Source organism: Cyprinodon tularosa, unplaced genomic scaffold, assembly GCF_016077235.1.
Source record: "Cyprinodon tularosa strain WSP-4 unplaced genomic scaffold, ASM1607723v1 ctg366, whole genome shotgun sequence".
In the NCBI taxonomy this organism is placed as follows: Eukaryota; Metazoa; Chordata; class Actinopteri; order Cyprinodontiformes; family Cyprinodontidae; genus Cyprinodon; species Cyprinodon tularosa.
In genome coordinates this window covers 401,082-472,624 of record NW_024039081.1, presented here as the reverse complement: position 1 = coordinate 472,624, position 71,543 = coordinate 401,082, and the positions used below count along the sequence as shown (strand labels likewise).

General features: G+C 39.1%; 4 protein-coding genes across 4 annotated transcripts in view; 1 reads left to right on the top strand and 3 right to left on the bottom strand.

Moving 5' to 3' along the window:
- The window catches only part of pithd1 (PITH (C-terminal proteasome-interacting domain of thioredoxin-like) domain containing 1), a 7,917-nt gene extending 2,610 nt beyond the window's left edge, over positions 1-5,307 (bottom strand). Inside the window, exons 1-4 of the mRNA XM_038296046.1 lie at positions 4,974-5,307; positions 1,289-1,332; positions 549-626; positions 366-470 (exon numbers count right to left, since the gene is read on the bottom strand). Coding sequence (XP_038151974.1) covers positions 366-470; positions 549-626; positions 1,289-1,332; positions 4,974-5,165 — 419 coding nt within the window. The 5' untranslated portion in view covers positions 5,166-5,307. The remainder of the gene's footprint in view (positions 1-365; positions 471-548; positions 627-1,288; positions 1,333-4,973) is intronic.
- A 5,344-nt stretch (positions 5,308-10,651) lies between these two features.
- On the bottom strand, positions 10,652-30,026 carry eloa (elongin A). Its single transcript, XM_038296049.1, has 12 exons — positions 29,871-30,026; positions 25,025-25,081; positions 24,723-24,835; positions 22,171-22,676; positions 19,311-19,636; positions 19,113-19,221; positions 16,694-16,846; positions 16,513-16,610; positions 16,236-16,416; positions 16,024-16,153; positions 12,845-12,993; positions 10,652-12,757 (listed from the first exon to the last, which is right to left on the bottom strand). Exons 1-12 carry the CDS (start codon positions 29,940-29,942, stop codon positions 12,696-12,698), a joined length of 1,956 nt encoding a protein of 651 aa, XP_038151977.1. The 5' UTR covers positions 29,943-30,026; the 3' UTR covers positions 10,652-12,695.
- A 2,968-nt stretch (positions 30,027-32,994) lies between these two features.
- Positions 32,995-57,430, top strand: klhl43 (kelch-like family member 43). Its single transcript, XM_038296048.1, has 7 exons — positions 32,995-33,181; positions 51,218-51,628; positions 51,729-51,877; positions 52,011-52,357; positions 53,271-53,570; positions 53,745-53,920; positions 55,627-57,430. The coding sequence occupies exons 2-7, from the start codon at positions 51,321-51,323 to the stop codon at positions 56,408-56,410; spliced, it is 2,064 nt and encodes a 687-aa protein (XP_038151976.1). The 5' UTR covers positions 32,995-33,181; positions 51,218-51,320; the 3' UTR covers positions 56,411-57,430.
- Positions 57,431-62,880: 5,450 nt separating this feature from the next.
- On the bottom strand, positions 62,881-67,306 carry rpl11 (ribosomal protein L11). The gene is made up of 6 exons (XM_038296022.1): positions 67,215-67,306; positions 66,510-66,660; positions 66,319-66,425; positions 63,999-64,130; positions 63,664-63,774; positions 62,881-62,960 (listed from the first exon to the last, which is right to left on the bottom strand). Exons 1-6 carry the CDS (start codon positions 67,218-67,220, stop codon positions 62,931-62,933), a joined length of 537 nt encoding a protein of 178 aa, XP_038151950.1. The 5' UTR covers positions 67,221-67,306; the 3' UTR covers positions 62,881-62,930.
- Between the last annotated feature and the right edge of the window lie 4,237 nt (positions 67,307-71,543).

Genomic DNA, 71,543 nt, shown 5'->3' with positions numbered 1-71,543 from the left:
TAAGTCGTTTTCAGATTGATTTAGGTTATTTCAGTATGATAAAAAAGATTGCATTTAAAAGAAGCTCACAAATTCTTGGTTTTAAGATTTTAAAGGGGTCATAGGGGGGTTAGACTGTAGTCGACCAACTTAACCGACCAAAAAGTTAACTTTTTTTCCTCCAGTGGCTCTAATCCTCTTCCATAGATATGTTTGTTATATAGAGGAAAATAAATGTGCTGACTTTATTTTCTTCCAGGCTCATTCACTGTTGCCGGATCCTGCATGAAGGAGATGGACATTGAAAGCACCGAAGTGTTTAATAATGTTTGCTTTTTACAGCATCCTGCCTGTTACCGTCCTACAGAAACCACATCTGTTCTCACTTGGTCGGATACTCCAGCTCAGCCAGTGGGTCTCTGTTGAGTCTGAAGGCTTGATCTGGTTCCCTGCCGGTGTCATCAAACGACATCTGAGGGATGTTTTTGTACCTGCAGAGAAACAATCAGAGAGCTGAATTGCTGCCACCTAGAGGCTGGGAAAAGGAAAACAACAGAAGCAAAACTCACAGCCTTATCTCTGCTGGATGAGAGTCGTCGTTTTCTCCGGAGATGATGATGCCTTTGAGCTTCACGCTGCCGGTGAAACTGAAAGAGATGAGAGAACGTTACGCTAAGGACGCTGAAAGACGAGAAGAGAGAAGCCCTCAGCAGCAAAATGAAATTAAAGCCAGCAGGGCTTCAGCCTGATTTTGATTGATTGATTGATTTTATGTACTCGTAACATCAGCTCAAATAGTCAAAGGAGAAGCAGAAAGTACCAAAGGGAGAAAGGGGTGCATGGTATATGTACCATGCACCCCTTTTTTTTCTCTTAATAGCAGGATCATTATACAGCGTGTTTACATGGGTCGTTATATAGATGGATATTTATATATATAGTCATTGCACTGGGTGTCAAATACAGAGAAACAGGTTATTCAAATAGTAATTGCACATTATACATCAGACAAGTTACTGGAGTTGTAATGTTGCATTGTATTCTGGTTGCAGCAGGGATGAATGACCTGCGGTAGCGCTCCTTTTTTCCAAACAGGGTGTAAAAGTCTTTCACTAAAGGTCTGAATTCTTCAAGCTGCTTTAGATTTAAATAAACATTTAGAGCAAAAACTGGAATAAAAGCAGCTGGAGACACCTGCTTTAGTGTCTGAATGTCAACTCTACATTTAGCTGATAGACTCAGAAAACAGGAAAAAACTCAGCCATCAGATGATGATGATGATGATGATGATGATGATGGTAGGACTTACGGTATGTTGAACAGCAGCTCTTCATCCACATCACTCTCCACGTACTAAAGAACGATAAATAAAAGATGCTCAGATGGCAATTTTTTACAATTTCAAGAGATCCAAGGAGTCTAAAAGAAACTTTATTCTTTTCAAGACATTTATAGAATAGAATAGAATATATAATCACTTCATTGTCCCACAATGGGGGAATTCTGGTGTTTACAGCAGCAAAAAGATTATAGAAAAAAATTATCACACAAATGTGGACCTTAGAAAAATGTATAACAATAACATAATAGTGAAGATAAAAGATAAATAAATTAAATCCTGTACTGTAAAGTGTTTTAACAATATATAAACTGTGCAACCGGAGAATAAATAACAAATATGCAGCTATGGACATTTTTACAGTAACGGATATTTGAAAATAGCTGCAACATCAGAGATGAGCAAAATGACATCATCATTTTATTTAACTGACTAAACTGTGTAAAAAATCAGCATGAATGGAACAAATTGTTGAGGTTAATGGGAACAGTGGGAGTTCTAGAGTCTTCCAGCTGCTGGGAGGAAGGATCTGTGATAACGCTCCCTGGTGCATTTAGGGTGCAGCAGTCTGTCACTGAAGGAGTTGTCCAGTTCAGCACCAGCTTCATGCATGGGGGGGGGGGACATTATCCAACAGAGATGATCATTTAGTTAGGATCCGTTTGTTTCCCACCTCCTGCACTGAGGCCAGAGGACATCAAAGAACAATTATCATCATATTTATCAAACATATTTACAGCTGAATTTGGTCAGGTTTTTTTTTAGCAGGGAGGGAGTTTTAGGAGGGAGGGAGTTTTCATTATTTCTCTGCTCGGACTGGTAATCTGTGCCCGGTGGGCCCGTCCTAATGTCAGCGTGCGAGGGTCGGCCCTCCTTAAATCACACCGACCCCAACACTTCCTCTCTGGCCGGAGCTCCTACCTGTGACAGTAAATAACTCAAGGAGCTAAAGAAATAATCCAATGTTACCTAAATGATGCATGCAGTATATATAGCCCTTCCCTGTCATGCACTTCCTTGTGACGGTTGGCATATGGTGTCATTTTTTTATTTCTTCAAACTTTAAAATCCTTGCAACAAACTAAATTATAATAAAACTAAAATGTTTTATTTAAACCAAACTACAATGTTCCTCTTATATTTGGCAAATTTATGTTAGAATATTTAGCAAAAACATGTTGCAGTGCATGATGGGGTTTTGCATCTAAAGGCTAAAGTTTCCCATCTTACATGCATTGTTGCCAGGTTGGAGTGTTTCCCAATCTGGCAGTTTAGGATGGCCGTCTATCGGTAAAAAAAATGTTTCTCTTTAGATTAATGGCCTAAGAGATCAATAGACTTTAGTTCAAATTGGGAGAGATTTCGTATATCCAGGCAGTTTATCAACATTTTTTTGGGCTGGAGAATGTGAGTCAGTGTCATCTGGCAACCCTGCTGATGTGGTGAGTGGCGCCGGGTCCAGGGGAATACGGATGCTGCGAATGTTCGGTTATATTTACATATCATCCATTTTCTGACACGCTTAGTCCCAAGTGGGGTCGCGAGTGGTGCTGTCTACAGGTGAGAGACCCTGGACAGGTCTCCAGTCCATCACAGGGCAACACAGAGACAAACAGGACAAACAATCATTCACACAAACACTCACATCTAAGGAGAATTTAGTTTTTGGACTGTGGGAGGAAGTTGGAATACCCGGAGAGAACCTATGCATGCACAGGGAGAACATGCAGACTCCAAGCAGAAAGACCCAAGGCCAGGAGTTTAACTTCTTGCTGCAAGGCAGTTTTCATATCACTCACTTTTAATATGCAGCATTTTGGCACATTTCTGGGGGGGTCCATGAGTGGGCCCACTTATGGACCCCCCCATAAGTGGGCTGAAAATCATCCCCAGTCTAATCCTGGTCGCATACAGGTGCTGGTCATAAAATTAGAATATCATGAAAAAGTAGATTGATTTCAGTAATTCCATTTAAAAAGTGAAACTTGTATATTATATTCATACATTACATACAAACTCATATATTTCAGATGTTTATTTTGTTTAATTTTGATGATTACAAATGACAACAAATGAAAATCTCAAATTCATCATATCAGAAAATTAGAATATTACTGAAGACCAATAAAAACAAAGGATTTATAGAAATGTTGGCCAACTGAAAAGTATGAACATGAAAAGTATGAGCATGTACAGCACTCAGTATTTAGTTGGGCCTCCTTTGGCCTGTATTACTGCAGCAATGCGGCGTGGCATGGAGTCGATCAGTCTGTGGCACTGCTCAGGTGTTATGATAGCCCAGGTTGCTCTAATAGTGGCTTTTAGCTCTTCTGAATTGTTGGGTCTGGTGTATTGCATCTTCTTCTTCACAATACCCCATAGATTTTCTATGGGGTTAAGGTCAGGAGAGTTTGCTGGCCAATTAAGAACAGGGATACCATGGTCCTTCAACCAGGTACTGGTAGCTTTGGCACTGTGTGCAGGTGCCAAGTCCTGTTGGAAAATGAAATCTGCATCTCCAAAAAGTTGGTCAGCTGCAGGAAGCATGAAGTGCTCTAAAACTTCCTGGTATGTGGCTGCGTTGACCCTGGACCTCAGAAAACACAATGGACCAACACCAGCAGATGACATGGCACCCCAAACCATCACTGACTGTGGAAACTTTACACTGGACTTCAAGCAACGTGGATGAAGTGCCTCTCTTCTTTTCCTCCAGACTCTGGGACCTTGATTTCCAAAGGAAATGCTAAATTTACTTTCATCAGAGAACATGACTTTGGACCACTCACCAGCAGTCCAGTCCTGTTTCTCTTTAGCCCAGGCAAGACGCTTCTGACGCTGTCTGTGGTTCAAGAGTGGCTTGACACAAGGAATGCGACAGCAGAAACCCATGTCTTTCATACGTCTGTGTGTGGTGGTTCTTGAAGCACTCACTCCAGCTGCAGTCCACTCTTTGTGAATCTCCCCCACATTTTTGAAGGGGTTTTGTTTCACAATCCTCTCCAGGGTGCGGTTATCTCTCTTGCTTGTACACTTTTTTCGACCACATCTTTTCCTTCCCTTCGCCTCTCTATTAATGTGCTTGGACACTGAGCTCTGTGAACAGCCAGCCTCTTTAGCGATGACCTTTTGTGTCTTGCCCTCCTTGTGCAAGGTGTCGATGGTCGTCTTTTGGACAACTGTCAAGTCAGCAGTCTTCCCCATGATTGTGTAGCCTATAGAACTAGACTGAAAGACCATTTAAAGGCTTTTGCAGGTGGTTTGAGTTAATTAGCTGATTAGAGTGTGGCACCAGGGGCCATCAATTTTGAACCTTTTCACAATATTCTAATTTTCTGATATGATGAATTTGAGATTTTCATTTGTTGTCATTTGTAATCATCAAAATTAAACAAAATAAACATCTGAAATATATGAGTTTGTATGTAATGTATGAATATAATATACAAGTTTCACCTTTTAAATGGAATTACTGAAATCAATCTACTTTTTCATGATATTCTAATTTTATGACCAGCACCTGTAGAATAATTGGCAGATTCCAACCAACAGGGGATCGGTGCATCTCTGGTGGTTTTAGGTCTATAGAAACCTTTAAAGCCCTTTGTTCAGATAAATATGGCTTCTTATTTATTTCCCCCATATTTCCCTGCACCTTGTCTCGCAGGTTCCGCTGGTCCCACGGCTTGAACACCAGCCTTCCATCTCCGTCTCTGCTCTCGTTCAGACACTGCAGCTTCTCCAGGTCGATGCGCTGATACAGTCCGAACTCCAGGCCCCTCTCTGCGGGCTCATGCTCCCCCTCCGCCCCGCAGCTGTGGCCGTGGCCGTGACCGTGGCCAGACATCGTGGACTCTGAGGGCTCTGAACTCAGTGACAATCTGCAGAAAAGACGAAGCTTTCCGAGCAAACTGAGCTGTTTTATGAGCGAATCTCGATCAGCAAGTTTCGCTTTGCAGCGTGAAGCGAAATAAGTTAAGCTTCAAAGTTACCGCAGCAGCTTCCGGTTTGTACCCTCCAAAATAAAACACACAGTCTTCCCTTTCTACGCAAGGACTACGTCCATGAGCTAAGATTTATGGAAAATGGTCCCCACTCAGGGGCGGAGGTAGATGGGGGGCCAGAGGTGGCCATGGCCACCCTTTATATTTTCCCCCTCTAATACCAGAAGTTTCAAGTAACAAAGTAAAAATTCAATTCAGTTTATTTCTATAGCAGCAATTTACAACACGTCATCTCAAGACACTTTACAGTTCACCAGATCATCCAGTCAGATTGATTTGAAGTTTTCTATTAAAAGGAAAACCAGTTGATTGCATCGACTCGTTGACTCTTCAGCAATCCCTCACACATCGGCGTCGCCAGACCCCATTTACTGGGGCACGTGCCCCAGTATAAATGAGCTGTGCCCCAGTATAAATCTCATGAATATTTGCAACAGTGATACATTTTTTTTTAATGCATCAATTTAGATAATTCCAACGGGAGGAGACGTATATTTCTACTCAAATGCGCAGCAAGTGTGTTGTTAACTCTAAATTGAGGATGGATTAGCGCCCCCACGTCAGCGCATGTCACTGCATGAACTGCAGGTAAACTAACGCGCTGCTCTCAACTGAATTGGATGGGACACTGTGCGGCCGCGACGCATTTTTAGTTCTGGTAACGTTTCTTACCTGTCAATTTTATTATTTTCCCAATGAAACCACATGATTTATAGGTTACTAACTGAAAATTACTGCATTGGTTTGTAGATGGATATCAGGAAATTCCTCACACGAAGCAGAGACAGGGAAGCAGTAAAACAAGATGAGAGTTGTAGTTGTGAAAGGTCATTCAGTGTGTTGAGAAAGCTCCACACTTGGCCGAGGTGCACAATGGGACAAGACAGGCTCCATCATCTTGCTATTTTATCAGTTGAAAAGGATGAACTTTCTAAGCTGAGTCACAGTCTAGTGATTGACCGCTTTGCAAAAATGAAAAATAGGAGGTACACTTTAATGCTCAAAAAAGAAAAGAAAAACTTAGTTCAGGTTGAGTTAAACTTTCCCCTGAACTAAAACTCTGAAACCTAGGAATTAATGATTACTTCAGAACGTGTATAAGGAAACTTTTTATTTTTAAAGTTGGTAATCTCTTATTTTTTATAGCTGCAATGTTGAAATTGTTCATGTTTGTTAAAACAAATATGCTCTTACACTCATTCATATTTCAACTGGTAATTTTGGTAGAAATGTATCAGAGTTGGGCAGTGTGCTTGTCTGTATTTGTGTATGGAAGGAGGGGCATATGCGGTAGGGGGGCCAGTGCCCCAGTAAAGCTTTGTGCCTAGCAACACCCCTGCCCTCACACTAAGCATGCTTGTAGCGACAGTGGAGAGGAAAAACTCCCTTTGAACAGGAAGAAACCTCCAGCAGAGCCAGGCTCAGTGTGAGCGGCCATCTGCTGAGGCCCACTGGGGTTCAAGGAGACAGAAGCAGAGATACAAATTAGGTATCTATATTTTACTCCATTACTTATTTTTCTTCCTACTTCTTACTTCTACTCATCACATTTACACACAAGGATCTGCGCTTTCTATTCCTTACATTTTTAAAACAAATGTTACTCGTTACTCTTGGCTTCAGTTTAATGTTTCTAAATCTTTATTTCCCGTCATGTCCTCCATCCAATGCAGATCATTGGCTCCACCCACATCTAGTGAAAACTAGTGTGATTGGATGAGTCATAGAACGCAAACACTCATTGGTTAGCTAAAGGGAATCATCAGAAGCAAGCAGGTGTTCTTCAAACTGCTAACGTGAATTGTCTATGCCATGCTACAATGTTGGATTCAGAAAAAGATGTTGAAATGTCTGAAAGGTCGGACACAGGCGAGAGCGTATCGGGAGATGGAGACCAACAAGACCTCCCTCATCCTTGGCCCTATCTCAGAGAATTTTTAGAAATAGTCGAAAAATTTAGCTTTCAGTTCATATAGCGGCATCTGGCTGTTTTTTTAAAGGTTACTTTATACTTTTATACTTTAAGTAGTTTTTGGAGCACATAATTTTTCACATTTACTTGAGTAAAGAGGTCAAGTTGATACTTCAACTTTTTTTAAACTGCAGTATCTATACTTCTACTTAAGTAACAAATGTGTGAACTTTTGACACCACTGTCTAATACAGACGGTGGCAGTAATACTAAAACTGTCAAGTAGAATGTTCAAATTTATTAAACATTTACACTTTTTATATATATTAACAATTATTTGATAACTAAAACGCTCTAGTTGATTATGCACATAAAAAAATTAACATTCAAGATGATATATATACAGAATTCATGCTCTTCAGAGCTAAATTTTGTGTTAATGGGGTAAAGATAAAATAGTGTCTCTGCAAGTCATCTAGGAGTCATCAGTGAAATCATAGATAAAAAAAACTACTTTAATAATAATAACCATTCAATCCATTTCATGTAGAATACATATTAATTTTATGTAGACATTTTCTTGATAAAAGTAGGTAATTAATAACAATGGAAAAGATGTTTCGCCCCAAAACCCAAACCTGAATTTTGTCCACTAGACCTTTCATTTAGACAGCATCTATGTTTAAATATCTGCTTCTATTTGTTAGCAAAGGCTGTAGAAAATAAAATTGGTCTTTATGTAGAAAATATAGATGTTTTGCTCATACTTTTCAAATACTTTGTTACTTTACTTACGTAGCAATCTTTACTTTTTACTTCTACTTCTTACATTATTTTTTTTTGCAGTTATCTTTACATTCTACTCCTAAAGTTTAAAAAATAGACTCGTTAGTTTTGTTTCATTTAAGCTTATTTTCATTATGGTCTGTTGGTATTTAATAAAAAATAAAAAAACATCCGAATAATTTGTTTAATCCAGACATTCAATTTCTTTGTGGCTGGAATCAGTGCTGCCCCAACTTGTTGTTCCCCACAGAGCAATATAAATTGTTTTTCAAGATGATGCAAAGTTTAATTTGAAACTAACTTACCGTAACTTAAACTTAATTCTAAGGAAGTTATCATCCGGAATGGTAGAAAAATGTTCCTTTAATAGGGTAGTGCAGTAAAGCTTCTGTCCTTAACATTTCCCCATGCATTACTTTTATTTGTATACTTTAGTTTTAAAAATGTTACTTTTAAACTTTTACTTTAGTTAAAAGCTTAATACTGATCCTCTAACTTCTACAAAAGTGTTTTTAAAAAGCAGGACTTATACTTCTACTGGACTAATAAACATGAAAACTTTCGACACCTCTGAGCTACTGGTATCTATACATGATAGAAATATATTATTATGTTTAATTCCTATTAGTAATATTAAAAGGTTTTCACAAAAACATAAAACAGACAGCTTAGGAAAAAAAAAAACGGAACAAATTGTTTTAAATCAAATATTTGGACATATTCATCAGAAATGTTTTCAACACCTCAGTCATAGGTGTAATCTTACCTTCTGCAAGTACATCTAATAGCAAGTAGAAATCTTAAGATTCATGCCAATTAAACTAACAGTCATGTTTTTGGACTGTGTGAGGAAGCTGGAGTACCAGGAGAGAACCCATGGAAGCACAGGGAGAACATACAAACTCCATGAAGAAAGACCCAAGGCTGGGAATTGAACCAAAAACCTTTTTTGCTGTAAGGTAGCAGTGCAACAAACTGAGCCACCATACACCCTTAACTGATCTCTTTTATTTCGAATTTTGGAATCTTTTTACATTTTATTTTGAAATGTAAATCCGCCTCACCGGAAATGTACAGCTTCTAAATTCTGAGGAAGGTGCCAAAACATGCCTGTGATCTGCTACCTGATTGGCTGCTTCGGTTACCACCAAATGCTGAGACTGTGGCAAGATGTTTACAAGCTTGTCGCAAAAAACCCATAAAACAAAGAAAGTGGGTCAAAAAGCAGAAAAAGAACAGATTCAGAAAATAATCACCACCTGTTGCAGAATTTAAAACCCAATTTAAAGACTTTTATAAAGAAAAACAAGACTTTCATATCTTTTGAAGCCCTTTTCTGTGACTTGCAACTAAAAAAATTGAATATAGTGTGCCGTTGTTAGTAGATATAAAATTAACATAATTTTGACTTTCATGGTCAATTTTCACATTTAAAGTCATAGTTGATTCTTTAGATTTAAAAGAAAAGTCCGCTCATATTTAGAATTCAAACTTCTGAAAGTTCTTTAAATCTGAAATTATTTCATCCTGTTCAATAAATGATCAGTGTTTTTGATTCAGAGTAATTTTCATGTGAATGTGCTTTACTGGAGGCATCCATGTTTGTCAAAGAACACTACTGCCACCTACTGGTTAGTGACGTCACGGTGCGGTATCGGCTGTTGATCAAGTCCCAGTGCTGTATCTGGTGTTTGTCACAACGCGCTATTATCCAAGTCATCTTGAAAACATTCTTCTTCCAAATGTTGGCTTTTCCCACTTTTACCCGATGTATTCCAACATCCAGCTGCCATGCACGTGGGCATTGTCAGTTTCACTATAGCTCTGGTGAATTTCAATGGTGAAGTCCTCTGGAAATCTTCAATAATTGTTGTTGATTGCAGATGTGTCTAGTAGTTCCCATTGATTTTGCTTAATCATGACGAAAATTATTTTTGTTCTGATTAATGCTAAATTCTTTAAATCACTGCAAATGCCTTTTTTTTAGCTATAAATTCATTCCTTGCTGACCTTTCCTTTAAATCTCATAATTGTGACTTTGAGTCACACTTATGACATTAAATCTTCCCTTTCTGTATATATGATCGCTTTGGTAAGTAGATCAAACTGTTTCCTAAATACTGGATTTAGTTAAATCCATTTAAACCCCAATAAGATCCATAAAGGAGGAAAAACTAACTTTATTAGGAAGACTGAATGGTGCCGTTTCTGAGAAGTCTCCTTCATCCAAAAAGCTGACAGGAGATGAAATGTCTACTTTTTGATTCTACATATTTCACAGCTAGCAATGCAAAAAAAAAAAAAAAACAGAAAAGAGACCCGCAGACTGAGGGTTTCAGGGCAAAAAAGTCAATTTTAATAAAAATGACCACATAACATTTATTAAAATCTAATAAAATTACAGTTTTCCATCTAGTTGAGCCTGTGTTGTAGGGAGGGTACCAGGTCCCATTTCTGAAAATAAATACATCTCATCTTGATGGAGGGCCGAAGCCGCAGGCGTCCTATGAATTTCCCTCATTGTCACCGTTTGTGAAGCAGACAGAAACACACTTTGAGCAGCAGGAGAAAAAAAAAAAAAAACAGGACCTGAAGCCCCATGCGAATACGCAGGCACGCACGCACACATCACCAGGAAACCAGGATTACCGGTACATCTGAACGGCTTGTTTTCCTAGAGGAGGAGTCTTCCAGCAGCCAGGAAGCGATCTACTGAGAGCTTCGCTGTCGTTTGGTCAGAAAGTAAAAGAATCTTTGTGTACCTTTAGAGAAAAGGTTGACATTTTGCACGAAATATGTCGACTTCTTTTTGCTTAAAGAGCCAAAGCAGGCGTCTGCACCACCTGTGTTAGCTTAGCTTAGCACAAAGACTGGAAACAGATGGAAAATGCTAGCCTGGCTTCATTCCACTAATCAACATCATTGAATTTCATCTTCATCACAGCTTCCTGCTCCTCTTCATAAGGAAACTTCACAGATCGGTCCCCGTCTGACCAGAGGGGGCGCTGTTACTCCCGTTTATAATAATATTTTAATAAAATTCTCATCTCTATTAGCGTTCATGACTTTAAGCCGCAGTAGAGTCCAGTTTGTAAGAAGATAATCGACTTATCTTCACTTGTTAAAGGCTTAAAAATAAAATAAAATAAAATTCCCACCGATCTACGGGCAGAAAAACCCAGGATGATAAAAATTAAACATATTTAGATCATTATCCTCTTTAAAGGTGTGTCCTCCCCCCATCATACGACTGTCCAGGTGAGCCAGAGAGGCTGATTTAGAAATTAGGGTTTGTGCCATCTGTGCTTCGGAAAGGTTAGAAATGGAGAAGATCAGACGAGTGAAAGCTAAAGAAATTAAAGAGAAACTAGAAGAAGAAAAAAGAAGGAAGAAGAGTGCCAAAAAAAAAAGTGTAATAATCCAATTTACTACCTTGTTGGAGGTTAAAAAAAATGTAAGAATAAATTAGGAACATCTTTCCAATAGGCTTCTGGTAAAAATATTATTTTTTAAAAGATATGGTTTAAAATTAGATGAAAAGGCAAGACAAAAAATGTAACAGATAAAAAAAAAAAAGAAATGGGTCAATTTGCTCAACATGTGAACAGATTTCCTCATATTGGAGCAATCAGACACACAGACAACACTTTTTTTCCCATAATCTAGAAGAAATCTGGTGTTAGAAGCTGGGAATCTGCTACTCTGGTTCAAACTGGTTTCCTAAGGTCAGCTGGTCCAAAAGGAGATCAGAACCACAATCCATGTTCTCCTGAATTCTTAACAAAACTCACATCATATTGGGTTTTAAAGCACAAGGTTATCAAATGGGTAGATTGCAGGTTTAAAATCTGAATCATATGGGCTTAAAAGACAAACCTGTGGGTAAAATCTGACCTCAAACATGAGCTGAAATCCTGGAACTGCTTTAGAAGAGCTCGTTGCTCATTGTGTTTTAACTACGCTGCAGGCGGCTGAAGATCCGTGGCTCTTGGAATGAGGTCATTAAGCGCCGTTTTTCTGACGCTCGCCTAAAAGCTGGACATTAAAACCAAACATTAGGAGGAGCTTAAGGTCTGACCCAGACCCCCGATGGGCCGCGTTTCTCTCTGCTTCTGGATCCTCGTCATGCCTTTAAGCACGATGTGTCCGACTTTCAACAAACAGGGGATTAAAAATCAGCTAAAATACTAAAAACCCAGAAGTTTGCTGGATTAACCCAGATCCACCTCATCCGGGCTCCTTAATCTCATCACTGATGTATTTAAAACACACAAAAATATTTTCCGTTTCAATCACAGATCCTCCTCTGAGGCCGATCACGCACTCATCCAACCCAAACTGTCTAAAAACCAGCCGGTTCCCTTCAGAAGAACCGCCTCTATACACCGTTTGTTTCTAGTTTTTGTACATCGCTCACAAAGGGAGAACCGTCTAATATCTAAATTCCCCAAAGTGTGAAGATTTTGCATCAGAAGCTGTTGGAGAGCGGTTAAAGATGTCCGCCCTCGGCTGGTCAACACTCGGACAGGACTGAGGATAAATACTTAAAACCCGCAGAAAGGAAACCATGTTCTCAGCAGTACCGTGAAGTTCATGCCATGTGCTTGTTGGGGTGTTTGAAGGGAGATGCAGCTAAAAGGACATTAAACCGGCCAAGATCGGGTCTCTGTCGGAACTACCGGCGGGAGAATCGGTTCTTGAATGCTTTGATGGTTTTCGCCATCATGGGGGCGATTTCTGCAAGGAGAACAAGTCCGGGGGATTTACTATAAAATATATTCCAATATTATTTTGTTTAAGGAATTAAAATGGCAACAGACTCACTTTTAACTTGTGGTTTTTCCCGTCCTGGATGTACAGCTCCTCCTCCTCCAGGTGTGGCTGAAGAGCGAGAAGAGCTGGCAGGAGCGCTGACCTGGGAGGAGGAGGAGCTGCTTGATTCGCTGAAGTGGTCAGAAGATGCTGGTCTTATTCTGAAAGAGAGGAAGAGGACAAAGCTTTTATTGTGACATCCGTTGAAGGAACAGAAAATCAATAAAGTGTGAAAATAAAACTTAGAGATTCAGTTTGATTCCTCAGTTTACACTGAGATTACGGAGTGAATATTGTTCCAGTTCTTCCAAACATGAAACATATTTTGCAATCTAGAAATAACTTTGAAAAGCTTCTTATTCAAAGAAAGTTTTGAGAGTAACTTTGCTGTTTTCTACGGAAGAGGATTAGGGCCACTGGAAAATAAATAAATAAATTTAACTGATTTTAAAATTTTATTTCAGTTTAACATGGGAAAAAAAGTCAGAATTCTGACTTTTTTCTCAGAATTATGACTTTGATCTCAGAATTCTGACTTTGATCTCAGAATTCGGACTTTGATCTCAGAATTCGGACTTTGTTCTGAGAATTCTTACTTTAATCTCAGAATTCTGACTTTGATCTCAGAATTCTGACTTTGATCTCAGAATTCTGACTTTTTTCTCAGAATTTTTACTTTAATCTCAGAATTCTGACTTTTTTCTCAGAATTCTGACTTTGATCTCAGAATTCTGACTTTGATCTCAGAATTCTGACTTTTTTTCTCAGAATTTTTACTTTAATCTCAGAATTCTGACTTTTTTCTCAGAATTCTTACTTTAATCTCAGAATTCTGACTTTGATCTCAGAATTCTGACTTTTTTTCTCAGAATTTTTACTTTAATCTCAGAATTCTGACTTTTTTCTAGGGATTCTTACTTTAATCTCAGAATTCTGACTTTGATCTCAGAATTCTGACTTTTTTTCTCAGAATTCTTACTTAAATCTCAGAATTCTGACTTTGATCTCAGAATTCTGACTTTTTTTCTCAGAATTTTTACTTTAATCTCAGAATTCTGACTTTTTTCTCAGAATTCTGACTTTAATCTCAGAATTCTGACTTTAATCTCAGAATTCTGACTTTTTTCTCAGAATTCTGACTTTTTTTCTCAGAATTCTTACTTTAATCTCGGAATTCTGACTTTGATCTCAGAATTCTGACTTTTTTTCTCAGAATTCTTACTTTAATCTCAGAATTCTGACTTTGATCTCAGAATTCTGACTTTTTTTCTCAGAATTTTTACTTTAATCTCAGAATTCTGACTTTTTTCTCAGGATTCTTACTTTAATCTCAGAATTCTGACTTTGATCTCAGAATTCTGACTTTGATCTCAGAATTCTGACTTTTTTTCTCAGAATTTTTACTTTAATCTCAGAATTCTGACTTTTTTCTCAGAATTCTTACTTTAATCTCAGAATTCTGACTTTGATCTCAGAATTCTGACTTTTTTTCTCAGAATTTTTACTTTAATCTCAGAATTCTGACTTTTTTCTCAGAATTCTGACTTTAATCTCAGAATTCTGACTTTTTTCTCAGAATTCTGACTTTAATCTCAGAATTCTGACTTTAATCTCAGAATTTTGGATCTTAATGTAGATGGGCAACATGAAGGAAGAGCACTAAGCTTACACTGACAAAGATGTGAGTTGTTTGAGGGCCAGTGACACATTGGTGGAAAATGAAGGAATTAGGCAACTTTTTAGGTGCCCGAGGGGTCCCCTCATTAATGGAGGAGCAGAAGGTCATTAAAACAAGAGAGCTAGTCTCTAAAACAGAGATGGCTATGGCTTGATGCTAACATGTTTGTTAGCTGTCAGAATTCTGAGAAAAAAGTCATAATTCTGAGAAAAAAGTCAAATTTCTAAGATTAAAGTCAGAATTCTGAGAAAAAAGTCAGAATTCTGAGAAAAAAGTCAGAATTCTGAGATTAAAGTCAGAATTCTGAGAAAAAAGTCAGAATTCTGAGATTAAAGTCAGAATTCTGACTTTTTTTCCCATATTAAACTGAAATAAAATGTAAAAATCAGTTAACTTTTTTCTTTTTTTTTCAGTGGCCCTAATCCTCTTCCGTAGTTTTCTCAGATTTTAATGTTTCCATTTTTTTTTTCCTGATTGAGCTTTATGTATCACATTCTTTTCAAGTTGCATTTTATAGCTCATATTCTCTTCACTTTAAGCCAAATAAAAATATTGTTGCTAATGTCAAAAAAAAAAAAACACTCCATAGGAAACCCGCTCCAGAAACGTAGGCTTTCCTCTGTGCTCATAGCTAGCTGCTAACATGTGTGTAGATTCTCAGTTTCTGTTCCTTCAACTTTGTCACTTCGAAAAAGGAACCAACCTGAGAAAGAAAACTGCTTTTGATAGGCTACTTTTCAGGAAATCCCAATTTTGGTGGAGTCCCATTCCCTCCCTGGCTACGGCCAGTAGCGTTAGCAAGGCATCTTTAGGCTCATCGTTATTCTCTTAGAGTTAAAATTGGTTAAGTGAGGTTATCATCTGACATCAGAGATGTGATTGTTCCTTATATTCCTAACAGAGCACTTCGCTCTCAATCTGCAGGTTTACTAGTGGTTCCTAGAACTTCTAAAAGTAGAATGGGAGGCAGATCTTTTAGTTATCAGGCTCCTCTCCTGTGGAACCAACTACCAGTTTTAGTCCGTGAGGCAGACACCCTGTCTACTTTTAAGGCTAGGCTTAAAACTTTCCTTTTTAATATAGCTTATAGTTAGAGTGGCTCAGGTTATCCTAAGCTATCTCTATAGTTCTGCTGCTATAGGCTTAGACTGCTGGAGGACATAGGGACCCATTTTTCATCATTCTGCTTCATTCTATCATGTGGGGTTTCTTATGTTTTGGATGAAGGTGAATGAAGATAAAAACAGTTCTGATCTGAAGCTTTGATCTCCCAGGCTAAGGAGAGCTTTAATTAAATCAATATTTGTTGATTTAGTAAAAGCTGTCATCTAATTGCCTGCTTCTAATGGCCAATCTAGGTGCTTTTTAAGGATAAAGGACCATGTTTGATTCTCAAATCCCAAAACATAGGAATGGAATATTTGAAGTCAGAACCGCCAACTGTGGATTTCTCTCATTGAAGGCAGGAACTGGATCAATAGGAGGAAAGTGATGATGTCATCAAAGCGCTCACTTGATGGGAGAAGCAGCTGCAGTGGAGGCCGTGGTGGAACCGCTGGAGGTACCGAACTTCTCCTGCCGACGGCGAACGTCCCGCGGCGGCTTGGCCACCGAGTTGACAAACGCCATCTTCACCTGCCGCCCTGAAAGGACACAGCGCTCCGAATCTCAGTTCACGTCTGCTTTCGTAAATCGCAGCGATGGATCGGGTGAGGCTCTGCCTACCTTTGGGCTTGTTGGCGTGGGCGGAGCTGATGTTCTGGGTGAGCAGCTTCAGCCGCTCTTCTCGCTCGTCGTGCAGCCGCAGGTACATCTCCCTCCACGACTCGAACTCCTGAGGAGATTCCCGTTTGAAGTCCCGCTGGCAGTGACTCTTCCAGAGCTCGTCTGAATCCTCCGTGAAGCACTGAACCAGGAGGAGAGGGAAAACATTCCTGATCCCATCCTGAGCTTTGATGGACACGGTTCAACACTGAAACACGGGTTTAAAGTTAAGACGAACCTGGTTGCTTTCCTCGATCCGGTACAGCTGCTCCGGAGTGCATCTCTTCAGGACCGGCTCCAGGATCTCGAACGGGACTCCGCCCACTTCTGCGATGGCTGGTTAGAGCAGAGACACCGTGCCATCACACAACCTGCAGCATCGGCGAGCTTCGATTTAGAGCGACCAGTCAAAGACTCACAGTCAATGTTGTTCTGCAGAACCCGGATGCACTGCTCATACAGCGTCATCATCCTGGGCAGGTAGGATGTCTTCGACCCCGAATAGACCGACATCTTGGAGTTGAAGCGTTTCCCGGTGAAGCCTGCGTCCTCCTCGTCATTAAAAACGGGAACTAGAGAACAAATTTAAAAAAACCGACCAGACATCATGGATCAGAGCGGAGCTGATGACGCTGAAATTGGGCCAACATAAAACGCCGAAGCTATGAGACGAGTTTAAACACGAAGCTTCCTGGAGTCTCAAACTACCGGATCAGAAAACAAAGCAGAACCTGAAGCAGCAAAGGGCAGGAAACCGAAAAGAAACCTGCAGCTTAGAAAGCATTTTGTTTCTGCAGGTTTTTTTTTTTTTGTGCCGACTGTTTTTTTATACTCATGTTACAAGCCCAAAAAGTGAAGCTCCAGCAAAACCTTTAACAGACTGAAGATCAGACTTTCTGGGAGGCCAAAACCTCCCTAAAGCTCAGAGGGCAAATACCGCTGGAAGTTAGATACGTGAATTAAAGCAAGTACAGCTTCCAAACTATAAATTGGAAAAACAATTGTTTGTATTTATGTGACAGAAAGTCATTGAGGAATGTTTTTCAGGTGGAACCACTATTTCAAATTTCACCATTTCTGATTTATAGGTGATTAAACACAGAAAAAAAAAATTTTGCCTGGACAAATTCTTTTTCCAAAATAAACACTAAAAAACACCATGAAACTCCATTAGAAACTCTGGATGAACCCTTAGACTTTATAGATCCACATCCTGACTATAACTCAAGCACATTTGGACTGAATAAGTTGAAGCATGTTTGTTGCACAAAGGTTTTAGTGGGCAGTGAGCTAGGTGGAAATGGGATTTTTGCGCCAAAAGTTTTAACAGAATTTATTCCAGATCTGATTGGTTCAGGAAAGTGAAATTGCAGCCAGTCGGTGCAGCTGTGGAACCAACTACCAGTTTTAGTCCGTGAGGCAGACACCCTGTCTACTTTTAAGGCTAGGCTTAAAACTTTCCTTTTTGATAAAGCTTCTAGTTAGAGTGGCTCAGGTTATCCTGAGCTATCTCTATAGTTCTGCTGCTATAGGCTTAGACTGCTGGAGGACATAGGGACCCCTTTTTCATCATTCTGCTTCATTCTATCTCTATTCTCCCACTCTGAAGAATCTGTTAGTTCAATCTCTAACGTTCTGCTCTCTCTGCTTTTTCTCATAGTAGCTTCATCTGTGACTCCATCCTGGAGAGAAATATCAGCTGTGCTGCTGCCATCAATACTTTTTTTTCTAGATGTTGGAGCTTGGCCTGTTTTTCAGTGTAGTCCTGTTTCTCTGACTGTGACTAACTGGATGTGCGAGTCAATGAGTCGATGCAATCAACTGGTTTTCCTTAGATAGAAAACTTTGAATCAATCTGACTGGATGATCTGGTGAACTGGAAAGCGACCTGAGATGACATGTGTCGTGAATTAGCGCTATAGAAATAAACTGAATTGAATTGAATAAATTCACCAGGATGCAATCCGGAAAATGAGCCCAGAACCATTTCATCTCCCGCTTCTTATACCTCATGAGTCTAAGTGTTGCAGCAGGTGGATGCTTAGCTGAGCAGGTCAGTTCCTGACATGCTATAAAAACCCCTGACCTCTTTCCCTGCTGCATCAGGATTATAGACATGCTCGAATTTATCAATCTGGCCCCGGGATGTATCTTTATCCTGTGCTTATTGTTCGGACAGAAGGTCTCTCCTAATTAGATAAAGGAGTGATGAAGGAAGGCCATGCACTCTATGTAATCTGCTTCCCAGATAAGTAATACACATGACTAATGAGGAATGGACCTAACAGAACACCATAAAAAAACAACCACAGTGGAAAAATCACTCCACTGACTCAGTTAACCTCCCACAATCCTTTGTGGCATGACAATCACGTCACATGAACTACACGGAAATAAGCAAAATTTTTTAAAATATCGGCCAGGTTTTAATCATCGGACCGATATGCTTAGAAATAACCAATATAAGCCGATAACGATAATACTGCCGATATATCGCGAATCCATTTAAAAGGAAGATTTAAGATAGGTCCAAAGTGTTGCTGCTGAAATCTGTAAACTTACAGGTCTATAAATATAAATATAGACATCAAAATGTGTTTTTTTGTTTGTTTTTTTACCTTTATCTTTTTATTTATTTTTTTATTTAACTGATTTCTTTCAGAACAGTTCAGGAAATTAAGAGTTACTGAGAGATTAAATCAAATTCGCTTTTGAATGTCGGCTAATTTATTAAAGATGTTTGGATTTTTTTGTTTTTGCCGTTAAAGAAGAGATTTATTACACTAATATTGTTATAGGAATAGAGGTTATTATAATAATGGAGGCGTGCGTTCTGACCTTTGCGCCTCTGAGGGGACAGCGGCGTGTCGATGGAGGGCAGCGGTCTGTAGTTGGGCTGGATGGCCGGGAGCGGGATTTCAGGGAGAGTCGGAAGAGACTCAACGACCTGAAGCAGGAGGAAGAAGAACTTTTACATCGACAGCAGAAGAAGAAGCTTTTATCTAACACACAGGACGCTGAGGAACATCTACTCACCCGTCTGCGTTTCTCTGGTTTGGGTTCAGACGCCGAAGACCTGGAGTCTGAATGAGTCCTTTTGGAGCTCTGAGATCCGTTGGCTTTGCTCACTTTGGACGAGGAGGCAGAGGAGGAAGCTGCTCTGCTCTGACGCGAAGACGAACCAGAGGACGACTGAGATGGTTTGCTGTGGGACGACGACGAGGGCGGCAACGACGGCTTCTTCTTCTTCTTGACGGGATTTGGAGCGTCGTACGTAAGGAAGGACTCAAAGGACATGGTGGGCTTCTCAAAGTCCTCGTCTTCCTCCTTGAAGGCGGAGTCCTTTGGGGGCCGAGGTCGACCTGGAAGAGCAGAATGTGATGATGGAGTGACCAGGAGAAAAAACGCCAAACAACTGGGAGCAAAAGCTTCAGGGAGCGGCTCTAAGGGAGGACAGAAACAAGATGGAGTCTGACTGGGTCCAAAATTCATTCTGTTCCTAACGGAGAACTTTGCTCTTAACCTGCAGGTTTACTAACGAGTCCAACAGTAGAACGGGAGGCAGATCTTAAAGCTATCAGTGGAATTACAGGTTTCAATATAAAATTGAATATTAGATCTTAGAGTTGTTTTTTTTCAGTATTTAGTCCTGTTTCTCTTCTAGGCGTAACTATCTGCAGCTTTTATAATGTCTGCTTAACTGTTTCTTTCCTGAACAGAGCGACCTATGGACCCAGATCACTCGTTTCTCAATTCACAAGAAAGCAAGGATGGACTTGTTTTCTCTCCAACTCCGTTCTTGACAAGAAAACAGGAAAGTATGGACTCGGGAAGAACAGGAGCATGCAGCATAAATCTGGGTCAGTTAGAACAGAAGCGTACTCATGTCACCACAAGCTTGGCTCCTCTGGAGCTATATATAGTCTCTAGATAATAATAAATTCTTACTTTTTTCATTAAGTGGGGGAATAATAATGAAAATAGTCAGATAAACAAATCAAATTAACAATTTGCCAAATAAAACAAATGAAAAACCTAAAACTTTAGCCCTGGCTGAGGTTAGACTCAGAGCTCCGTTGGTTGCGACCTTCCTCTCAACACTGGAACTTTTTTTTTTTTATTACGCATTTCATCAGTAAATGGGCCATATAGTGAAGCTTAAAGTAAAATGTTCTCGCCTCAAATGATCTTAAACTGTATTTTTTTACTGGACGATGGCAAATGCTCTGAGATCTGTTAGCGCTAACCTGGAAGCTGCTGCAGTGCATGCTGGGACAGCTGTCAGTCTAGAGAACGGATAAGTCTGCTCTGATGCATGCTGGGTAAAGAGGGAGGAGCGAGAACAACATCCGCAGACTTTGTCTGTTCTCAGTCTTCTTGTTCTTGTGAATTGGAACAGTACCTGGGCTGAGGCTGATGACGTTTCACGAGCACGTGAGAAAGCACAAGTACACATATTTAAAAACAGCCGCTGTCTTCTTTATCCCTCTGTCAGCCTTTGCAGATGGCCGCTCGCACTGAGCCTCCTTCTGGTTCTGCTGGAGGTTTCTCCCTGTTACAAGGGAGTTTTTCTTCTCTACTGTCACTACATGCATGCTTGGTGTTAGAGATTGCTGTTGAGGCAACATCTACTGTCTACCTGCTCATCCAGGAAGAGCGAATCCTGCAAAGTCAATGACCGGATGCAATCAGCTGGTTTTCCTTCAATAGAAAACGTTGAAACTTTAATCTGACTGATCTGATTAAGGTGACACGTTGTGGATTAGAACCGAAGAAATGAGGTGAATTGAATAAACTGTCTGAGCAGAGATGGAGGGGAGACTAGATTATGGAGGGATTAACTACTGATGCAGATGAAGTGACATCTAGTGGTTCAAATCACAAACTGCACCTATTTTCCCAAATCAATAGATTTTCTTTTTCTAATTGTTTATGTCTCTATTAATTTGTAATTACTTTAACTTTTAATTACTTAAAAAAAATATATATATATTAATCATATCAGATAATAAAAAGTTAAATTCTTAATACAACAATATTAATGCCATAACAATATTATAACATTTATATATTTATTATTCTAATCAAACTGATTTTAATAATTAGAGATATTACTAATAATATGTTTAATATGTAGCTTCTTTTTATCTGCCTAAATTTACCAACCTCCATAAAATGTTTGAAATTCTTTATGTTAATAAAAATAAACAGAGAAATTACAGAAATCAGTTAATAAAAATTTGTAAATTAAGGGATAAAATATCTTTTATCAAAGTTTATAACCAGTTATTTTTGGAAATAAGTAAGTTACAAAATAAAAGAATAATTTTCAATTCAATTATACTTTGTTAATCCCCAAAAGGAATGTGACTGAAATAGTAAAACTGTCAAAAATATTTCATAAATGAATTATTTATAATATTTACTGGGCCATAAATTTATAAACATCTTTCTTATTTTGATTCAAACAGGTTCAGTTTTAACATAAAAATCTAAAAAAAAAACACCATTAGTATTAAAACTGATTTATTTTATTTTATTTATCGATATGTAGCAGAGATTTGCTTATTTTAGGAGATGTTGAATAAAAAACGGAGATTTATTGATGGATCTCATAGTAAAACCATCCTGACCCACATGCTGGTTTCTGCTTCGTTTGGAAACGGATCCCAGCCGCCGGCGAGCGGCGACCCAGAGAAGTGCTGAGTCAGCCATCATCAGGAAACGTTTTGCTTACTTCCTGTCAGCAGAGACGCTGAATCTAACTTGATGATAATCTGGGACAGGATGTCAGGAAATCTACTCTTCTCTGCAGAAACCTGACATCTGTTTGAGACAGACTAGGTTCTGAGATCGGAACCGATGGTTAATGCGAAGTTCTGATCGTCAGACTCACCTTCATCTCCTCCTTTCTTCTTCTCCTCCTTCTTGCTTTCGTGTGATGAGGACTTCTTGCTGTGCTTCTTCTGGACCGGACTCTTGGGCCGTTCCCGGTCCGCGCTCCGTTTCTTTCCTCCTCGATCGCCGCTCGTGTGAGCGCTCCGCTGCCACAGCTCTTCCTCTCTGTTTCTGTCGCCGTGGTGATGGTTCTTGCCGGGTTCTTTGCTGGGTTTGCTGTGGCGGATCTCTTTCCGAGGAGGAGGAGGAGGAGGAGGGGGGCTAGGTTCTGGTTCTGGCTCGTATTCTTCTGAATCGTACCCCCCTTGCTGCAGCGGGCTGTACTGCTGCTGTTGGGGAGGCGAGGGGGAGTAGTTTGTGTGATAACCTCTTTCTTCCTCTTCCTCCTCCTCCTCCATGTAGGATTGGTCTTCCTCGGGTTCTTCCTCGGGTTCTTCCTCAGGCGAAGGCTCCCTGTGGGATCTGTGGTATGACTGGGAGGCTGGATGGGTGTAGCTGTTGGGTCTAAGGAGAAACGACAGAGAAAAAGAACTTTGAACGCATCGTTATCAGCTCTCCAGGTAAAAGCCCAGATCATCACCCCATGGATCTGTCCACCCTGGTCCAAAATCTCTACTTTGGTCTCATCGGTCCAGAGGACATTAACTCTTCATTCATCCAGATGCAGATTAGCTAATCTAAGCCTGGCCGCCATCTTGGTTCTAGAGAGATGAAGTTTTCTCTTTCATTCCTCCCAAACAGTTAAAGCAAAAAATAAATCCATCTCCTAGAGGAGAGGTTATGGTAGCGGACCAGGGTCCAGATCCGGATCCACCTGCTGGCTAATCTGGACCCAAACTGATTTAAAACATTTATAAATTATTGCATGTTGTCCGACAGCAGTGTCTAACTTCACTTGCGCCTCTTCTCCTGTTAATACGGTAAAGCCCTGGGGAGCGTCCGGCTCCAGGCTGCACGTGATCCAAATGAGCCAATGAGCTGTCAGTCTGGGTTGCTGCTGCTGCTGCTTTTAGACACAGCAGGCAAACCTGTGGCAAGCCGGGCGATGGGAAAGAAGGAGAAGACCATGAGAAAAAGAGAGCAGAGAAAGTGTGGACTGCTGGAAGAACTGCGGTGAACTGGTGAAAGAAAAGTGAAATGGCGTGCTCAAAGATGACCCTGCACATTTAGACGATGTTTGGCTCAACCTGCTGCTGTGAAGCAGGATTCTCCACCATGAACAGAATCAACAATAAATCTGGATCCAGGCTCAAAATGAGCTCCTTGATATGTGCTTGAGAATGGCTTAGTCTCCGGTTAAACCCAGGTTTAAAGCCTTGCAGGGCAGCCTAAAGCCCACTGCCAACATTAAGACAGAAAAAAGAAAGAAAATAACAAACCATCAGTTCAGGAGTTTGAGAAAATATGGGAATTAGGAAATTGATCGATTGTTGTTCTCTACTTCAAAAACATTTTAGATTTTAAAATGTAAAAAAAAAATTCTATTTTTTTAAAAATATATATTTTTTTTTTCTTTAAAGCTACAGTGTGTAACTTTTAGCGACATCTAGCGGTCAGACTGCAGACTGCAGCAACATGAACATCTCCCCCCCACCGCTTCTCTCCCCCAACAGTACGGCGAGCGTTACGGGACAAAATGTCTTCCACGACGTCCGCATCACCTACCTTCTCAAGTGATGAGGTTTGTTTACATAGATAATTTTACAGATAGTATTTCATTAGTCTGTGTAGGGTATAGATTTCATGTAGACTTAAGATAATAAATATACCCGTTATTTTTTCTACATCGTTGTGACATTTTGGCGATCTCGCAATCGCTAGTTTGTTGGCTCTGCGCTGCCGTAGCGCAAAGATGTCTGCCTCCATGGCTGCGAGACCCGCTCCTATGTAATTATAAATAACGAATTCTAAGGCAACGCAAATATTAAGGTTAAGAGGCTGAGCTCGAAGATGATGATAAATAACATAGTTATGTATAATATATTACATTTCTAACTGTATATTGCTGTAATTATTACACACTGTAGCTTTAAAAATTCAATGTATAACATTACGGAAGAGGATTAGGGCCACTTGAAAAAAAAAAAAGTTTACTGATTTTTACATTTTTTTCAGTTTAGTAGGGGACAAAAGTCAGAATTCTGACTTTAATCTCAGAATTCTGTAACTAATTCTGTAAAATAACAAACGCTCAGTTCAGGTGTTTGAGAAAATATGGGAATCAGGAAACTGTCTATAAACCAAACTGAAAAAAAAATAATTTAGATTTTAAAATGGAAAATTTTATATATTTTTTAAATAATTTTTCTATTTAAAAATTCAATGTATAACCTGGATGCATAAAAACCTAATTTTATGTCAGTGTTTAAGTAACAGATTATAATTAAAATGTCTCCAGACCTTTACCGGTTGATGATTTTCTTTATTCGGACCCTGCTGATTATTAATTGGTTACCCCTGTGCTGGACGGACACGTTGAAAACTTCTGGGTGTTTCAGCTGAACAGAGAAACCTCTAAGCAGAGTTTAGACTCAGACGTGCGGATGGTACCTGTCTGCAGTCTGAGGAACCAGCTTCTTCCACTTGGCCACCAAGCTTTTAGCCAGATCTCCTGCGTCTTCATGTTTCCTGAACGAGTTCACAGTTTTGCCCACTCCAGTTCTCTGCGAGACAACAAAACAAAAACAAAAACTTTTCACTGTGTTGTTTTCACCTGCTCCCTTTGTTTCCATGGTTCCCAACATGTCCGCTGATCGCTAATCTGTTCCTCTGCAGTTGAAGACTGTAAAAAACTGACTTCACTTTTCTTTTTTCTTTTCTGATAATTTCTCCAGATTCGGAGCAGAACTTACCACCAGGATGTCCACAGTCATCGGCACCTCCCCCAGTCTCCTCAGAGTCTTTAGTAACTGGAAAAACAAGCAGTTAACCGTTAGACGTGATCCATCGAATCAAACGGAAATATGGAAATTATCCCAAACCGCTGAATAAAAACACAACAAGCTAAAGCTGCTCAGAGGTTCTCCAAATCATTCAGTGGAATAAAAAAAATCCTCAGCGAACAATTGAGAAGAGATTGAAATATTTCTTATCTAGAGAACAGAAAGAGAAAAATGGTTGAATTTAAAAGGGTTGAAGGTTCATTTGGTCAGAAGAACAGTAGAGGGCTGACAGAACCAGCAGGAACAAGGCTCTAACGGTCACCAAGACAACGGTGGATTATAATCTGCACTCCTTCTAACCGGCCCCCATCCTAATGCCTCCACCACCATGCTTCAGATTTCATATGGCCTAGTTCTTCAACAGGGGTCCTGCATGGGGGGTCACAAAAGTTTTGGTTGATTGAACTTTTTTTTTTTTTATATTCCCCCTGCAATTTTTCCCACTAATTGAAATGTCTTTAAATCCACATTAACATGAATTCAACACACTGTAGTGAACAGATAAATGGAGGCAGAAGATGTCTTTCAGTCATCGATGCGACACACAGGAGCTCTTTCAAGCTGGGCAACGTTTCATTCACAACACCTGTCCCATCAACCAGGAATCAGAAATACTTTAATAATCCCAGGGAGGGATTACTTTAGTTACATTACTCCATCTGTAATAGAGTGACTATAGGACCAGTTTGATAGAACACTATTTCATACAATATATATAATTAGGGGGTCCCCGCTCCCTGATATATGGGATATATGGGAATATTTGAGAAATTCACAAATCTGGATCTGGCTCCTGACCGATGCCCAATAGTAGAAAAACTGGAAAAAGAGTCTAGGACGATGGATGGGGGAAATGTGTTTACTGGAAAAATGGAACAAAAGAATCCATGTCTTCAACATAAAGGAAATTAATTCCAAAAAAGTAAAAAAAAAACAATCCACTGGACATTTTTTCCAAGTTTGAAGACGTTTAGTTTCCCATCCAGGAAGCTTTTTTCAATTCAATATGTCAAGAGGTTAAGTACACTTTTTAGGTATCTATACTTTACTCCATTACTTATTTTTCTTCCTACTTTAGAATTCTCTTCGTTACATTTTCACACAAGTATCTCTACTTTCTATTCCTTACATTTTTAAACCAAACGTTACTCATTACTCTTGGCTTTGGTTTAATGTTTATAAATTAAATTTATCGTCATGTGCTCCATCCAATGCAGATCATTGGCTCCGCCCACATCTAGTGAAAACTAGTGTGATTGGATGAGTCATAGAACGCAAACACTCATTGGTTAGCTAAAGGAAATCATCAGAAGCAAGCAGGTGTTCTTCAAACTGCTAACGTGAATTGTCTATGCCATGCTACAATGTTGGATTCAGAAAAAGATGTTGAAACGTCTGAAAGGTCGGACACAGGCGAGAGCGTATCGGGAGATGGAGACCAACAAGACCTCCCTCATCCTCAGCCCTATCTCAGAGAATTTTTGGAAATAGTCAGAAAATTAAGCTTTCAGTTCATATAGTAGCATCTGGCTGTTTTTTTAAAGGTTACTTTATACTTTAATCCTTAAAGTAGTTTTTGGAGCACATACTTTTTCACTTTTACTTGAGTAAAGAGGTCAAGTTGATAACTTCAACTTTTATCAGAGTGTTTTTAAACCGCAGTATCTATACTTCTACTTAAGTAACAAATGTGTGAATTTTTGACGCCACTGAAAATGATAGAATTAGCGTTGAGTTTAAAGTTTTATATAGTAGCTCATACACTATATATAGTAGTATATAGTATATGGGAAGCGAAACGTCTTCAGAGTTAAAGTCGAGTGGATTGTTTTTATTAACTTTTATAAAAACTTTTTTAAAAACTTCACCAGCAAAAAAGTAAATTAACCAATGAGATGAAGATTAAAACAAAAAAAATATAAATCAGGTCATATTGGGTAAAGCTGAAAATGATTTTACTGTGATTGTGAATCTGACTTGACTTATTTAAAAGAAACTGCATCCAGAAATAGTTAGGAGTTTATGTTATTGAACATTTTTATCAGAAAATCTATTGAAAGAGATGTTTTGGTTAATTCTAAAGACATGATGCCAGATCTGAGTTTATAAAGCGTTACATGACTGTTTTCTGCAGGTTAGTTTAACAGCAGTTTCTTCTGGTACTTAAACGCATCTGCTGGTCCGTGAACGCATCTCGGCCAGCAGCGTCTCTTTGTTCCACAAAGTGTCTGTGAGAAACCTTCATATTAACTCTGAGGCTGCGGGTGGTTCATCAGCGGACTGCGGGGCTGAAACGAGCAGCCGCGGCCCGGCCTCAGGGAGCCGGAGCAGGGGGGAGATTCAGGCCTTCAGCCGCAGCTCGGTCTCCTCTGACCGGAGCGACGGTGGCTAGCTGAGCGGCTAACAGCTGCTGTAGCTGGAGCCTCTGCTGTCAGACCGGTTCTGGTTTCTATTGTTGGTTTTTATCAGTGTTTCTCATTAAGTGACCCGTTCCTGTAACAGACTGACACGGTTCCGCTGAAGCCCGAACTGCAGTTAAACGACTCAGTTATGAACAAGTTAAAGCCCTGTAAATAAAGGGACGTCCACGGTGCATTCACAGACTGTCGGAAATGAGAGGGTTGTAATAGTAGATTTAAAAGAAACAAAACTTAAGACTTAATTCTTGCAATTTATTCTTACATTTCCTGTTTAAAAACAAACAGATAGACTTCCCCTAAAACCAACAGCCGGTTAATTAGCTATTTAATAACACAAGAATAAATATGTTATGAAACGTTGACATAAAATAAAACAGTATGATAATGAATATATAATAAACATATGATGAATATAACTGAAATCAGATACACTTAATTAAAGGATTTGATTCATGTAAAAGTTCATTACAAACCTGGAAGCTAAAGATGAAAAAAACTTAATAATCTTCATAATGTGTGCCTTTTTAGATGCTTAAACTGAATTAATCAAAATGAATGTATACATTTAATATTGTACTTTAACTTAAACCGTAAATAATAAAGTAAACAAAACTTAAATTTGAATTTGAATGAATTACATTTTTTGGATTATAGATTTATTTATTTTTTTTAAAATAAATTATCTGCTGTAGATTCACACCAGATAGATTTTAAAAATGTACCTGAATGAAATGAAGTTTAACGTTAACATGAAGTTGAGACAAAATACATTTATACATCAAATAAATTAAGAGAGGATAAATAAATAAAAATCACCAGCAAAATAAGTCACAATTATCTATGTGAGGTCAGTTACTGTTTTTTTTTTTTTTTGCACTGATAAAATATATTTAATAAATTTTGTAGATTTAAATAACTGGGCTGTTTTAGAGTCTCTATTCTACCTGGATCTGCAATATTGATCTTTTGATTCAAAATATTTAAATTCATGTCAGAGTAACAGGTAAACATAGGGTGTTATTTTATCTCTAAAAGGAAAAATCTTTTGAAAAGCTTAAACTGAGAAATTGTACCATTTTTTCCTCAAAGGTGCTTCAGGTTTCATCTAAACACATCGATACCGACTGAGGGAGAAGTTTCAGACTCATTGAACAAACCTCCACCTACAGGATGGTTTGGTTGTCTTTATTCAGGAGCCGCTTACATACCCGATGGGGCTTTTCTCAAGCATCTATCTGGGAATTAAAATTTCCCCTGATAAAAACAAGGAGGAAATGTTTAAACCTCGTCTTCTTTTGTCTGAGATTTAGAGTTTTATTCAAACTATTCACTGAACTTTAAAGGATCACTGACATCCTGCTGCATGTAAACACCTCACTGTGCAATAACACATGCCAAATACTCTGTAGTCTGTGTAATTTTTTGCTTATTTATACGGTCAGTACATCTCTGCAGTGCAATAATCCAAGTTAACTACTAGTCTTCCCTTAGCTCTCTACTGTTCAGATATTTTTATATTTAAGGGAAACATATCCAAGGACATAATTTTTTTTTCCTTTTTTAATTTTATATAGACTCTTTCAATATTGTTTGTTGTATTTTTTTTTATCTTTAAGGGCATCTTGCGGAAAGGAAAAATTTAGTTTTTTCTCTCCACTTTCGCTACAAGCATGCTTAGTGTGAGGGATTGCCTTGGAGTCAATGCAATGAACTTTCTTAGTTTCCTTAGATAGAAAATTTTGAATAAATCTGACTGGATGTTCTGGTGAACTTTAAAGTCCCTTGAGATGACATGATGTAAATTGGCGCAATAGAAATAAACTGAATTGAATCGCAGCTTCTGGAACCAGAATTTCCCTGAAGGACTGAATCCAATGGATAAATACAGTTGAGTCCAAGTCTATAACCCTAATCTCTATTTCATGTCAATCAAATATCTGGACTTCAGAGAAATCTTCAGCTGAGAATAAACATAAATTCAGCCTCACTTCCTTAGTCCAGAATGTTTTGATTGATGAATTATAGCAAATATGATAAAACCTTTAAGAAAAACAATAAAAAAAAACGTCTAATGTTTTAAATAGTAACTATAAACCAGATGATGTGGCATTAAGAACAACAGGAAAGTCAAACTGTTGTTTCCTCAGTCGTTTTAAGTAACCCTGAAGTGAGGGGTAGCCGACGGTCCGTGAACGCATCATTAAAAGAAACGGTTGCGACTCTCGCTAAGCTGCGGTGTCCGCGGCTCTGACACCTTCCCCGGCCTGAGACGGGCCTCGGTACTCGGTGGTGTGGAAACAGGAGCCCGGTCCGGTTGGAGCGGGCCAGTGGTTTACCTTTCGGGGCTCCGGGTTGTCCTGGATCCGGGACTGAAGTCTCTCCACTGTTTCCAGCAGCTGATCCGCCATGGCTGCTGCTGTGGCTGCTGCTGATGGTGCCCTGTCCCCCGGAAACTGTTAGTGGATCCGGGGCTGAGCAGAGCGACGCTGCCGGGGAGGAGTTCCTCTACACTCTGAACAATAAAAACATTCAAAACAAACTAAAACAAAACTGCTTTTTTTATAATAAATACCTCAACTTTATATCCAGGTAGTACGGAAGAGGATTAGAAAAAAAAAGTTAACAGATTTTTAAATTTTATTTCAGTTTAGTATGGGAAAAAAGTCAGAATTCTGACTTTAATCTCAGAATTTTGAGAAAAAAAGTCAGAATTCTGAGAAAAAAAAGTCAGAATTCTGAGAAAAAAAAGTCAGAATTCTGACTTTTTAATTATCAGAATTCAATCAGAATTTAGAGAAAAAAGTCAGAATTCTGAGATTAAAGTCAAAATTCTTAGAAAGAAGTCAGATTTTGAGATTAAAGTCAGAATTTTGAGATTAAAGTCAGAATTCTGACTTTTTAAATTATGAGAATTCAGTCCGAATTCAGAGAAAAAAGTCAGAATTTTGAGATTAAAGTCAGAATTCTGACTTCTTTAATTATCAGAATTCAATCAGAATTCAGGAAAAAAAGTCAGAATTTTGAGATTAAAGTTGATTTTTGGGTGGATTTTTAGTCAATAAAGATTTACTGACTCACACTACCACCAGCATGTTCTACTGAAGGTACGATGTCCATTAAGCTTCCAAAGAGGTCGACTGTTGGTTCTGTCCACCATGTTTCAAGGTTAATGTTAGATGAGCTTTTATGTTCTATTGGGTCTGCAGTGGCTCTGGGTTTGCAGTTCTCCCATTGACGCCATTTTTATCCCTACTTGCTACAGTCAGTCTTCTATAGGAGGGTGAGATTAGACATGGTTGGCCTGCGGTTGATCGCTCTATTCACTGGTGTTTTAAAATTAACCTGAAACGAAATAAAAAGATAAGGATGTTAACATCTGTAAAGCTCCACAGTCTCTTAGTCCAGTATTTATGAATAACTCTGAGATTGAGAGGGTTAAAAATGATAAATATTTGGGCACAATCGCCAAAAATGAGATGCTGAATAACACAAACAGATTTAATCTATAAAAATGGCTGCTGTGATTCGACTTTAAGGAAGTTTTTTAGTGTAAAAAGCAATTTTTCTAGAATCCATTTTAACTTTATGCTTACCTGTTTCTGAAATCTGAGTATTCAAAATAAATCAGACTAATCAAAATTCTTAAAGCCACAACAAAGATCATTAGTATCGCTCAACGTCTTTTAAAAATCATTTTTTAATTGGTTAGTTTTGCAGTTTCCTGACCATCCTCTCAACGGTCCAGCTGCCCTCCTCTGGGCAGAGCTTTAGGATGAAAACCAGCAGATCGAAGAACTTTTCTCTTCCTATAGCATCAGGTTAGTGGTCATTTTTATTTGTTCCTACAAGCTTGTGTTTCTGATGCTACATATCTGTGTTGCCCTGAATGAGAGTCCTTAGCTGCAAGGCAGACATTCCCCCAAGGGGAACGATAAAAGATTCAATCAGACTCTTTTTCGTCTCTCTAATCATGACCTCTGACCTTTACGGAAGCCTGCAGAGCTTTAGAAGTTGCCATGTACCTCCTGGATGGGTCATTGCTGAGCTCTTGGAGTAACTGTAGCAGCGTCTCTGCTGTTTCTTGACGTTTCTGTGGTTCTCTGGTGTCATCACACTTCAAACTGATGGATTTTTACGACTTTTTGGGGCATGACCTGATGCTTTCCAATCCTTTGTTGCCTACTTCATTTGTTTTGATTTTGTTTCATATTTTCCATCCATCATCATGGACAACACCTTCCACCCTCTGCAGCAGACTGTAAAGGAGCTGAGCAGCTCCTTTAGTCAAAGACTTTTACACCTTGTTTGTAAAAAGGAGCGCTACCGCAGGTCGTTCACCCCTGCTGCACCCAGACTCTATAATGCGACATTACAACGGCAATAACTTGTGCAATGTAGAATGTGCAATTACTATTTATATATTTGAATAAGCTGTTTCTCTATATTTGGCACCCAGTGCAATAACTATATATACAAATACAAATCTCCATCTATATAAATACCCATGTAAACACCCTGTGCAATAACCCTGTATAATGATTCTACTATATGAAAATAAAAAAAAGCTGTCATATGTGGACGCACTAAATATACTGTATTTATCCCATGCACCTTTTTCTTCCTTTGGCACATTTTTCTTTGATAATTTGAGCTGATGTAACGTGTAAATGTTTCCACTGTGAAATCAATAAAATCAATCAATCAATTAATCGATTACACTGAGAAAAAAATGTAAATCTTAAGTCATTTTTTCTTAAAATAAGTGCATTTTGTCTTGAATTGAGGAGGTAAGTGAGACACTTTGCCAATGGAACAAGTCAATTTACATTTAAAACAAGAAAAAACAGTTGCATCGTCTTATTTTAAGTGCATTTTATCTAATTATCTTATTTTAAGAGTAAAAATACGAATTTCATTGGCAGATCATCCTGTTTAACTACTGAAATTAAAGGTAAATACACTTAATTTAAGAAATGTTTTACTTATTTCTAGATGGTTTTTGCAGCGTATAGACCAGCCAGAGAAGATCTCAATCTTCCGTACAGTCTGTAAGTTTATCTTGCCACCAGTGCAGAGCTTGCTCAACAGTGGCAGCAGCTGTAAACATTTGCTAAGGAGAGAAGATAAGAAGGCAAGAAGCTGCTTCTCCCCAAGAACAGACTGAGCCCTTCAGGAAAGGGCCTCAGAAGACGGAAGTCACTCATGATTTCTCCTACCGGTTGTTTGGGACGTCTGGAGAGGAAAAGCTGAGGTACCTTTAGTCTGATTTGTGTTTGAAAGCAGGCCAGATCTAAAACCTGAAACCCAGAAGGACGCACAGCAGGAGGAGGTGCTGGGCCAGAGGACAGCTGGGCTGTTCTGGGCTATTTTTGGGTGGGAGGGCGAGGAAGAGAGCCTCTTTTAGGAGATGGAGGTGGAAAAATGGAGGAGGAGGTTCAGATGAAGGCTGAACGCCGTGACGTCTCAGTTCTTAGTGGGGTCCTGATCCTGACACTCAAACCCTGAACTACAGACACACACACACACCTCCTGTAGGCGGACAACAGGACGAGGTAAAGGGAGAACTGAAGGAAACAACAGAGGAACTAATAAAGGACGAAGAAACAAGAGGAAACAAAGGAACCAGAGAACGAAAGGAGGAAAAAAGGTAAAATGGTTCCTGATCTTTAAATTTTCTCATCTCGCTGAAATCTGGGACTTTCCTGGACCCCCTTGAAGGTGGTGCTGGTGGACAGCTCCTCAACTTTCTGATCATCTTAGTTTTTTGGACTTTAGATGCTTCTTTTACCGATTTTAGCAAAATCATTTCATTTTCTAAAGTTTTAAATTATGACTCTGATCATTTAGATATAGAAATACTTTTACACTTAAAGGAATAGTACACCCAAAACATGATTAGCCTTCATTTTCTACTCCCCCCCATGCTGAACAACACTCTGGAGTACTTTTTTGATATCTCAAATGCATCTGGAGATCTGGGAGGCTTCTTGCTGTCTGCTGACATTCAAATAATGGAGGTCTATGGCGCCCGAGACAGAAAGGTCCATAAAAGTCCACAAAAAACGTGTCAATATTCCTCCATACTGCTCGTCCAATGTATTCCAAGTGTCCTGAGTGGGTAGCGTCCATAATTTACTTGAAACAAAGTCATTTAGAATGTTTTTAGAGCATAAACAGTGGTGTATAGGATTTCCTAAAAGCACGTTCACGAGTCTACGGAAACCGCGGCAGACCAAACCAGATGAAAGTGCGCATTCAGCGTCTGCTCTGCCGATAATGCAAGCGTAGAAGAAGAAATGTGCTGTTTACCTGTGCAAAGAAAGAAACAACGAAAGAAAAATGTCTGAGGACTTCAGTGTTGAGGAAGAGCTTAGTTCTTTGCCGAGCTGAATGCGCACTTTCATCCGGTTTGGTCTGCCGCGGTTTCCGTAGACTCGTGAACGCGCTTTTAGGAAATCCTATACACTACTGTTTATGCTCTAAAAACATTCTAAATAACTTTGTTTCGAGTAAATTATGGACGCTACCCACTCAGGACACTTGGAATACATTGGACGAGCAGTATGGAGGAATTTTGACACGTTTTTTGTGGACTTTTATGGACCTTTCTGCCTCGGGCGCCATAGACCTCCATTATTTGAATGTCAGCAGACAGCAAGAAGCCTCCCAGATCTCCAGATGCATTTGAGATATCAAAAAAGTGATTCCCTAAAAGCTCACAGTCAATGCTCGACTAAATCGCGATGGAAGGGTGACGGATCTCCTAAGTTCTGTCAGATCCTAGCAGGACTTGATGTTCTGACAATAAAACGTCCAGAGAAGAGCGGAAGTTCTTCAGAACCACTGAAGAACTGTTTTCTTCCTGTTTACTGTAACACCTTAGCAGCAGAAACAATATGAAGCAGCTGCAGGGGGTGTGCAGCTCTCCATGGAAGCACACACACACACACACATCAGCTGCTATAAATACGCTGATGAGATAAGGAGATATTCAGCTGAAGGGGTCGAAGGAATGATGGAGCTTTCTGCTTTTAGCTGCACAAACTCAAGTTAAAGCAGATTTCCTGCAAGTCTTTACCTTCCTGTCAGCATCAACTTCTTCCATATTTTGATAAGAATACACTGCAGAAAATCTAAATCTATATTTTCTTAAAATAAATGCATTTGTTCTTGAATTGAGGAGGTAAAAGAAACACTTTGCCAATGGAACAAGACAATTTACACTTAAAATAAGAAAACACAATTGCATTGTCTTATTTGAGAGTAAAATTACTCATTCCATTGGCAAACTATTCATTTACCTACTCAAATTAAGGAATTTTTACTTATTTCTAGATCGTTTTTGCAGTGTAGAATTCATTTTATTTGTTAAATAATTGGGTAATAAAATTTGAATGATACGTGTTTAATATTATAGATATAGTGGAGGATTTTCTTTTTCCGAGTGGATCATCAAAATAAGTGGTCCTCCTAATTGTCAATCATTCTGGTGATATGTTTACGTAAGGCCGTCCTATGTGCTCGCCCCCGTTTTCACTTAACAGTGGTGAGTCTGACAAAGTGGATGTGCATTTTCTTAAGTGGAAACGGCAGTTCTTTTCAAAACATTTAAAAATATCCTCCACTATACCTTAAAGTCAATAAAAGAGTTTAGCCAGTAAATCTAAAATCTGGTTTCCATTTTGACTTTGCCAAAAATATATCAATATCTAAACTTGCAGTTCAAATTATTTTCTTGTCATTGTATTCAGGTTTGTAAATTCCAGATGTAGAAATACGATGCTTGTTAAAACTTAAATGCAGGGCCGGTGTTCTGTCAGATGAGCATACCCCGTCAGACCAGCATACCCATAGGCAATACCTGTTTATCGCTTTAGTTTTGTACGAAAAATAGACTTTAAACTACCTCAATGGGTAGGGGGTGTAAATAATAATCGTTTTGTATCAATGCATCGATCCAACAGCCAACGATCCGATGCATCCAGACATGTTTTTTTTTTTCCTCCGGTCTATTATTATCCATTTGCTCCTGAGCGTAATTCTCCCTCCCATGCTGCGGTGGGGCTAAACCTATTTTGCCCTCCTACCTCGCTTCCTTTAGCCACGACCCTCTTTCCACTTGCACACACACTGGAAAAAATAGAAATCTAGATAAGTCATTTTTTTCCTAAAATTAGCAGAGATGGCAAAAGTACTCACTTTCTGTACTTGAGTAAAAGTACAGATACTTGTGTTAAAAAATACTCTGGTAAAAGTGGAAGTACTGATTAAACTTTTTTACTCAAGTAAAAGTAACAAAGTACAGGCTTGTAAATTTACTTAAAGTATAAAAGTAAAAGTAGAAACCACTTTTTTCATGCCGTTGCCTACATTTTAAATGGATGTCTGCCAATAGGACTAGATCTCCGTTGTGTTCATTTTCAATCATCTCGTCGACCATGCTACTATGCTAACGCCACTGCCACCAAGCTGCAATGATTTGCCGCCAATGAATACCGCCGAATCTGTCGATTCATCTTGTAGTGGTGCGTCAAATGCAACGTAGATTCCCATCCAATTAGATTGAATTTGGTATTGATGACGTGAAAAATAATAACGGTAACTCCATTGAAATGATTCAAAACTAAAGTAACGAGCCAATTTTTTAAAATGTAAGGAGTAGAAAGTACAGATATTTGTGTAAAAATGTAAAGAGTAGAAGTAAAAAGTCGCCATAAAAATAAGTAGTAAAGTAAAAATATCAGAAAAATCTACTTGAGTACAGTAACGAAGTATTTGTACTTCGTTACTTCCCATCTCTGAAAATTAGTGTATTTGTTCTTGGATTGAGGAGGTAAAAGAGATATTTTGCCAATGGAACAAGACAATTTACACTTAAAATAAGAAAACACAATTGCATTGTCTTATTTAAAGTGCATATTATCTAATTATCTTATTTTAAGAGTAAAAATACTCATTATATTGGCAAACCATCTCAATTACCTACCGGTACTCAAATTAAGGGTAAATACACTTAATTTAAGAACATTTTTGTTATTTCTAGATCGTTTTTCCAGTGCACACAAACACGGGCATTATTATTTTTCAGTGAATGAGGTTTTCATAGCTTTGCTACTTCTGTTATTTGCTGTTGTTTCCTCAAATAAAATGCATAAAAATATTACAGCTTTCATTGATTTATTTCAAATTTGAAACATTGTCTAGCCTGTAAGGTGGAAAAAAAAAAACTTATCGAATCGTATCGTGGTGTATTCTTGAGTATCGAAAATAAATGAATCGTTGGGTCAGGAAATCGATACTGAATCAAATCGCCATGATGGATGTGATTTACACCCTTATCAATGGACGTGTATCCCTTTAGTCATGTAAAAAAAAAAAACTATTCAATTACTTTTTGGTGTTTTTTGAAGCGTATGGTGATCTGACCTTAAATAGTTTTTTTGTAGGTGACTAAAGCCCATTGAGGTAGTTTAAGGTCTATTTTTCGTACAAACTAAAGGGATTAATGCAAATCCGATGTCTTGTGCATGCAAATCGAACACGGGTATGCTGGTCTGATGAGGTATGCTCATCTGACAGAACACCGGCCCAATCCTAGTGTCACGATTTGGCTATGGTTAGTTGACCCAAAAGCAGAGGCAGGGAGGCAGAGGTGAATCTCTTGTGGATTTAATAATGACAATGAAAACAAAGTCCAAACAAACATGAAACCAGGAGTCCAAAAATCAAAAAATCAAAAACATGAAAACTAGTCTAAACGTACCAGAAACCATGGAGACATCAGGGGAATCACAATCATAAGGAGGAAGGCACAGAGAAAAGGAGTAGAAGCAAGTTAGACGGTGTTTGACGAGGACCCAGCAAAGGGGAACTGAAGAGAGAGGGCTTTTAAAGGAGACTGAGACAAAGAGGGGGCTAATGAGGAAACTGGGAGCAGGTGTGCACAGAACAAGAGAGGGAAAGAGCTAGGGAAGAAGGAGAACACAAGAGGGCAGCAGAGAGCAACAAACAGAAACCTGGAAGACTGGAAATAACAACAAACTGATAATCAAATAACTAGGACTATAAAACATGGAGAAAAGAAAACTAAACACTAGAAAACAAGGAGTAAAGTAAGACTGAATACTCAAAAGAAATACGAAACAGAAACCTGACACCTAGATGGGGCCCTCAGCAATACCAGATGTGGGGCCTTCTATTTCTGTCAGTCAGTGGAAGTGTTTCCATCAACTTTTATTTCATTCACATATTAAAGGATGACGTCTCAAGAACTTAATTGAAACTTACTAAATTTTGCATAAAAGCTCAATTGAGGTGGTTTTTGACTTATTTGAAAACAAAAAAAAGAGCATAGGAGGAGATGGAAACAAGTGTTCAGTTAATTTCCCATTTAGCCAACATTGACCAATCAGCTGTTTCCGTTGGTGGCGTCCCCTTAGAATCCGATGCATCTCTAAACGTCGGTGGCATGAACGTTTGCTATGGAAGTAAATCTGTCGCTGGGATTTAAATAAAAAATGTCCCTGAAATTTATATGTTGTATGTTTGTACTTACTGTTTCAGTGTTAAAATATATTCAGAACACATTTTTGACCTAAAAAAATTTATTGTCATTATTTCTATACAGCTGAAATTTCATTTGTTGTTTTCTCTTCAAGCTAAAAATTCACATTACTATTTCAAAGTGATTGCATTTTCAATACTCATTTTTCTGTTTAAAAAAAAAATCTGCATATAAAAAAATTCAACCTTTCAAAATTCAAATTCAATATTTTCAGCCTCCTGAGATTCAACTGGCTCTATTTCACTGTCTTAAATTCGGCGTCTAAATTCAGTGTAAAAAGGGAAGGGTTACTTCAGGTCACAGACATTAGCAATGGATTGTGGCGTCAGACACCCAGCCAATCCCGTTACGTTTTCTTAGTCACGTGACGTCACACTTGTGGCGCTAATGAGCCGGTCATGTAAGCTAACGCTAATTCAACTACAGAAAAATGAAAGTGATAAACTCACCGTTGAGTTAGCGTTAGCTAACCCTATTTTTTTAACACTGAAAAATAAATATATTGAAAATGTAATCACTTTGAAATAGTAATGTGAATTTTTAGCTTGAAGAGAAAATAACAAATGAAATTTCAACTGTGTAGAAATAATGACAATTAATTTTTTTTTAGGTCAAAAATGTGTTCTGAATATATTTTAATACTGAAACAGTAAGTACAAACATTCAACATTTACATTTCAGTGGCATTTTTAATTCAAATCCTAACGACAAAGATTTACTTTCATAGTTTGCTAATACTAGCCCGCATTATAAAGTCTGTACAAGTTGCTTAATTGCAACACATTCATTAAACCTCTGTCTAATATTGCTCTATGGTCTGCAGCTAACCAGCTATCTCTACTTCCTGTTTACTCCAGCAAAGGAAACCCAAACGTATGATGACGTAAGACTTTGCATTGACTAGTTAACTTGCTCCAATGGATGGAAGCACATCTAATTAATTTTATAAACATCTATTTTTTATTTTCTCAAAATTGGCATGACTTTTGGATGGAAACATGGCTAAAAATATCTGTGCTGCAATAAACAGTCAGATGATTAGATCGTTCACACGGCGGGTTTAAACTACCTGCAGCTCCGCTTACAGTCTCCAGTCTGAATGCATCATCTAGTGTTACTGAAAGTAATAAAATAAACTGGTTCGCAGCTCATTCAGAGTAAAATATTTGTGGTTTAAAGATTTTGGTTCCAACTGAAACAGCAAAAATAACCTGCATAGAAAAAACAAAAAAACAGAATTAATTAGTTTTGACAAGTAAAAATAATTAATCACACTAAGAAATGCAGATATAAACTAATCAAATATAAAGCACGTTTTGAAATAACAAAAAACATTATGTTTAAAGTTGAATAAAAACTAGTTAATATAAGTAAAAACATGCAAAAGCTCTATTTGAAAACAGAATATTTCTTTTAAAGGAAAAGTCTGCTCATATTCAGAATTCAAACTTCTGAAAGTTCTTTAAATCTGAAATGATTCCATCCTGTTCAATAAATGATCAGTGTTTTTAATTCAGAGTAATTTTCATGTGAATGTGCTTTACTGGAGGCATCCATGTTTGTCAAAGAACACTACTGCCACCTACTGGTTAGTGACGTCACAGTGCGGTATCGGCTGTTGATCAAGTCCCAGTGCTGTATCTGGTGTTTGTCACAACGCGCTATTATCCAAGTCATCTTGAAAACATTCTTCTTCCAAACGTTGGCTACATATTACGTGTTTTTTCTCTGGCCAGAAGTTCGATGGCAAATCCTCCTAGCCTGGTGAGACCATCCTGATCTCGCGAGCTTTCAAGGTTTCATTCGCTAATCAGTCTGGAGACTCTCCGTTAAAGAAAATTTGGAGCCGTTCACCAAACGAACGTCCAATCAGCGTTGGCTTTGAGGCGGGTTGAGGTGTGACGCAACAAGAAGCACGACAGTTCAGTCTAAAGAACATGGCGGCTTCAGCCGATGAAACTAGCGTTAGCGTGGCTATCGAGCAAGTTTTATCGGAATTACAGAGTATTTCTTCACTGAAAGAAGAGCAAAACACTGCTCTGGAGGCTTTTCTCAGAGGAAAAGATGTTTTTGCTCTTCTCCCGACTGGTTTCACCAAGAGTTTGATCTATCAATTGACTCCTCTTCGCCGTCACTCTGTTAGTACGTCATATGCTTCGTTGATCTGATTGGTTTATTTGGCCCGTCTATCACCAACATAGGCCAATCAGCTAACCAGTATTTTCGCCCCTTCCCAAAATTACTTCAACGGAAGGTTTCCAGATGGATATGAGGAGCAAATCCATCTGGCGGAGTCAGGTTAAAATCCTCCCTCTTCAAGTTGGCGATCCAACGACCAACCCGTCCGTGGAGGATCAGGTATCAGAAAGGTGGAATAACTCTTTTTTTTTCACTTTTACCCGATGTATTCCAGCATCCAGCTGCCATGCACGTGGGCATTGTCAGTTTCACTATAGCTCTGGTGAATTTCAATGGTGAAGTCCTCTGGAAATATTCAATAATTGTTGTTGATTGCAGATGTGTCTAGTAGTTCCCATTGATTTAGCTTGTAAAGCGGGGAGAATGGTGCTAGGCTTACCGCACCGTGACGTCACTGCTGGAAGATGGCAGGAGGGAGGGGTTACTATGTTTGGGCAAAAATGGCCGCTCCCAGACTCAGTGATCGCGACAAAATTTATTTTATTTTTTTTTTTTATTGATTAAATCTAAATTAGTTAAATCATCGCGAACGTATTAGTTTTAGGTATAGATAATGATCTATTGATTATTCCTTTTTGACCGGACTTTTCCTTTAACGATATTTGTCCACTCTCTCATTAAACCTGCGATTCCTGTCTGCAATGACGAAATTCCAGTGACGTCATTGGAAGAAAGATGAAAGCCATCTTTGCCGTCATTATTGATCACTGCCGGCCCACTCCATCATCCTGCCACCATGGAAGCTCTAAGCTTGTTTTTTTTATAAATGTGATCCTAGAAAATGTCAGAGGGAGCTGGAAATCCTCAGAGCTGCACAGCAGTCTGGGTCGAACGCAGGTTTAATTTAGAGAGAGGTGAATGATAAATTAGGTCGTCCATGTTTCAAGATGTCTGGAAGGTTTCCCATTTGTGAAACCAGAGCTTCTTCATCACAGTCAGACTGTTCTTCAAGAAGAAGTTTGTCTCTAAAAGCATGTAGACAGGTCCTTCTTCAACTGTGTGTCAATCTGCCTCCCAGGTCAAAAACTTCTGTTCATGTGTAAATAATAAATAATAATATCTATATCTCTACGATTAAAGATATTTTTTATGTAATGAAAAACAATTTAATCATGAAATTGTTTGTTTTGGTTAGTTTATTTATGTAGAAATCATACATAGAAAAAAGAAACACAAACTGAATTGTTCTTAGGGGCCTTTTAGCTACACATGGGCCCTAAGCTTACTTTCTTTATGCCAATGGCCCACCTGGCTCCCAGAGTTATATTTGTTTAACTGTATAAGGTGCATATTTTTGTTTTATATTATAGACGGTTTGGGGAAATCTCCACCATGAAAATATTCTTTTTCCTTTTCTTCTAAAAAAAAATTGTTTCTGTTTTTTGTAGCTAGTTATTGTTCAGTTTAATTCTATTCAGTTTATTTCTATAGCTCCAATTCACATCATGTCACCTTACAGTTCAACCAGATCATCCAGTCAGATTGATTCAAAGTTTTCTATCTAAGGAAAACCAGTTGATTGCGTCAAATCATTGACTCTTTAGCAATCCCTCACACTAAGCATGCTTGTAGCGACAGTGGAGAGGAAAAACTCCTTTTTAACAGGAAGAAACCTCCAGCAGAATCAGGCTCAGTGTGAGCGCTGTGTAAGGAGACAAAAGCAGAGAGAAAAAAAGGCAACAGCTCCCATGTCAGAGGATGAAGAGAGCACATCCAGTTAGTCACAGTCAGAGAAACAGGACTACAGTGAAAAACAGGCTGATCTCCAACATCTAAAAACAAAAGTCTTGATGGCAGCAGCACAGCTGATATTGTTGAAAATAATAATTCATTTTCCAGTAAATTTAAAGTTAATTTCCAAGATATACATGTATATCTCCAAATGTATATTATCTACTTTCTATAGCTGATAAATTTAGGATTATTGCAATATTTCACGTTAACTTTCTGTTTAGTGTTGAGAAAGTAAAGTTATATAATGCTGATGATGATGAGTAGAGTAGCAGACGTCTGGGATCCAGTGTTGAAGATGACGGAGCAGCTTTTTCCAGTCTGACCTCATTACCACATGTTTATAACAGCTGATCAACAAGGTGACTTTTCTCATGTAACTGAATCACTCTGATACTGACACTGATATGTCAGCCAGCAGGATTTAATGTGCTCTAAAATGGCTATAAAAACATATCTGGATATCATATTAAGATTTTTACCAAGAAAAATATAAACAATTAATATTTATATTTTTCTGCTGTATATTGTGCCAATTTTTACCGATTTTTAAACCAGTTAATCAATAAATATTACAGCTAAGTAATGTCTCTTAAAGGAATAGTACACCCAAAACATGATTAGCCTTCATTTTCTACTCACCCCCATGCTGAACAACACTCTGGAGTACTTTTTTGATATCTCAAATGCATCTGGAGATCTGGGAGGCTTCTTGCTGTCTGCTGACATTCAAATAATGGAGGTCTATGAAAAGAAGTCATTTAGAATGTTTTTAGAGCATAAACAGTAGTGTATAGGATTTCCTGAAAGCGCGCGCCGGCGCGATCACGACGCTACGGAAGCCGGCAGACCAAACCAGATGAAAGTGCGCATTCAGCGTCTGCTCTTCCAATAATGCAAGCGTAGAAGAAGAAATGTGCTGTTTACCTGTGCAAAGAAAGAAACAACGAAAGAAAAATGTCTGAGGACTTCAGTGTTGAGGAAAAGCATGAGTTCTTTGCCGAGCTGAATGCGCTGGTTTGGTCTGCCGGCTTCCGTAGCGTCGTGAACGCGCATGTGCGCGCTTTCAGGAAATCCTATACACTACTGTTTATGCTCTAAAAACATTCTAAATGACTTCGTTTCGAGTAAATTCTGGACGCTACCCACTCAGGACACTTGGAATACATTGGACGAGCAGTATGGAGGAATATTGACACGTTTTTGTGGACTTTTATGGACCTTTCTGCCTCGGGCGCCATAGACCTCCATTATTTGAATGTCAGCAGACAGCAAGAAGCCTCCCAGATCTCCAGATGCATTTGAGATATCAAAAAAGTACTCCAGAGTGTTGTTCAGCATGGGGGTGAGTAGAAAATGAAGGCTAATCATGTTTTGGGTGTACTATTCCTTTAAGAGCTTAAAATCATACAGAAATCATGAAAAGCTGCATTAGCATCAAATTAAAGTAGAGCTGAAATAATTCATTGGATTAATTGTCATTGATCAATTATTGAAATAATCATCAACTAGTTAATGGTTTACTGGAGTATAGAGATATGAAAATATGCCTTTAGGTGACACTTAAAGCAGGAATTATATCAAAATTGTAGAAAAAATGATATGTAAACATTTTGCATTTAAGATAAAAATCTTTTCCGTCTGTTGCTACGCTCTATCCAGAACTCCTCAAGTGAAAAATGTTAAGTCTGACCTGGTTTAATTTCATAAAGAAAACTTTTGCTATCCGATTATTAATCTATCCATCCATCCATTTGGCCGGGGGGCCACCCTGTGCAATGCCCCGGCCACCCCTGGTGCCGCCACTGCTTGTATCGCCCCTAAAGTACCTTGTTTCTTGAAGTGTATAAATAAACCATCAAAGTTCATGTGAACCACTGACACATGTATAAATTAACTAGGCTGCAATGGTTTAAACAAGGTCAAATACTTAAAAAGATTTAGAAAATGTAGTTTTGCAGTAAGTGAACCAGAACTGATGCCTAAATCTCCCTTATTTGTCTGAAATAAGAAGGAATGATCAACGAACATAGAATAGTTTATGACTGTAACTTTTTTCTTACAGCTGATGATTTTTTTATTTAAAAGGAAATTTTTTAGAAATGATTTAGTTTATTTTAAAGCGAATCAGAAATGTGATTAATTCAACCCTCTTCTCCTGTTTCCTGAAGTTAGCGTCGTGTTTATCTCTGAACATAAACACATGAGTTAGAAAATCACATCACAGAAAGTCAAATGGATCCAAAGTGTTTGGTGCTGAAACATCCGCTGCAGTTCCAGTCGCCTCAGGAAGGATGTTTTTACTTTCTGAAACTGTGAACCCCCTTCTTCATGTGACACCAGCAACAGCTGCAGGTCCGTCCAGCTCTGTCCCCAGTCCCTCCCCGGCTGTGTCCATTTCTGGAACCCCGGCAGCACCGTATGTACGTGCTATTTAAGGAGGACCAGATAGAGGCGTGAATCATGTATGCATGATCCAGATGGGTCACTTTAGTTCTGGTTGACAGGTTAGCTGCTGGTTTTTGCTGAAGTTAATGCTAAATACACTGCAAAAAATCTAAATCTAGATGAGTCATTCTTTCTTAAAATAAGTGCATTTGTTCTTGAATTGAGGAGGTAAAAGAGACATTCTGCCAACAAGACAATTTACACTTAAAATAAGAAAACACAATTGCATTGTCTTATTTCAAGTGCATATTATCTAATTATCTTACTTTAAGAGTAAAATTACTCATTCCGTTGGCAAACTTTCTCATTTATCTACTCAAATTAAGGGTGAATACACTTAATTTAAGAAATTTTTACTTATTTCTAGATCGTTTTTGCAGTGTAACTGGGCTAGTTGGAGTGAAGCGGTTTCAGGTTTAACAGACAGCGACACCATTGATCACATTAACATCAGCAGCAGGAATGGAAAAAATACAAACCTTAGAGGAAGATTCGCTTTTTGCATCTGAGTCAACAAAACACTAAAAAACATAACAGTTGTTGATTGTAAGAATATTTAAATATACTGTGATCTTCTGTGTTTTTAGGTTTAAAACACAAAACTCATAAAAACTGAGGCCCACATTTCTATGCAGTTTGGTCAGATCTGTTAACTGAATGTTTTTCACGAAAAGGCTTGAAGAACAGAAGCACACTGCAAAAAATTGAAATCTAAGAACGTTTATTTTTCTTTAAAAAAAATAGCGTTTCTTTCTTGAATTAAGCAGTTAAGTGATACACTTTGCCAATGGAATAAGGCAATTTACATCTAAAATAAGAGAAAACAATTGCGTTGTCTTATTCCAAGTGGATATTATCTAATTATCTTATTTTAAGAGTAAAAATACTCATTTTAATGGCAAATCTTATTTACTTGCTTGAATTATGCTAAATACGCTAATTTTAAGACATTTTTACTCGTTTCTAGATCGTTTTTGCAGTGCAGTGGCGCAGATATCCCACTCAACCTCCATTTTAAACATGCAGCTTCATTTTCACCCGTTAAATGCAGCACGTTGTGGCTTACAGTTGCTTTACTTTGGTTTTTTCAATCCGAACTGGAGACGTATGTTTTGTTTGTTTCTGGCTGGGCTGGACTTTTCAGGAGTTTACTTCCCTTCTTCGCTGCTGGGTTGACTGTCTAACCATCTACAAGAAACATTACTTGCAGACCCCGATATAATCGTTTTATTAGATAAGCAGTGGGTTTTTCTGACGGAAAAGTTTGTTTTGGAGTTTTTTTTTTTTTTATGTCTGCAGCTGGAGAATAAAGTCGGGCTTGTTTCCAGAGGAGGAAGGACTCCAGCGTTCATGGACAGAATGTCAGCACTGAAAAAAATGGAAATCTAGATAAATAATTTTTTCTTAAAATAAGTGCATTTGTTCTTGGATTAAGGAGATAAGAGAGACATTTTGCCAATGGAACAAGACAATTTACATTTAAAGTAAGAAAGCACGATTGCATTGTCTTATTTCAAGGGCATTTTATCTAATTATCTTATTTTAAAAGTAAAAATACTCATTCCATTGGAAAACTATCTCACTTACCAGCTCAAATTAAGATTAAATACACTTAATTTAAGAAATGTTTACTTATTTCTAGATTGTTTTTCCAGTGAGGTTGTAGTCGTCTGATTTGGAAACCTCCAGCACTGGAAAAACGATCTAGAAATAAGTAAAAATGTCTTAATTTAACTGCATTTACCCTTAATTTGAGTAGATAAATGAGATAGTTTGCCAATGGAATCAGCATTTTTACTCTTAAAATAAGATAATTAGATAATATACACTTAAAATAGAAAAATGCATTTGTGTTTTCTTATTTTAAGTGTAAATTGTCTTGTTCCGTTGGCAAAATGTCTCTTTTACCTCCTCAATCCAAGAAAAAATGCACGTATTTTAAGAAAAGAAATTACTTATCTAGATGTTGATTATTTCCTGTGAGGTCACATCTTTGCTCTTGTAGATGATCTGGTTCTTCTAGTTCCTTTGAGTCAGGCCTTCAGCACAATCTCTGATGCGGTTCGGATTTTCACAGATTGTGATTCTCATAATCAAAACGTAGTAAAGAAGAACCTTGCGAGCCACGTTAAAATAGAATTAAAAATCCCTTCATCGTCCCCCAATGGGGAAAATCTTGTGTTTACAGCTGCAAAAAGATTATAGAAAAAAAAAGGTCTAATGAAGAGTTAAAAAAGAAACAATAAAATACTGTAAAGTGTTTTGAAAATATAAAACTGCTCCCCTGGAGAATAAATAACCAATATACAGCTGTCGACATTTTTACAGTAATGGATGTTTGAAAATAGCAGCAGCAGGTTATTTAACTGACTAAGGTAGAAACTTTGCAAAATCAGCATGAATGGAACAACTTATTAAGTTGTGAGCAGTCTCAGAACCTGCGGAAGGGATCATATCAAACGGGATCTGCTCTCTTTGAAAAAGAAATTCATTTCGGTTAAAGTGCATCTAAATCCAGAAGAACTGAGATGGAAGTAGACATCTGACAGATGACAGACTTAGACAACTTTTATGTCATTTTGTACACAGAGGGCCGGATTTATCAAGATCCAATTTTGCGTGCAGTAATTTGCGCTCGCAAATTGGAATTTTGCGCGAGGGGCTGAACCATGGTTTGCGGGTGATTTAACAAGAGTGATTGCGTAACTGGTGGCAGGTGCAAAACTGTTGGAGACGCCCTATTTAAATGATGGTTTTGCGCGTTTCGTGGTTTGCGGCAAAGTAGTTTGTAGTCTGTACAAACTAGTGCATTAAGAAATTTAAATCTTACAGTGACACCCCCACCCCCTCCAAAAAAAAAATATATATATATATATATATATATATATATATATATATATAGCCTATATATATATAAACTTTGGCAACCTTTATTCCCTAAGGTGGTATGTGGCTGAATTTCTACTTCACTGCAGTAAAAACAAAAAACAAACAAACAGGTGTTTTGTATTGGCCTGTAGAAAAATGCACATACCAAATGGCTCACAAGAAGTGACTGTGGATGAGATTACTGCGCGTACGCATCCCCGCAGCATTGGCATGTTGCTCCACAGGCGCAGAGGTCGGGGTTCTCCGGTAGGGCGTCAGGGCGACATGGCATTTAGAACGTCGGAAAAACGAGATTGGGAGATCCCAGCTCTCGCTGCAACCGTACGCTGGAATGACCCAGATGCAAAAAAGTGCAATGTTGCAAGGAGTTTAGTGATATCTGGTATTCCGTGGGTCCTCCTTGTGGCTGGCTCCAAATCCTTTCAGAGTTCCCCCAACAGCTCCAAAATGGCAATGATGGATAAACGATATGTTTTGATGATCGTTTCCTCGTTCATTCCAAAAATATTCACACGGAGTGAAAAAATGCGTTCTCTGCGTCTCCTTGCTTCGTTTCGATGTCTCCTTCTTGCGACAATAACCGCTGCCATGTGTGCGCAATTACGCGTACAGACCATTTAGACCTTCTTTTGAAACATGTTAAATATAGAGTCAGATAACGTTAGCAAAATTGCTTTCAGGTTTATTAAATCACTTTGCGAGTGCTAAATTAATATATTTACATGTTCTCCTCCCACAAGACGCACTTTTGCGTGTAAACGCCCCATATTGCATATTCATTGCAGAAAAAGTACTAAATGGATAAGAGGCGCTATTTAGCACGTTTTAAAGACCAAATCCTTTTAGCACGCTGTTGATAGATCAGTTTGTACATTTTTTAGCGTGCGCAGTGAAATAGCTCACGTTTTTATACACGCAAACCTTTGATAGATCCGGCCCAGAGTGTATACCAAACAAAATTTCATTTTCTACAGCTTTCAGAACATTCCCATTCCCCAAAGTCCAGCAGTGATTAAATGTAAACATAAAAAACATGGTGCAAAAAACACATTGATATGGAAGTTGAGCATTAAATACGTATGGTGCAGATATAAGAGCCTTAGGCTTATATCCTGAACATAAAACAACAGATTTAGTGTCATTTTAATCCTTTTGCATGAATATCATGGACTCCATGACGTAATAAACTCTCTGCCAGTCTGCTCACTGCGCAGATCTGCTTTAATTTGCAGAACTCTGCTCTCCTTCTGGATAAATAATCTTGCCCTGCTGCTGTTTCTGTGACTTGCTGCCATGAGGAGCGGCTGTGAAACACAAACTGGAGCTTGCTTCTTCATTTCTGGCTGGCCTTGCAAAGAAAGCCACCTGCAGCTGTCAGTTACAACCACCTCCAATGGAGACCGAGGCTGACTGACCGCAATACTCTGCTTGGTTTTATTAAGATGTTGGTTTCAAAGCAGCGTTTGTAGTTTCTATCAAATCAATGTGAAAAAACGTAACCTCACCCCAATGTAAAATCACGAATTAGCTGGGATTATTTACATTTTGTTTGGTTTTTATCAGCCACACCAAGGGGTGATTACAGAATCAATAAATGAGAACCAAATAAGACTTAGATCGTTTAGATCAGACATCCCAGTCTGATCCAAACGAAATCCAAATATTAACATCTGTCAGCCTGGGAATTAATTTCTAAGACTTTATTCCCTCAGAGAACAACAGTTAGAACCATCATCAAAATTTAAAGTCAGACTGACTTTTATTGTTCCTCTGGATTAGTCGTGGATCTGGTCTTGAATTTCTCCCATTTCTGCCCAATTTATCTTTCTTAGTGTTTAATCATGAACTTTGACCTTAAAGGAATAGTACACCCAAAACATGATTAGCCTTCATTTTCTACTCACCCCCATGCTGAACAACACTCTGGAGTACTTTTTTGATATCTCAAATGCATCTGGAGATCTGGGAGGCTTCTTGCTGTCTGCTGACATTCAAATAATGGAGGTCTATGGCGCCCGAGGCAGAAAGGTCCATAAAAGTCCACAAAAAACGTGTCAATATTCCTCCATACTGCTCGTCCAATGTATTCCAAGTTTCCTGAGTGGGTAGCATCCAGAATTTACTCGAAACAAAGTCATTTAGAATATTTTTAGAGCATAAACAGTAGTGTATAGGATTTCCTGAAAGCGCGCACATGCGCGTTCACGACGCTACGGAAGCCGGCAGACCAAATCAGCGCATTCAGCTCGGCAAAGAACTCATGCTCTTCCTCAACACTGAAGTGTTTTTCTTTCGTTGTTTCTTTCTTTGCACAGGTAAACAGCACATTTCTTCTTCTACGCTTGCATTATTGGAAGAGCAGACGCTGAATGCACACTTTCATCTGGTTTGGTCTGCCGGCTTCCGTAGCGTCGTGAACGCGCATGTGCGCGCTTTCAGGAAATCCTATACACTACTGTTTATGCTCTAAAAACATTCTAAATGACTTCGTTTCGAGTAAATTCTGGATGCTACCCACTCAGGACACTTGGAATACATTGGACGACCAGTATGGAGGAATATTGACACGTTTTTTGTGGACTTTTATGGACCTTTCTGTCTCGGGCGCCAGAGTGTTGTTCAGCATGGGGGTGAGTAGAAAATGAAGGCTAATCATGTTTTGGGTGTACTATTCCTTTAAATGAGGCATTGAAACCTGCAGAGCTTTAGATCAGGGGTTCCTAAAACGGGGGTTGGGACCCCCAGATACCAATTGGGGCCACTGGGAAAAATCGAAACCTAAATAAGTCATTTTTTCTTAAAATAAGTGATTTGTTCTTGGATTAAGGAGGTAAAAGAGACATTTTGCCAATGGAACAGGACAATTTACACTTAAAATAAAAAAACACACCTGCATTGTCTAATTTCAAGTGTATATTATCGAATTATCTTATTTTAAGACTAGAAATACTAATTCTATTGGCAAACTATCTCATTTACCTACTCAAATTAAGGGTAAATACACTTAATTTAAGAAATTTTTATTAATTTCTAGATCGTTTTTCCAGTGATGAGATGAGTTTAACCAATAACATACAGTTGTCTTCCAATAAAGAAAGAAAAAAAGAGCTTCCAGTAAATAAATGGACAAAAGTAATAATAAAAATGATAAAAACTTATAATCATGAAATAAATTCTGAATATCAGACTTCTTCACCTGTTGACAGGTATATTGGTTAACTGTTCATGAGCAAGGCACTTTATCATCGAAGACATCTAAGACTTTTTTATTTATTTTTTCTTTAAACAAAATTCACAATGTATATTTTTTTTTCTAAATTATTATTTATTCAGTTGGAGAATTTTCTTTAAAGGTTTGTTTAACTAATGAGTGTCATGGTGGGTTGGAGGTTTGACAGGACGCAAATGTAGAGACTGAAACTGAAGTGGTTTCTTGAAGATTTAATAACAAAAAAGGGCAACAGAAGCAAAATCAAAAAACATAAATCCAAAAAAACTGAGAACCAGGAATGCTCACAACAAGGGGGTAAAGAAATGATTACAAACCAGCAACAGTGACCGAGCACGAGGTGAATATATTGGAAAGAGAAACAAATACCAGGCTAATTAGCCGATTGGGAGCAGGTGTGAACAGAGGAGTCTAGAAGGGAGGTAGGGGAAAAGGAGACGGAAATAAGAGGGAAAACAAGAAATATCTAAGCACTCAAATACATCCAGAAAACAACACAAAATATTAAAGAAAAAAAAAGAAAAACATGGATTAAAGTGAAACTGGAAACTCAAAAAGAAAACTTAAACTGAATCAAAACCATGACAATGAGTGTCGCTGTCATATCTTCCTTCATCTCTCAGGTGTGGTGTCCTGCTTCGAAGTGAAACCATCAAAGGAATCTGGAACAGTTTGATCCAAAGCTCGGTAACTGAAGAAGAAAATAAAATCATCCGAAGTCGAACGATGGCGCCTAAGAAGAAGGCCCTCCGTCAGAAGAAACTTGCAGCCGACTCCACCGATAACATGGAGACCAGCTCGCTTCCTGTGAAGGTGGAGAGCCGAGGAGACGGCGTGGTAGTGGTGGAGACGGGGGTGAAGAAGATCGAGCAGATCGCCGCGCTGGACATCGCTAAGCTCAACAGCCTTAACCTGCCTCTGCCACCGCCTGTCATCAAACCAGGGGAGCGCGGCCTCGGCCTGGGCAGCGAGCTGACACGGCCTCTGCACGGCAACGCTCTGCTGGAGGAGCTGAGCAAGATGCGACAGGAGAAGTTAGTCTACAGCCTCAGAATCACATATCAGCAAACTGATATGTGATGTTATATTCAAACGATTGGTTGGTAATTTGTTTCTTTTCTTCACTTTGCTCAGATTTCTGACTGATCTGGAGTTGGCCTGCAAGACAAAAGCCTTTGATGTCCACAAACTGGTCATCTCCTCTGTCAGTCAGTACTTCCGAGAGATCCTGGCCAAAGACCCTGGAATGAAGCGCCTGGAGCTCCCCTCTTTGTCCCCGCTGGGTTGGTTCTTTTATATTAACTTTTACTAATAAATCAAAGCATGAAATGTATTCAAAGTTAATCAGGAGTTTTTGTGTGACTGTTTTCAGAATCTTTCTTAAGGGGGTAATCTGTTTTCCTTTCCTGTCTCCAGGTCTTGCCAATGTAATCACCTTCGCCTACATGGGGCGTGTCCACATGTCCCTCTACACCATCGGATGCACCGTCTCTGCTGCCGCCACTCTGCAGATCCCACAGCTCCTCAAGATGTGCATGGACTTCCTGCTAGCCGAGCTGAACGTGCAGACATGCGTCTACATCTGGAACATCGGCACGGCCTACGGCCTGCCGCCTGTCTGCGACGCCGCCCGCCGTTTCATCCTGGAAAACTTTGTGCAGTTCGCAGAGACGCCGCTGTTCACGCAGCTGACCTTGGAGCAGATCTCCGCCTTCCTGCGCGACGACTCGCTGGTGCTCCCGTCAGAGGTCAAGGCTTTCCAGGTCAGAGGTCAAACTCTGGATGCTGTAGTAGTCACAGCTGGTTTCAATCAATGGGACATTATATTCCCCTCTCATTTTCCTTGTAAGTGAACTCTCCCAGTAGTTAACCATCTTAGTCCCTTCCTTCTATTTACAGCAAAGTCCAAAAACAGACAGACCAGCTGTTAGCAAGCCGGTCCAGACCCACATTTCAAGGACAGACACCACATGTTCACTTTGACCTGAAATCTCTAAGCATAACTCACACTGTAGGCTTTTTTTATTAATATACATGCTTAGAGATAAAATAGACTCTCAGCAGGGAGGTTAGTATTTATAAACTGAGCTAAACATAAGTCTGTCAGTGCCCTTGCAGCTGCACTGATCTGTAAATATCATTATACCAACATCTCACAAATAATTTTTACAAAAATAACTATTTTGGTCTGATTGTATTATTAGTTTTGCTGATGGATGGTTATCTTATCTCTAGGTACTGAGACCACTGACTTTAAATAATTGACTGGATTGGTCAGGCTCAATGTAGGACAAATAGATTACTATCGTCAGCATAACATGAACATTTATACCATGCTATCAAGTAGATTCACCAAGAAAAGGTTTATAGATTGGGAAGGGACTCAAGCACTCAACCCTGTGGTACACCATAAGTAATTGTGAGGCTCAAGAAATATTTATTATCGAAATAGGAAAGGTTTTAAATAAATAAGATTAAACCCTGTTAAGTCTTTTGCCTTGATCTATATAACAAATTCAAATCTGTGATTAAATAATTTGATTAAATGCATAAAATGCACCACGGAGATGTAACAGGAAAGGTAGAGACACAAGTCTACCCTATGAGCCAATTAGGGACTTTTTTCTCTGATGTTCTCCAAAACCAAACTGAAACGCTTTAAATTGACTCCCGCAGCTTGCCAACAAATGGCTGGACTTCGACGCCTCCCGTCAGGCTCATGCTGTGGAGCTTCTGTCCCACGTTCGCTTTGAGACAATCCCAGCCAGCGAGCTGGTGAGCCAGATCCAGCCTGTGACCCGAATGATGCTGGACCCCCAGTGTCACCGCCTGCTGGTGGATGCCATGAACTACCATCTGCTGCCCCACCAGCAAAACAGCCTGCAGTCCCGACGCTCTCAGGTCCGAGGAGCCCAGCAGACTCTGCTTACCATCGGAGGACGTCCATCGCTCACCGAAAGAGCTCTGAGCCGTGAGGTCAGTGACATCACCACAACAGATGTTGCTGACATGACAGCCGATTTTACTTTTTTGATATTGTGAAGGACTTAAGCCAACTCTCCTTTAAGTATTTTACTTTGAATTGGAATAAAAGGTTCTTTATTTATGGCAATAAATAAGTTATTGGTGACCTTTGACTTTGTCATTTAGGTCCTGTGGAGGGATGCCCGTGAAGGAGGAGCCACCTGGCGCCACCTCACCCAGCTTCCAGCCAAGAGCTTTAACCAGTGCGTGGCTGTTATGGACGGGTTCCTGTACGTGGTCGGAGGAGAGGACCAGAACGATGCCCGTAATCAGGCCAAACATGCCGTCAGCACGCTTAGCAGGTAGCTATTCTCAACCTAGTCTCTCAATAGGTTATACTAATCTAATTTTCATTAAGGTAGGGTGAAATGGTTTGGAAATTATTTTGATACTATAGTACAATTACCTTAACCTGACTCCGCCAGATGGATTTGCTCCGCATATCCATCTGGAAACCTTAAATTGAAGTAATTTTGGGAAGGGGCGAAAATACTGGTTAGCTGATTGGCCTATGTTGGTGATAGACGGGCCAAATAAACCAATCAGATCAACGAAGCATATGACATACTAACAGACCGACAACGAAAACACAACCACAAGCCAGGCTACTCTTGCCGAAACCAGTCGGTAGAAGAGCAAAAACATCTTTTCCAGTGTTTTACTCTTCTTTCAGTGAAGAAATACTCTGTAATTCCGATAAAACTTGCTCGATAGCCACGTTAACGCTAGTTTCATCGGCTGAAGCCGGCATGTTCTTTAGACTGAACTGTCGCGCTTCTCGTTGTGTCACACCTCAACCCGCCTCAAAGCCAACGCTGATTGGACGTTCGTTTGGTGAACGGCTCCAAATTTTCTTCAACGGAGAGTCTCCAGACTGATTAGCGAGTGAAATCTTGAAAGCTCGCGAGATCAGGATGGTCTCACGAGGCTACAATTACCTTGGAATGCTTTAGATTGCTGAAAGTCAGACTGTATGCTCTTTGCAAAGAGATGTTCCAATAACACTAATGGCCTTTAGGCATATCTTAAAGTTACGCACTTAGGCTCAAAGACTTAACCTGACAACAGCCAGATGCATGTCTCGCTCCGCCTAGCTCCACTCACATACATCTGGGAACCCGCTCATTGAAAGTGATTTCCCCAACCGAATTTATGGTCTGTCCAATCAGGACGCAGGGCGGGTGTGTCCTGGAGTGGAGAAGCAACCGTGAGATTCCAACAACAATGGCCGCTTGCATTGAGGAAGCAAGCGTTAGCATTGATGCTGCTATTTCTTCTGTGTTGTCCAATCTATCTGATATTGTTTCATTAAAAGAACATCAGAGAACGGCTTTGAAGGCTTTTGTTGGTGGAAACGATGTTTTCGCCCTTCTCCCGACCGGATTTGGCAAGAGCTTGATCTACCAAATGGCTCCTCCTCTCACAGTGTCAAGGGTTAGCTTCGGTGTGAGTGGTTGAAATAGCACGTCAATAAAGATGACAGACAAGTGGCTTATCCAATCATATGCAAGGAGTTTTGATAATGCCCAGCCTTCAGTAAAGGCAATTCCTATGGCGGGTTCCCAGATGTATGTGAGCGGAGCTAGGCGGAGCGAGACATGCATCTGGCTGTTGTCAGGTTATCAAAGACTGCCCCTCAAAACATTAGTTAAAGATTAGGTCAAGAAGCTCTGTGCGGCTGTAAAATAATCTCATACACAGCAAGTCATGGCAAGGCAAGTTATGGCAAGGCAAGTTTATTTACATAGGACATTGAGGTGGAAAGACAATTCAAAGTGTTTCGATTGGGTCATCAAAACCCAGAATAGTCAGGTCTTGGTCTCTGGAAAGACTTACCTTGATTTATGTCTGGGATTGACAGTTTCCAGTAAAACAGTGCTTGCCCGATTGCATTGTGCCAAGTCTGGTAGAGGAAGGATTATGGTCTGGGGTAGTTTTTTGGGGTTCAGATAAGGAACACTGCCTTCCAGAGGAAATCTAAGGTTTTCTTTTGGTTTTCTACCTCCAGATATGACCCTCGCTTCAACACCTGGCTGCACCTTGCCAGCATGCGTCAGCGCCGCACTCACTTCTCCCTGTCAGCCAGTGGTGGCCGCCTGTTTGCCATTGGCGGCCGCAACGTTGAGGGTCTGCTGGCTACCACGGAGAGCTACCTGCCAGCCTCCAACACTTGGCAGATGAAAGCTCCCATGGAGGTGCCCCGCTGTTGCCACTCAAGCGCCACCCTGCCCTCTGGAGACATCCTGGTTACCGGAGGCTATATCAGCTGTGCCTACTCCCGCTCAGTGGCCTGCTACAACTTGGAGAGTGACACCTGGACGGAGCAGGCTCCAATGGATATGCCACGTGGCTGGCACTGCTCGGCCACCCTTGGAGGGAAGGTCTATGTAGTGGGTGGGAGCCAGCTGGGGCCTGCAGGAGAGCGGGTGGATGTCCTCTCAGTGGAGGTGTTTTCCCCGGAGAGTGGGACTTGGGGAAAGGTCGCCCCCCTCCCACTCGGCGTGAGCACCGCCGGTCTCTCGCCGCTGGCCGACAAGCTGTACCTGCTGGGCGGCTGGAATGAGGCGGAGAAGCGCTACAAGGCGGCTGTGCAGAAGTATGATCCAGCCACTGACAGCTGGTCAAAGGCGGAAGACCTCCCAGAGCCCACCGTGGGAGTATCCTGCTGCAGCCTGACCCTCCCACCTCGTCATGCACCTCGCCGGCAGCAGCACCGCAACACACCAGGTCAAGAAGACCCGCAGCAGAAGAACCAGAGCCGGGAGAGCATTGCAGCGCCCTCAAAAGCATAGTGCAACCCAGGAGGAGGAGGGACCTGGAAGTCAACCATGATCACGTCCAAGGACTTTTCTGTCTGCAGTGATGTTAAACCTGAAAATTAGTTTTTATAAAACCAGAAAAAAACTAGTCGTGCAATAAGAACAGAACATGTCCCTGAATAACTAGGTATTTAACTAAAAGCACACTGAGGTTGCCTAGGTATTAAAGACACCTATTGGCCAAACCGAATCAAATAGAACAACTTTTTTTCAATTTTTGTAAATTTGCTCCTAAGGACTTGATTTTGTATTGAATAAACTCAAAAGTTTGCAAGCAGGCAGCTGTAAATAAGCTGATGGGAGGTTTGTTAAAATGTAATTCTGCTTCCTGGTTTGGAAACTAGGCTATCAGTGCTTTGGAGGAGACACCCATGCAAGGGGAGATGGATCATCTTTCCAAATCAGACCAGATATTCCCCAATAATGTAAAAACTCGACGTTATTTTTAGGACGTTAACCAGATAAATGGTGACTTAAAGCTGAAGATCATCTGGTCAAATCAGGGAAGGGAACAGAGGAAGCTCCGAAGAATGATTATGATTAAAGTCGAGCCACAAAAAGCTAATTTATCTGTGCTGATTAGCAGAAATGGAAAGGAAGCTGCATGGTCCAGGGTGGAGGTGAATTTAGAGAGAAAGCAGGATGGGAAAAAGAGGAGAGGAGCAGGTGGAGGAATGATGGAGGCTGGAACAGATTACTGTGAATCTGGAAACCTGAGCAAGAAAAATAACCAGCTAATAGTTTTATTTTATGCCATTTAATGCTGAACATTTAACAGAAATATGAAAAATGTAAATTCTGATCATCTAATCTAATAAATCTTAAGCATTGTTCAGGTTTTTGCTGCAACTATAGCTGAAACAGCAAGACTCCAGCTCTCTGTGGAGTCCGTTTTAAAACAAAGGCTAGTGTAATTTATTTGAATAAATCTGTTTGTCTCAGCTTTGGATGGTTTTTGTGGAGTTTCACTGAATAAAGATAATCTAGTCCAAACTTGTTGGTTCACCTGTCTTCTGTATGAATTTAGTTTTCCAGAAACACCTTCAGAATGAGAATCTGGTTTCGAATACACTGCAAAGATTGAAATATAAAGAGTCGTTCATCGAAATAAGAGTGTTTTCCTTTGTGCAGGTAAGTATGACAGTTTTCCAATAGATAAGATGACTGATTGTTAAAATAATATTAACAAAACAAATGAAACATCTTTTTGCAAGGGCATAATATCCAGTTATCCTATTTTAAAGGAAAAGTCTGCTCATATTCAGAATTCTAACTTCTGAAAGTTCTTTAAATCTGAAATGATTCCATCCTGTTCAATAAATGATCAGTGTTTTTAATTCAGAGTAATTTTCATGTGAGTGTGCTTTACTGGAGGCATCCATGTTTGTCAAAGAACACTACTGCCACCTACTGGTTTGCAGGGGTGGAAAATAACGAATTACATTTACTCACGTTACTGTAACCGAGTACTTTTTATGAGTAATTTGTAATTTTCTGAGTAGTTTTTGAAATATGTAATTTTTACTTTTACTCGAGTAAATTCTAACCTAAGTAGTTTTACTTTGCTACATTTAAAACCCCCTCACGTTACTGAGTAAAAAAAATAAAATAAAATACTGATGGTGAAAAAATTAAATGCGGCCCTGTGTTACGGAACCGACACTTAATCACCATTAAAAAAAAAAAACTAGAAGAAGACTTTTGACTTTTAACAGCACTTTATTTACACAATTCAAACATATAAACAATTGATGTAAAAACAAGTGTCGGTTAAAAATCACTATTAAAGTAAAACAAGTGTCAGTTAAAAATCACTATTAAAGTAAAACAAGTGTCGGTTAAAAATCACTATTAAAGTAAAACAAGTGTCGGTTAAAAATCACTATTAAAGTAAAACAAGTGTCAGTTAAAAATCACTATTAAAGTAAAACAAGTGTCAGTTAAAAATCACTATTAAAGTAAAACAAGTGTCAGTTAAAAATCACTATTAAAGTAAAACAAGTGTCAGTTAAAAATCACTATTAAAGTAAAACAAGTGTCAGTAAAAAATCACTATTAAAGTAAAACAAGTGTCGGTTAAAAATCACTATTAAAGTAAAACAAGTGTCATTTAAAAATCACTATTAAAGTAAACAAGTGTCAGTAAAAAAATCACTATTAAAGTAAAACAAGTGTCGGTTAAAAATCACTATTAAAGTAAAACAAGTGTCCGTTAAAAATCACTATTAAAGTAAAACAAGTGTCGGTTAAAAATCACTATTAAAGTAAACAAGTGTCAGTAAAAAAATCACTATTAAAGTAAAACAAGTGTCGGTTAAAAATCACTATTAAAGTAAAACAAGTGTCGGTTAAAAATCACTATTAAAGTAAGACAAGTGTCGGATAAAAATCACTATTAAAGTAAAACAAGTGTCCGTTAAAAATCACTATTAAAGTAAAACAAGTGTCAGTTAAAAATCACTATTAAAGTAAAACAAGTGTCAATTAAAATCATTAAATGAGGAGCTTGTTGATAACATTGTTGCATTTTAGTTTGATTTCTGGTATCTTTTGGGCATTTAATTTTGTGTGCATTTTGAAAACTTTAAAATGTAGTTTAAATTTCTTTATTCCTATCATGGTGGTGTCTGTTGGACAGTAGGATTGAAAATAGTTTGCATTTTATGGTTCAGGTAGTGACTGTCCTTGTGCTGTGAGGAAGTATGTTCTTTAGCCCAGCGGATCTTTTGCTAATGTGGATGTCCATTGAAATATGCCTTAAAATCGATTAAAACACCTCGTGCTCAATTTGATTCATGACTCATCCTTTTTGTGCATTAAATAACTCAAAGTAACTAAGTAACTTTTACTCAATTACATTTTAAATGAAGTAATTTTGTACTTTTACTTGAGTAAATTTTGAAATGGGTAATTCTACTTTTACTCTGAGTAGAATTTAGGCAAAGTAAAGATACTTTTACTCAATTACAATGTTTTAGTACTCTTTCCACCTCTGCTGGTTAGTGACGTCACGGTGCGGTATCGGCTGTTGATCAAGTCCCAGTGCTGTATCTGGTGTTTGTCACAACGCGCTATTATCCAAGTCATCTTGAAAACATTCTTCTTCCAAATGTTGGCTACATATTACGGGTTTTTTCTCTGGCCAGAAGTTCGATGGCAAATCCTCCCTCTTCAAGTTGGCGATCCAACGACCAACCCGTCCGTGGAGGATCAGGAATCAGAAAGGTGGAATAACTCTTTTTTTTCACTTTCCCCCGATGTATTCCAGCATCCAGCTGCCATGCACGTGGGCATTGTCAGTTTCACTATAGCTCTGGTGAATTTCAATGGTGAAGTCCTCTGGAAATCTTCAATAATTTATATTATAAAGCTAATCCAGACATTTTGAATTGAAAAAGCTTCCTAGATGGGAAGCGAAACGTTTTCAGACTTGGAAAACAAAGTGCAGTGGATTGTTTTTTACTTTTTGGAATGACTTGATAAAGACGTCTGTTGTCCATCATTTGAGACTGTTAAGGAAGAAAATATTCTAAAATAGTTAACTTAGGAAAAAAGGTTGGCTTCTCTCTTCCTTTCCCAGGTCCTCTCGGTGAGCTGCGTGTAGCCACAATGAAAACCAGCATTGCGTGTTGACATCACAGAATTACTGAGTTTAATCCAATATAAGACAATGCATAAACTTAGAAATAAGACAATGCACAAACATACACCAGAAACTGCAAAACAACAGAGACATACATTCAATTACCTGACATAAATGGAGAGAAGGAAAGAAAGCAAAGACGTACAAAGACATCTTTGGAGAGTTGCAAGAGCAAATCTGATTTGTTACTTCTATGTAGAAAGCTTTATCCTCTTGTATTTAATTTATTCAAATAAGGCTGGCTTTTGCTCCTCCAACCAGGAGCCATCTCTGACACTCAGAAAAACTTAGAACTTCACCTAATTTACTGCCGGGCCTACAGTAATTCTTAGGCCCCAAAGCAAAAATAAGCGACGAAATGTTGGGCATGCGCACTAAGATTTATACATGGTTGCCCTGCGGGTCCATTTTCGTGGTTCAGTCAAATTCAGGTGCTGAACTATGTGGTCGATATTGCTCTGTTCTTCCTGGAGATATTCCAGAAGAAGAAGATTCTGTTGTAAGCCCGACAGCAGGGTGAGTAGCATGAGCAGCAACCATTCAACACAGTACGGCGCCATTGTTGTTGTGATACTGTGTCGCACCTGCGTGTTTAGAGGCGACGCTATGACGCATGCGTGTAAAAAAAAATATGCGGTTAGAGCGTAAAGATGGAAACGCGAAAACGGCGTTTCGAAATCTTCCCACTCTGAAGGCTTGATAAAAAAAAGATCGTTTACAGACCCCCGAAACGCCGGCTTCGTATGGATGAGAGGCTGGTTTGGTGAAAAATTTGTGCGTTTAGGCCAGGGTTTGGCTTCGTGTGGACGGGGCCTTAAAGTCATAAAACACAAGATAAGCTTTCACAGAATCGGTGGGGAATGCGGGGGGGCCTCTTTCCTGATTCAGTTTCACACCATCCCAGATGTTTATTCTGGAAGACTTTTGACCTTCTGTAAACCAGGGAGAAATCTCTCCTCCAGGCTCAAATAATGTTCGCCCCCCAGGAGATACTCATTTTATGGCCTGGTGCTTTAAATACTTACCCCTCAATAGCTTAGTTTAAATCATTAACACAACCTTGTTCAAAATTAAGAAATATGTTCAAAATGAGAGTGTTTAACATACCTTTTACACATGCCATAAGATTAACTGTATTAAAGACTAAAAATAATCATTTTTCTTTAACAAGACCCATTTACCCATCATCCCAGTAGATCAAGTTTGTGAAATACTCAGATCAAGCCATCAGGTACAAGGCTTTGTCTAATCATCTTTCATTCTGCTTTTCTGCTCAAACGCAGAGTTGCTGCCGTGTGATTGGTTGACGAACTTTATCTCTAACTCCAGGGAGCTGTTAATCATGGACAGGAATGAAGTTCAAAAAGGTCTATGTTAGTTCATCTCCAACAAACTGACATTTATAATGGGAAAGGAGCCCAAAGCTACATGGAAAGACTCAATGATCTGAAGGCAGTTGACGTTTCACAGGGAAACTCAGATCACAAGTGTTTGATGTTTGAGGTTCAGATCCGTCTCAGGTTTGGCAGAGAACACCTGAAGCCAGGATGTCCAAGCGCGTTAATTATCGCAGGTTTCAAGTGTTGCTGCTCCAACATAGCCGATTAAAACTGAAGGATGAACCTTCATGTCTGCTGAAACCACGGATCTCTTTTTGTTCACTGGATCGCTGATTGCCTGTTGGTAGTATGGGGTTGAAGTGAAGCCATCGGCCGCCATATTGGTACTCCTAGTTATACCGGTTGCAATGTAAATACGTGCGCTACAGCACTGAGCAACGATTTTCCTCATTTTCCGGGGGACTTAAGACTTTAAACATAAAGATAAATTAATCACTTTGACTCTAGCTGGCTCTTTTATACCATTAGTTTACTTTAAAATAAAAAAATAGGCACATCACATTGCAGTCATGAAGCCTATAAATCATGTAACATATTATTCAAATCCATCACAACAAAATTAATGTCTCAAGAGCATAATATAGATGTGCCTTAAGTTCTAAATTGATGTAGCCCTACAGGTAATATACATGCATTGATGACATTGTTTTGGTAAGTTCATATTACAAAAGGTTTCAAGATTTTACATTAAGTCTGTATTACCGGTACATGTCTGATGCTTTAGTATTTTTCCATTTGCAAATAGGGGAGAGAAAAAAAAGCAATGCTGCCACCTTGTGGTTAAATATATCACAAATAAAAGAAATGACTGAAGTCGACATTAAATCCGTTTTTACGTTAATAGTTCAGATCAGGTTAAAAGCCAGTTTGTTTTAACCAGATTTACTAAGTTTTCAAACGGGGATTTAACTAAACCATCTATACATCTGGTGAATGCCATCAACAAGTTTAACGCTTAAGACTGCCAGCTTTTTTTTTTTTCTTCCCAGGTCACCATTAACCATTTCCCCTAAATAACTAGTTTGCTCTTGTGAAAAGTATCAATAAAGTTTAACTGCTCCCACCTGTAGACGGTCCAAACATCCACAATAATCAGACCAACTTCCTCCCCGTCCATTTTTAAAATCCATTAGTCTAAAATCTTTACTTTTCTCTGGTTTGGATTACTTCAGTGCTGTTTTTTTTTTGTTCCTGCTTTAATAAAATACATTTTAAGTAAATTCTTTGAGTATTTTTTTGCTTTGATCTGTGTAACATTCTGGCCTTTTAGTTTGATCTGCTTTATTAAGTTAGATTGAACAGAATTGTGCCAACAGTCCACTTTCTGATCTATAGAGCTGCATGCTTATTTTATTTACATGCTCAGGCTTCTCAAAAAAAAGGGACTACAACTTAAGAGGTTTTTTTTTTTTACAATTTATTTTTTAGATACAAAGACAGAGGTGGTCCTTTACTTGCCGGGGAGAATGATGCCATCATACTGAAACAGAAAAACAATAGATTCAGTTAACTGGGATCAGAAGCAACAAGTAGAATTCATGTTTTATACAGAAAAAAAAAAAAAAGTTAAAGGAACTTTGTTGTATTTGTTAAAAGCTCAAAATGAAAACGAAACAGATCTGTTCCAAAAGCAGCAGGGTTTAATACGCTGAATAATTTCTAAACTAATCGGCTAAAACACCCCCCCCCCCCCCCCCAGAAAATGCATCCAGGACATAAAGAAACAAGCATTTTAAAGCAATAAAGTCACTTCATTTGGGCATCTGAGCCTTCTAAAAACCTTTCAAAATCTTAAGTTAGGATTATGTGCCCTGCTGGTCTCTCACTATAATCCCACAGATCTAACATGTTCTGTAGAAGTGATTCTAATCTGGGTTTGAAGAACATGTTTAGGACCAGTCAACAGGTTGTCTGCTCTTAGTTTTTGCTTGGAGACGTCCCCTCTGGGACACTGGAGCTGCAAGCAATCCCTTCTGGAATCAAAGGTTCTCACTGACCAGGATTCATTTCTTTAACTATTTTTCTTCCATTTAATAACAGATTTTCTAAACAGATGCCTCTGAAGGTGATTGTTGGATTAAAAAAGTAATCTTTGTTGCAAACTGAAACCTTTAGTGAAAAGAGGAATGTCGGAAATATTCTGCATTAAACTCTCTTCATTTGCTGCTGACGTCTGAACTCACTTTCTGCTGGAACCAGCGCATGGCCTCCTCTTTGCGGATGCGGTGTTTGGCTCCGATGCGGCCTGTTTTCCGCTTCTTGTCGGCGATGCTGAAACCTGGTCTGCCCAGAACCTGAAGGAGGACAGAAGTGGACCCTCAGAACCACGACAAACATCTCCATAAAAACCAGATTAAAGGATCAGATTAGAGACAAGATCCTTGGCCGATGCAGCGACCCGGTTCAAACAAAGCTACAGTTCTTTACAGATGATTATAACGGAACGTTGAACCATTTCAAATGTTCTGCAGCGTTTAGAACGTCTCTGATCTACAGCAGGAAGGCGTTTCAGTCTCACCACGTAGAAGTCCAGTCCGTAGATGCCGATGCTGGGGTCGTACTTGATGCCCAGATCGATGTGCTCCTGGATGCCAAATCCAAAGTTTCCGGTGTCGGAGAAGTTGTTCTTCCTCAACTCGTACTCACGCACCTGAAAGCAGCACAAGAGAACTTTATAGCTCAAACCAACAGGAAACTAAATCCTCAGAGCTTCATTATTTCTGCGTCTATAAATTAGAAACGTTCCAATCAGAGATGGTGGGATATAAAGATGAATACGACAGAAACATGACAGCAAAGCTGTTTGGGGTCAAATCCTGTTTGAAAGCAGATTAGGATCTGGACTAAGGCTACGTTCCCACTGCAGGAATCGATGCTCAGTTTGGATTTAGTGTGAAACAATTTTTTTGACCAAATTTATGTGACTTGCATCTGATCTTCTGTGAGAACTGCATTCATACAGCTTGTGTTTTGCATACAGGTGACGCAATGACATCACAAGCGACCATGCTCTGTGTTTACAGAGGTAAACATGGATGGTAGAGCTAGAGAACATGTAGTGATCTTTCATTTCTTCCCGAACCTCAGCCAGTGCATTAACACCATCTTTTCAAGAGGGCTGAAAATAAAGACTGCTCTCTGCATCATCGTCCGCCATGATCGATTTTCTTTCGGCTTCTGCGTAACAAGCCTCAGAATATTGACCTTTGTCGGATATAAATGACATTCAGGTCAGATGAATGCGACCTGGCTGTTTAGACGCAGGTCTAACTAGAAAAGATCAGATTCGTATTGGATTTGGGACCAGAGCAAAGGGGGCCGGGCTCGCATTGGGGAGAAGGGGGAAAAAACAGATCCATGTTGTTCAGAATGTCACTAAAAGATCGGATACACGTCGCATAAGGGCAAAATAAATCGGATTTAGGGCCCTTAAGGCTGCAGTGTGAACGTAGCCTAAATGTTCAGGTACAAGGGGCCCAAAGGTTCAGCCAGAGTCCAAAGAAAATTTCTCGCCTTTCTGAGGGTCAGGAGAGACACCTGGACCCATTAGCTGGTTTTCCACAATATTAACAATGAATTTAAACAATTTGGATTCTTCATCCTTTTCAGGAGAACAATTATTACAAAATTAAAAAAAATCAAAGATTTTACCAAGACATTTATCTCTTAATGTAAATGACCCGATTTCCAATTTAGTTACAAGACATATTACACTGTGAAATTATTATAAATTATTATTTTTTTGCCTCTATTATTTTTGTGAATATACAATGCTTTACATTTTACCTTGTTTTAAGGGGCTTTATTTTGAAAGTACGTGACATTTTTAGTTAGTGGCTACAGCGAGAAACGGAGAAGAAGAAGCTGAGATTGAAACATAGAAAAAGGAGATAGTTAAAATATTACTTCTTATTTGAAGGACTCGCACCCTCCGAAGAGGCACAAGGTTAGTCCTTATTTGATAAGACATGTTTAATGTGTGTTCATGTGTTTTGAAATGCTTATGAAGAACTTTTTTCTGTTTGTTATTAAGTCTCTGTAGCTTATGTATAACAGGCGGATTTTACATAGTAACAGCCAGTACCGTAATACATTTTTCTTCTGTGCTTTGCCTAGCTCTTATGTTGGTCGGTTAAAAGGATTATTGTGGACAACGCTGAGACTAATAAACAATAAAACCATCAGTCAAGTGCTGACCATCATTCGGGGGAGATGCTACACTTAATACCAGTCTTAATGTTTCGAGGATCCTCAGTTTGGATAGTAAAGAATTGTTTTCAACCAGAACTGAACAAAGAGGCAGCGCCCCATGTTTCACAATCCATACTGGAGGTTAACACCAGATATAAAGTTTTCAGTTTTACTAAATTCCTAACTTTGACGTGCTTGAAGGCTGATCTGCTCAATCAATCATCTATATTTTCATTCAAGTTTCAGAGGTGAAATCAGTGGAGTTAAAAACCTATAATCTAATCAAATCCGCTCACCTGAGGTTTAAACCTGAACATAAAAGGATTTAATAACTACAAAAAAATTCCTATTAGGACCGATTTCTGGTCTGATAGTCAAAATGTCTTCTGTCTCAACTGAAGGCGTAAAAAAATGAAACCTGATCAAGCTGGTTGGGTATAAAAGGAAGAAACATCCCTAAAGTTCAAGTGTGACGACCAGGCAACAAACTACAGCAATGTCCTAAATGATGTCAACTTGATTTATGAACAAAACCAAAGATGTTTTAGATGGCACTTTTTTCCTGAAATGTTTAAATTTTTTTCATATGTTGACTCATCTAAGCCACCAGTTAAGAGCATTTTGAATACTCTGCAAAATAAACTCGCCTTCAGTCCTTTCTCCAGGATCTCCTCTGCTTTGGCCCCACGGACGGTGCAATGGACAGCAATCTTTTCATTCCTGCGGATACCGAAGGATCTCACAGTGTAGCGGGCTGCAAAGAGAGGAGCAGGCCAAGCATCAGAACTCTGATCAGATAATCCTTCAAAATAAAATCACTCTGGACTCAAACACTGACCCTTAGAGAAGACAGGAGTCTGTCCTGTGAGCTGCTCCAGCACCTTGGCGGCTCTGGTCAGTCTGTCTCCGCTCTCTCCCACACAGATGTTCAGGCAGAGCTTCCTGATGCGGAGCTCTCTCATGGGGTTCTCCTTCTTCTCACCCTGGTCCTGCGGGGAAAAAGCAAAATATGACGAATTAGCAGGAAAGCTTTTCTGACAGCTGCTGTCATTATTAGTATCGCATCCTAATTAACCCAAACTGCAGTTAACCAGACCTGTTAAAAACCTGATGTTTAAAATCAGGAGCTGATCTGCGAATCTGGCAGAAACACGCCGGCTTGGAAACATGTCCGAACATATTCCCGGTGCCACTAGCATCAATGGGGACAGGAAACCAAACTAAACCTAATAAACTTAGAACCACCGACTTAACAGAACGCTTACGATAAAATCCCGTAATGTTTTTTAGCCATTTCAGAGAGTTGTATCCCATATTCACAGTCATTTCAAAAATAATCTTGGGTAGGCTAGCTTGTTAGCATCACTTTAACTCATTTAGCCTATATTTATATCACTTATCTAACAAATAACGCAGCAGATAAAGCGTTCATCTTTCAACCAATGTCTCCGAACATCAAAAAGACGTTAAAGATGCGTTATAACGCAGATGATTGCGGATTTAATCCATAACTTATGTGACTTCAATGCGACGTTACACTCACCGCCATCTTGGATCACTTAGAAGAGGACGACACGTTTCCGGTGCGGCGTATTTATTGAGAAGTGTGTGCCTCAAATTGATCCCGGGGAAGAAATAAAGTGCGACGTTAGGGTTCCGCTTTAGGCTTTGCGAAAAAAAGTTATGATTTAATCCTAATTTCATCTTTTTTGTATGATTTATTGGTTTCTATTTTAAGACAATTAAAGACATACATAATGACAGCTTTATTACGTATAAAATATTTTTATTATTACTAATAGAAGTATAAAAAAAAAAAAAATGCGAGCAGTAAAGTCACCAACAAAATACATAACATTTATGGTTAAATTTTAAAACTAATAATTCTTGCCAAGGCTAAAAAAAAAAGGATGAATTTAAATGTTAATGAAGAAATAAACTGTATATTCCTGATTTACCTTCTGTCTCCAATTGAAGGTTTTACCTTAATACACTTAAAGGGTAGATTTCAATTTTCTCTGCTTTACTCAATATATGCTGACAGATGTAAAGAAACTATCAATATTCTACAAACTTAGAAATTAAATCTGGGAGAATCGGGGACAGACAAGAAGCAGAAGCTTGCAGTTTGATTGACAGCCACACTGTCAATACAAACTTGACTTACTGTAGAGCAGACATTATTGTATAGATGGCTAACTATGCAATATATCACTAGTATGTCACATCATCTCAGCTTTTATTATGGACACATGCAATAAATGCAGCTTTATTGGAGATTTTATTTCAGTGTATGTAGGTGAGTCCTCAACTATTGAAGGCCGTATTGACTATGATTGGTCAGAGGATTGTTAAAGACTTCCCTTTAAATCTTAAACTGTATATTTTTGAATATCTACCTTGAAGAGGTTGGTTTAAACAATCTAAGATCCTTAATGTGTTGTTTTTTGGAAACTAATCGGTGTTTTTCATTTCATGTCTTTTTTTTTCAAACATTGTTTCATAACTTCACATTGTACGTTGTTTACACGAGTGATTATTTAATTGATGAACAGTTCTTCATATTTAGGAGCTGGGCGTTCCACGCTTTGACTGCAACCATGGAGATACCATCTGCTTCTGGCTCATTCTTCCATCTTCATGGAAGAAAGTGACACTATGTGGAGTTTCAAAGAGGATTAAAGGGATTTTTTTTATTATTTTTTTTTGTTAGATTATTTCATTTAAAAAAGCCTTTATACATTTTGGCTTCCACTTTGTTAGTCCAAAATGGTATTTGTCTGATATGTCGAGGTATGTGAAACGAAGCCCTGATCTAAGGTCACTTTGTTAGAACATTTGTAAGGGATGTTGATTGGTCCGTTGGTTGGATTACTATCATCTTTACTTTATTTTTTTTTCTACTGTATTTGTTTTTCCACATGCTTATGAGTAGACTTGTTCTCTTCCATCTACTTGTATAAAAATATTAGAAATGCTGAAGAAAAGATGGAAATTAGTCCAATATGCTACATTTATATTTGTGTAACTGTTCTTTAATATACAGCACACTGTTCCTCCTTTTCTCTCAAATAGATGACATAAAAAAATAAAAACATCCAGGAAAGCCCAGCTGTGTCAATGAGGGGGGGGTGAGGTTACTTGAGGACCCAAAAGCAAAGATGAGTGAAGCAGAGATAAGTTCTTATAGATTTAATGAAAAACTGAGGCAAACATCCAAAAACACAAAAATACTGAGAGAGAAAAAACATCAGGGAAAACTCACATGGGGAGCCAGAGATGAGGAAGCAACTAACAATCAACAAGGAAACAGCAAACAGTGACTGAACATGAGGTGTATAAATAGGAGACTGAACAAAGACCAGGCTGATTAGCAGATATGGAGCAGCTGTGGATGGGAGAGACCAGAAGGGAGCTAGGAGAAAGGAGACAGACACAAGAGGGCGACAGAGAGCAACCAAAGACTGCTTAAAGGAATAGTACAACCAAAACATGATTAGCCTTCATTTTCTACTCACCCCCATGCTGAACAACACTCTGGAGTACTTTTTTGATATCTCAAATGCATCTGGAGATCTGGGAGGCTTCTTGCTGTCTGCTGACATTCAAATAATGGAGGTCTATGGCGCCCGAGGCAGAAAGGTCCATAAAAGTCCACAAAAAACGTGTCAATATTCCTCCATTCCTCCTGAAAGCGCGTTCACGAGTCTACGGAAACCGCTGCAGACCAAACCAGATGAAAGTGCGCATTCAGCTCGGCAAAGAACTCATGCTCTTCCTCAACACTGAAGTCCTCAGACATTTTTCTTTCGTTGTTTCTTTCTTTGCACAGGTAAACAGCACGTTTCTTCTTCTACGCTTGCATTATCGGCAGAGCAGACGCTGAATGCGCACTTTCATCTGGTTTGGTCTGCCGGCTTCCGTAGCGTCGTGAACGCGCAGGTGCGCGCTTTCAGGAAATCCTATACACTACTGTTTATGCTCTAAAACCATTCTAAATGACTTCGTTTCAAGTAAATTCTGGATGCTACCCACTCAGGACACTTGAAATACATTGGACGAGCAGTATGGAGGAATATTGACACGTTTTTTGTGGACTTTTATGGACCTTTCTGTCTCGGGCGTCATAGACCTCCATTATTTGAATGTCAGCAGACAGCAAGAAGCCTCCCAGATCTCCAGATGCATTTGAGATATCAAAAAAGTAATCCAGAGTGTTGTTCAGCATGGGGGTGAGTAGAAAATGAAGGCTAATCATGTTTTGGGTGTACTATTCCTTTAAACATACATAAAATAAAAATAAATAAAAAACACAGAATAACTGTTAAAACTCAAAGTCCCAAAAGGGGAGAACCATAACAAGCTGAGATTATTGCATTTTCAGATCAGGGTCATTGAGGTAAGACTGGAAGCAAAAAAATCACATAAAAAAAAAAAAAAAAAGGGTGAAACTCTGCAGAGGTTATCAGAGAAAGATGACAGGAGACGGATGCTGAGTTATTTGCTCTGATAAATGTGATTGTTTAGGCTGCTTGAGAAGAAACACGGATACATATAATGAGTCTTATGCAGTGCAGCCAGTCAAGTCTCTTTATCTCATCTGTGTGTGGGTAAAGCCTTAAATGGCCAAGCTCCATCTGATATCAGAGATCTGATTGTTCCTTATGTTCCTAACAGAGCACTTCGCTCTCAATCTGCAGGTTTACTAGTGGTTCCTAGAATTTCTAAAAGTAGAATGGGAGGCAGATCCTTTAGTTATCAGGCTCCTCTCCTGTGGAACCAACTAGCAGTTTTAGTCCGTGAGGCAGACACCCTGTCTACTTTTAAGATTAGGCTTAAAACTTTCCTTTTTGATAAAGCTTCTAGTTAGAGTGGCTCAGGTTATCCTGAGCTATCTCTATAGTTATGCTGCTATAGGCTTAGACTGCTGGAGGACATAGGGACCCCTTTTTCATCATTCTGCTTCATTCTATCTCTATTCTCCCACTCTGCAGAATCTGTTAGTTCAATCTCTAACGTTCTGCTCTCTCTGCTTTTTCTCATAGTAGCTTCATCTGGTCTGTTCCTGTTTGGCTGTGACTCCATCCTGGAGAGAAATATCAGCTGTGCTGCTGCCATCAACACCTTTGTTTCTAGATGTTGGAGCTTGGCCTGTTTTTCAGTGTGGTCCTGTTTCTCTAACTGTGACTAACTGGATGTGCTCTCTTCATCCTCTGACATGGGAGCTGGCTCGGAGCTCGTCTGCCTGGCTGTTGCCTGGACAGGGCCGACTTTTACAGTTGCCTTTTGTATCTATGCTTCTTTTTCTTTGTCTACTTCTGTCTCCTTGAACCCCAGTCGGCCTCAGCAGATGGCTGCTCACACTGAGCCTGGTTCTGCAGGAGGTTTCTTCCTGTTAAAATGGAGTTTTTCCTCTCCACTGTCGCTACAAGCATGCTTAGTGTGAGGGATTGCTGAAGAGTCAATGAGTCGATGCAATCAACTGGTTTTCCTTAGAAAGGAAACTTTTATCAACTTGACCTTGAGATGACGTGTTGTGAATTTGCGCTATAGAAATAAACTGAATTGAATTGAATTGGGTTTGCCCAAAACACAACCAGGCAGATCAAACATCCTGCAAGAAAACATCTTTCAACAACCTTAAGAACAGTTTGGTGATCCATGAAAACTTCTCAGATGACAATCCAGCTGAAAATAAACCTTTTCCTTATTTTAGAACATATCTTTTTCTCTTAACTTCTGAATCTGCTTTTTCTTCTCAGTTGTATAACCTATAGGACTTTAAATCAGGGGCAAGGTGAGATAAAATATACAGGAAGATAAAGATAAACATATTTCAAACAAAAGGAATTTGCTTCAGACTGGAAATAGA

Excerpts from the sequence above, each read along its gene's own strand:
- eloa (XM_038296049.1), bottom strand. The coding sequence starts at position 29,942 with ATGGCGGATCAGCTGCTGGAAACAGTGGAGAGACTTCAGTCCCGGATC. Across the intron at positions 22,677-24,722 it reads GTTCCTCAGACTGCAGACAG|ACCCAACAGCTACACCCATC; the intron begins GTACCATCCGCA and ends GTTTCTCCTTAG. Across the intron at positions 16,154-16,235 it reads CCACGCCAACAAGCCCAAAG|GGCGGCAGGTGAAGATGGCG; the intron begins GTAGGCAGAGCC and ends GTGTCCTTTCAG.
- klhl43 (XM_038296048.1), top strand. The coding sequence starts at position 51,321 with ATGGCGCCTAAGAAGAAGGCCCTCCGTCAGAAGAAACTTGCAGCCGAC. Across the intron at positions 51,629-51,728 it reads AGCAAGATGCGACAGGAGAA|ATTTCTGACTGATCTGGAGT; the intron begins GTTAGTCTACAG and ends CACTTTGCTCAG. Across the intron at positions 53,571-53,744 it reads AAAGAGCTCTGAGCCGTGAG|GTCCTGTGGAGGGATGCCCG; the intron begins GTCAGTGACATC and ends TTTGTCATTTAG.
- rpl11 (XM_038296022.1), bottom strand. Across the intron at positions 66,426-66,509 it reads GACTCCTGTCTTCTCTAAGG|CCCGCTACACTGTGAGATCC; the intron begins GTCAGTGTTTGA and ends CTCTCTTTGCAG. Across the intron at positions 63,775-63,998 it reads ACGGACTGGACTTCTACGTG|GTTCTGGGCAGACCAGGTTT; the intron begins GTGAGACTGAAA and ends GTCCTCCTTCAG.